Raw genomic sequence first — 69,555 nt, 5'->3', positions numbered from 1 at the left:
TGGGCAACATTTAACGCTGGTGGGTCTTAATCCGGAATCTAGAAGGGGTCAGCAATCTGGAGAAGGCTGTGCGTAGATTAAATGAGAGTCCAGAGACAAAAGATAATTTTGAAAGGCATTGGGGGTCAGAGGAGCTTTAGCTAAAGGAGCTAAGTTCTCCTTGTCTCAGGACCCCTTGCTTTTTATTAACACAAATTGTCCTAAGGCAAGGTGGAGATACACTTCAAAGGGTAGGGTTTCAAAGGGTAGGGTTTAGTACAGAAGCATTGTCAGATTGGGGAATAGCCTAGGCCAGTGGTCGGCAAACTTATTAATCAACAGAGCCAAATATCATCAGTACAATGATTGAAATTTCTTTTTTGAGAGCCAAATTTTTTAAACTTAAACTTCTTCTAACGCCATTTCTTCAAAATAGACTCGCCCAGGCCGTGGTATTTTGTGAAAGAGCCACAATCAAGGGGCCAAAGAGCCGCATGTGGCTCACAAGCTGCAGTTTGCCAACCACGGGCCTAGGATGTTCAGGTGTTTGGCCAGTAGGAGGCAATAACATGTAGATTAAGATGCCCTGAGCTGTCTGGCGGCAAACAATCAATTTAATGCATCCCTTTCAGGTTTGGGGAAATGCCTTTAGCCATTCCAACAGGTGATAACATATGTGACTTAGCCCTTGTTGAGTCCCCAAGTTCCATCAACATTTTGACATGCTGGAACTGGCTTCTGGCACTCTGGCCCTCATACACGAGGGCTTGGAGTCAGGGACACTGGCACACACTATGACATCCCCAAGACCAGCCCTCGGGGCTGCTTAGCTTTTAAGTTTCCATGAACAAGGGGAGGCACAGGACCCCCACGAGAAGCAGCTGCCAGCTAACAAGAAGTCCCGGCCTCTTTCAACTCCCCACGGCACTCTCTTGGTGGATGGCTGTATGAGCTCCCCATGGCCGCTGTGACAAATGGCCCCAAATGCCAGGGCTCTAAACAACACCCAGCCAGGGCCTCCTCGGGCGAAAGTCAAGGTGAGGGCAGGACTCCATTCCTCTGCGAGGCTGGAGGGGAGGGTCTGTTTCCAGATCCCAGACGCGGCTGCTGTTCCCTGGCTCAAGGCCCCACATGGTCTGTCCTCACACCTGCATCCCGGACCCCGACCCTTGCCCTGGAGTTACAGGATCCTGTGACTACATTGGGCCCAACCGGGGAAAGCAGGGGTGTCCGCCCACCCCAAGACCCGTAGCTTCATCACCCCTGCACACTGCCCCTCGCCAAGTAAGGTGACATTCTTGGGGTTCTGGGGTCAGGATGGGGACATCCTCGAGAGGGGCCATTATTCAATTGGCTTGAGCTCCCCCTGCAATGGTCACTGACGGATTCTTGGTCCTAAGGTCACCACGCTTCCCTCTGACCCCCAGCCACAGGCGTTCAGACTTGTCCTTCCTGTCTCTCTCTCTCTGTCTCATACACACACACACACCCGCCCAAGGCCTCTGTGAGGACAGGATACTTGGCTAAAGTTTGTGGAAGGCAGCAAAGGCCTTCACCCTCCCAGCCATGCGTGCAACTCCCAAATGAAGTGAGAGGCCTATTTTTAAGTTTGCAAGGCCGCCCCTCTGCCCCTCTCCCTGCCATTTCCCTCCACGTAGAATCCTAATCGCCTGTGAGACCCTTGGTTTTCTTCGTCCTCTCCTTCCTCCTCTCTTCCCTCCTTCTCTCTCTCCTCTCTCACAGTAGATTGTGCTCTTCCCCCCAAAGACCATTGTACCCATATCCCCCCCCTCACCTGCTCTTCTCCTGCGGGATCTCTCGCCCCCCTCCGGCCAGGAGGGGGCGCTGCCCTCCTCCCCTCCACTGGCAGGCCTGGGAGTTTAGGTTTCTGCCTCATGAGCTGGGATGCTTGTTTTGGGAAATCTGAGCTGACGTGTAAGACATCCAGCTTCCCCGAGACCACCATACTGTGAGGAAGCCCAGACCACACGGAGAGGCCATGAGGAACGCCCTGGTCACCAGCCCCCTCTCTCCTCGAGGAGGTGGCATCAGCCACCTGCTGTTGAGATGGCTCATCCCTCTGAGGCCGAGACCCTGACAGCCTGGAGCAGACACAAGACCTCCTGCCGAGTTCTGTCCCAATTCCAGACCCACCCGATTGGGCAGCAAATTAAAGCCGCGGCCTCACAGCGTTGGGTCTGGGGATGCTCTGCTGCCCAGGGACTCAGCCGCTGGACCGTCCCGTCCCTGCTCTCCCAGAGGCAAAAGAGACCCCCCTCACTTTTGTAAGCCTTGCAGGCCTGCCAGTGCTTGTGTGGTCCCGGTCTCTGCCCTCGGGTCTCAGATTGCTCCCCACCACGGCTCCTTAAGGTGTTTTTCTAAACAAAACTTCTCTCTGAGGGGTGTTTCCATGCCAGCAACGAAGATAGCAACATGCTTTATCGCTGCCAGAGTTTTGAATGCTTGGCACACTCGGATGCTCCGTGAATGTTTGTTTTGAATTCCATGTTTCTTCTTTGAACTCCCGAGGAGCCGGAAGGTGAGTAGAAGGCGGGTACAGGAGTCACTTTAGGATTCCAGAAATAGGCTCATGTCGGACCCAAGCATCTGTATCGGGCAGGATCCAGCAACAAAAGACCCCGCCAGGCCAGGAAGTTGAACAGAGGACATTGAATATGGAGAGTTGGGAGCAATGGTGTCAGAAGTGTCGAGAAGACTTACCTATAGGGTGGCCAGGTCAAATACGGGACAGCCCGTTATGTTTGTATTCAGATAAACAACAAACGTGTGTGTGTGTGTGTGTGTGTGTGTGTGTGTGTGCGCGCACGCGCCATGCAATGTTTGGGACTATTTGTACTAAAAAATGATTTGCCATCTATCTGAAATGCAAATTTAACTCAGCTCCCGGTATTTTTATTTACTAACTAGAGACCTGGTGCACGAAAATTTGTGCACTGGGTGTGTGTGTGGGGGGGTCCCTCGGCCTGGCCTACACCCTCTTGCAAACCGGGTCCCCTTAGGGGATGTCGGACTGCCAGTTTTGGCAAGATCCCCGCAGGCCAGGCCGAGGGACCCACCAGTGCACGAATCCGTGCACGGGGCCGCTAGTATGCATATAAGTTCTTTGATTAATCTCTTCCCGCCCCCCTCCCCCTTTCCCTCTGAGAGTCATCAGTCTGTTTCATGTTTCCATGCCTGTGCATTGAGCATCTGCCCCCTGGTGGCGAGTGTGTGTCATAGCTACCGGTCACTTAGGCTTTTATATGCATGGACTAGGGGCCCAGTGCATGAATTTGGGCACCTTGAAAGGAACTGTGGGCCGCGAGGCTGCAGTGGGCACAGGGGCGGGTCTTGGCCCATCCTCATGCCCCCTCCCGGCCCCTCCTGCCATGGCCCCCGGTCCCATCTGCTGGCAGCCCCGCTCCCACCGCTGCTGCTCCCACATGCTGATGGCGCCAGTCCTGCTCGCACCCACTGACGGCATGGAGCAATTGGAGCCAGCGCCAGCCGTGGGTGCAAGCGGCGGCTGCTGGCCCAGATTGCCCCTCAGGAGTAGGGGAAGGTGGAGAAGCCCTGAGGGGCAATTGGGGCCGGCAGCCGCCGCTCACACATGCTGATGATGCTGAGCCATCGGGGCCGGTGCCAGGCACCAGCAGTGGGTGTGAACGGCGGCTCTGGTGCTGACAGCAGGTGCGAGCGCCCAGTAGGACCACAGCACACAGGAGCAAAGGATTTTCAGTAACCACCAGAGGGTCGCCCTGATGACAGCGACCAGCGCCCCGCCTTGATCTGGCACCCCCGCTCACCTGCTCTACCATCTCGCCATGGCCAACGCCCACCACGTTCCGCACTCTGCCACCTGCTGCTGACGTCCACCATGTTCCACGCACACCCCCTGGTGGTCAGTGCATGTCATAGCAACCAGTTGTTTGGCCGTTTGGTCTCTTTGCATATTAGCCTTTCATTATATAGGATTCTGGTAATCCCCACTCAGCTAGAGGGTAGCAACAGCGGGAAGCGTGTCTTCCTGGGGTTGGAAGACGCTGGAGAAAGGCTGTTACCAGGGTCCAGGGGCTGGCACTGCCCCATGGAGCTGGCACCCTGGCAGGGACTGCCTGGCTCAGGCTGGGACCAGGGAGGGGGTGCAGGCCCTGCAGGGATGCTTCCTGAAGAAGGGGGAGGAACACCAGGGCTTCTTCCTTCCTCCTGCCCTCTTTCCTCCACCAGCGTCTCCCATTGGCTGAGCCCAGACAGAAGCCGTGGGCAAGGGAACCTGGGAAATGTAGTTTGCAGGAGTCAGGCCTCGGGAACAGGGCAGAGCAGGACATTAGCAATAGGACCATATTTATCAAAAACATACTAAACGTCTTTAACCAGTTCTGAGGCCCGCTGTTGAGCAATTCCTTTTCATCGCGTCCTTTAATCCGTAACTAAACTCCAAGGAAGAAGCTGTTCTTGTCCACATTTTACAGATGAGGACATTGAGACTCAGAGACATGAAGAAATTTGCCCAAAGCCACCCAGGACGTATGCGGCAGGGTCAGGCCTTTGCCACCTCAGGAGGAGGCGTGTTGGCGCCGTGGGAGGTGGGCAGAAGGACAGAAGTCAGAAGCACAGGTAACATCAGTTCATCAGTGTTGGGCTGGAAGGGGCCCAGCTTGATCTGGGTCCACACACTTGGGCAAACCAAGTCTGCCCCTACAATGCCTGTCACCCTCTCTCTCCTGAAGGCATTATGTCCGTCAGTTCTTTCCTCCCAACAGGCAACACTGCCTCTGCCAGGCACTGTGCTGGGCACAGAGAACACAGGGGAACGAGGCGGGCAGGGAAGCCAAGAGGGGCAGGTGGCCATGCCGGGGGCACTGGAAGTATGGTGAGACAGAGGGTGGGGGTGCGAGGAGGGAGGGGTGACGGATCCTTCAGCCAAGGCTGAGCAGGCGGCCCAGCTGACTGCTCCTGCCCTGGTCCTGCCACCTGGACCAGGAGGCAACCCTCCCGCCTTGGGCTCAGAAGAGCTGCAGGTCAGGGAGGGGGCTGGGCTTGGCCTCCCAGGGGCTGCCCCCCTGCCCCCCTCCTGGGAAGAATTGGACCTCAGCATCACCCAGGGCTCTGCTTTCTCCAAGGCTCTGCCTCTCCGCCTCTGTGCTCAGGCTACGGGCTCCCACTGCCCACCAGACAATGCCCGAGGTGCCGCCCGAATGTTCCACCTTTCCCGGAAAGGTCAGCCGCTGGAGGGAAGCGCGATCCTGGAACAGGAAGTCTGGTTTCCAGGACGGGCTGCAATCTGGGCTCTATTTCTGGAACAATTCTATGGGCTCCGATTTCTTTAGAAAACTCAAATGAAACCCCCGCAGGCCAGCGGACAAAGGAAGGGCTCTGCTTCGCTCTCTCATTGTTCCTGGCCCTGATCCTCCCTCCCAGCCTCTCTCTTTCCCTCCCTTTCTGCCCCAAGGCCTGGCTGCTGGCAGCCTTGTAACCCACCATCCAGACTGCAGGGGGTTCCCGGCCTGTCAGACCCAGAGGCCAGGCCCAGACGGCCTCTCATCCCTCCCCAGCCCAGCCATGGAGGGAGCTGGTCCCTCTTCCTCCTGCTCCCAGGACCCCGGGACGCTCTACCCAGGACTCTCAAAGCCTTGTTTCCACACCCACAGCGCACAGTCAGCCCACCTCACAGGCTCACTCCATCCAATGAGCACAAGTACGAGAAACATCTTGTATTTATGACTGTTTCATTTATTTTCAAACATGTGTAGCCCAGCCGCGTGGCTCAGGGGTTGAGCGTCGACCTGTGAACGGTTCGGTTCCCGGTCGAGGCACCTGCCCAGGGTGGGGTGTGCAGGAGGCAGTGGATGCATGATTCTCTCTCATCATTGATGCTTCTCTCTCTCTCTCTCCCTCTCCCTTCCTCTCTGAGATCAATAAAAATATATATTTTTTAAAAAAACCAACACCATTTTTAGATTTAGGTAAAATCCACGCAACACATCATGGACCATTTTCAAGGGTGCCGTTGCGTGGTACGTCAACTTTTCACAATGCGATGCAACCACCCCCGCCCCCTGGTTCTGAAACATTTGCCTACGACCTGTGCCCGTTGCTCCTGCAGCCCCCCTGCTTTCTGTGCCCGTGGGTTTTCCAGTTATGGGTGTTCTCATGGAATGTGCTCGGTGGACCCTGGGGTCTGGCTCCATGGCCACAGCAGGATGTTTTAGCGGTGGGAGTGGGAAGCCAGGGGCATTCCACGGTCGGGCCGGCCTTGCTGCGCGGCACACGGCCCGTGGAGACCTCAGCCAGTCCACTCGCTCGGGGTTCTCGCCTTTGCCCACTGGGGTCAGACTTTCTCCCTTGGCCCAGTTTTCTGGGCCCAGGGGCAGCCAGCGCCTTACCTGGAGGGTGTTGGACTCCGTAACACCGAATGCCAAGCCGAAGTAAGTTCTGGCCTTCTGCGTGGGGGTGTGTTTCTCACGTGGTTTTCCCAAAGCTTGCTGGGTCGCCATAAACCCCAGGTAGAAACTAACTGGGCGACGGTGGGTGCACTGCGCCCCCTGGTGGCCACCATCGGTAGGAGGCATGGACTGTGCTCTTGGCCAAGGTCAGCAGGAAGGTTTCAGCAGCTCTGGGCTCTACCATGAGGAACAGCCCAACAGCCCGAGGGAGCGCATCGCCAAAGGGCTTGGGTTGGGAGCAACGCTGCCTGCGGGGAACCCAGGGTCCCCGGCTCTTGAGGGGAACGGAGGTCGTTAACCCTGACCCAGCGCTCCTGGACTCAGCAGCTTGCTTTGGAGGTCCTGGCTGCACCCCTTGCTCCCGGTGAGTTAGTTCACCCCTGAGGCGCAATTTCTTCATCAAGTTCTCCTCTTGCCAGAATTGGTGCAGGATTCAGTGAGCGTAAAGGAGGCGAAACGCTTAGTCCAGTGGTTGGCAAACTGCGGCTCGCGAGCCGCGGTTTGCCTCTCTGTTGACTAATGAGTTTGCCGACCACTGTCGTATACTACCCTTTACCTCTTTGCACACAATATGCCACAATTGCCTAATCCTCACAGCTTCCAACTACACGGTAACATTTAGTCTAGCATTGGTCGGCAAACTCATTAGTCCACAGAGCGGCAAACTGCGACTCGCGAACCGCATGTGGTTCGCGAGCCGCAGTTTGCCGACCACTGGTTTAGTCCAATGGATGGTGTGCCAGGGAAGCCGTGGTCATTATAGATCATCTCCACCTTGCACGGAGTTGCCACTGGCACCTGCCCCTCAATTAGCCGGTGGCCACCTGACAGCAGAAGCCTTGGCTCTGCGCATCCTCGGCCCCAATGGCCCTGGGCACATATGTGTCCAATGAAATGTATGCGGACGTCAAGTATGTTCGTTTCCACACAGTCCCACGAGGCAGCAAAGCAGGGACCATCACTCCCTTCACGGGGAAGGCCCAGGTCTGGATCCCGGCTGGATCCCTGGGGGTGCCTGGGTTCCAGCCACGCCCTCTCCTGGGGGGACTCAGAAAGGGCAGGAATCTTCCGGCAATCCACAAATCCACGGTACCTCCCTGCCTTGACCCAGTGTCAGGAAGCCAGTCCCACCGCTGCAAAACACGAGGGGCAGGAGGTCTCAGAATCCGTGGGGCCCCGGGACGCGGAACCTGGACACCCATGGATCTGAAGGTGCCTTCGGGGCGTTCAACATCCGCAGCTAAGCATTCTACACGAGCCCTCCTTCCAGAAGGCTCCAGCAAGGATATTACCAATGGACTGATAGCAATCGCGACCCTTTGCTTAAGGTCGTCTGGGTGCCAGGACCTGTGCCAGGTGGTGGCATCACAGGGGCTGCTGGCCCTGCAAACAGGCAGACGCCCCGCCCTGGCTGCCGAGAGGCACCTGGGGCAGGTACACCCATGGCGCTCTTGTCCAGCCCCCAGCCGCGATGTCCGGGTGAGGGCCGTGTCTCTCTGGGCGCCCCCTGATGTTCCCGGACGTCACGCTCCTCCCCACCATCGTCTTGGCTGCCCGTGCCACCTGCCTGTAGTGCTCTGGCTGCTCTCCAGGTCCCCAGCACCTTGCAGCCTCCCTCCCTCGCCCCTGGCAGACTTTGTTTGTTGAGCCAGGGTGTTTGCAACCAACTTGTGCCCTTATCCTGGGACTTCAGGGACATGTGGCGCTCACATACAGCACCTGCCCTCCCTACTTCCTCCCTCCGCCTTCTCTCCATCACCTGGAACCACCCCATCCTGAAGGCCACTCATTCAGACACCTTGTGCCCACAGCTTCCCAGCTCTGAGCGGCTTCTGTGACTGTCCCTTGTCCTGACATCCACAGGACTCATCTCCAGCTCTGCTCTGTCCCCCAGAAACCAGCTCCTGCCTGTCCCCGCTCTGTCCCCACCAGCTTCCATCGCCTCGTGCTCCCCCACTTCAGCCTGTCCCCTTCTAGGCTCTTCATCTCCTCCCCGCCTGCTTCTTGCCTCCCGGCACCTGGGGTGGCTGAGCGAAGGCGCCCGCTCCACAGAAGGGGCCCCTCTCCATGTCACCTTCAACCCCCGCCAGGCCTCCGCGGCGAACACTCAGAGCGCTGGTGTGCATCTCCCGGGGCCTCCGGACATGCTTTTCTTCTTGCCCTCACCCCCTTTGGACAGCTGGCACTACGGCCCCATTTCCCAGATGAGACCACTGAGGCTCAGAGAGGTTGGGGGAATCCCCGGTCCTTCACCGTTTCAGGACTGAAATACCTCCCGAGTGGAAACTGTGAAGGGCGGCGTGAGGGCTCGGCCCTCCTAGAAAAACAACACACCCCCAAACGATAAAATAGCTCTTCTTTAATTCACTTTGATTCAGGTCACTGCAAATGTTCAACAATAAATTAGACACAGCCGAGGCTGCGGACCTCGACTCGCTCACTTCACTCAAAACGCATCAGGTCAACGCTCGGCTGTGAAACGCGAGAACACGACCGAGTGTTGGGGGGCGGGGGCGGGGGGGGAGGTAGGGGGAGAAAACGCAAATTTTAAAACACCAACAACCAACCAAACGAGATTGCCAAAAAAAGAGAGGAAAAAAGTGCGGGGAAACTTTGGCTTTGGCGTGACATAGTGGCGTGATGGGACATTAGGTCTGTCCGGCGGGCGGGGTTCCTGACCAGGCCCGGGTTAGAGCTGGTGCCGCCTGCCTGTCCCCCCAGCAGGTGGGAGCGCTGGGGCCCAGGGAGGTGCATCCGTAGGTGTCAGTCTGGCTGCAGGCAGCTCCTGTGCAGGGGCTTGGGGGACCTGAAGGCTGGGGTGCTGCTGAGCTCTCTCTGCCCCTCACCTGGGGGACCTGAAGGCTGGGGTGTTGCTGAGCTCTCTCTGCCCCTCACCTGGGGGACCTGAAGGCTGGGGTGTTGCTGAGCTCTCTCTCTGCCCCTCACCTGGGGGACCTAAAGGCTGGGGTGTTGCTGAGCTCTCTCTGCCCCTCACCTGGGGGACCTGAAGGCTGGGGTGTTGCTGAGCTCTCTCTCTGCCCCTCACCTGGGGGACCTGAAGGCTGGGGTGTTGCTGAGCTCTCTCTGCCCCTCACCTGGGGGACCTGAAGGCTGGGGTGCTGCTGAGCTCTCTCTGCCCCTCACCTGGGGGACCTGAAGGCTGGGGTGCTGCTCAGCTCTCTCTGCCCCTCACCTGGGGGACCTGAAGGCTGGGGTGCTGCTCAGCTCTCTCTGCCCCTCACCTGCCGCAGCCTCTTCGGCTTCAGGCTCAGCCGTTGGCTGTGGGCAGGGACCCTCCTCCCTGCTGGGGTCAGGGCTCCTCCTCTCCAAGCTGCTCTCTGCCTGCAGGTGGGTCAGCCCTGAGCTGGGTGGGTTCCAGGGCCCGAGGGAGCCCAACCCTGGGTGTGGTGGACACCCCAGAAGTGCCCCTGGTGGCTGCTTCTCGTTCTCCTGCCCACAGCACCCCCATAGGCCTTATGAGAAACCCTGGTCCGGTTCCCGGCCACTCACACACCGTGGGGGTCCCACTGGCTTAGGCCCATCGGTGCGTTCAATTCCGGCCACAGCCACTGGGGTTTATGGGGTTCAGTCCCCTTTCTAAGGCAAGAAGATGCGGAGATGTCTGCCGGGGCTGTGGGGGTGCCCAAGTCGCCCTCCACGGCAGGGATGGCAGTGAGGAGGCGGGGACCACAGCCTGCCAGGAGGGCAGCGCCAGGAGGCAGCCGCGGGGCCACAGCAGAGCGGCCAGCAGCCACGCCAGGGCACTGCTCAGAGATGCCGGTGGACCCGCTGGGGAGCCCAGCTCTGGGGGCTCTAAACAAGGAGTCGATCGTGTCCTCTTTTTGCGCAGAATGTCTGAACTGGTGTCACAATGAGTGGCTTTTGCAAGTCACGTCCCTTCTCCGGGCCTTACTTTTCTCACCTGTACAATGGGAGAGCTGGATTCCTAGGGCTGGAAGGAATCTCACAGCTTGCACAGCCTCATGGGAAGGAGGGAGACGGGATGGGGGCCAGGTAGCTGACCCAGGCAGGGGGTCCCTGGCCTGGCCCACCCCGCAGGCAGGGGGCTCCTTGGAGACCAGCCCTGGGGCCCCAGGCAGAGGACGAGGTGTCCCTGCAGCTCAGGTGGGGACATGGCCTCTTTTTCAGGATCTGCTCTGACTCAGCCAAGCCCAACGCAGCAGGTGGCTGTTCTGTGCCGCCCGGACATCCTCAGCTCGCAGGAGAGGCGAGAGCGCGGGGGCCGTCCACTGCTCCATCCAGCGACCATCTTCCTCGAGGCCTGTCCCTGGGACTGATCGGCCACCAGACGCTGGCTGAGGTCCTCCCGTCTCCCATCGCGTGTGGCCGGGACCTCCAGCCCGTGAGCATTCGGCCTCACAGATTTCTGAGCCTTTACCACTGGGAGAGTCTGACGTTTGGGCGGATGTTAAAGCTGGAACAGGCGTGTGGGGTCTTTAAAGGCTTCCTGGATCCTGCATCTTTGAGGCTGTAAGGACCGCGACGGAACCTCCCCGGGAAAGTGCTCGCATGTACAGACTCAGGAGAAACCGTGGCGTGAGGCTTCCGGGGACTCTTTCTTATGAGGTGCCTGACACCACCTGTGGCCCCTGAGCTCCCACAATTCCTCCCTCCCCAGGTGCAGAGGGAGAAACCGAGGCCAGGAGAGCAGGTCCCCCGGCTTGCGAGCCTGATGTTCCTCGCACGCCATTGGGAGCAGCGGGGCCTTCGGGGAAATTTTCTACGGGAAAAACGGTTTTCCTGATGACACGTCAGTAATGGAGCCAACGGTCGCGGTCCTCCTAGGCCTGGACCCCATGTCTCGCCCGGCCCCGAGGAGGTGCCCCTGGGTTTGGGAGAGGCCCAGCCAGAGGCTGAACCCAAATTCACAAGGAAGCTGGGCTGGGAGAGAAGGAGGAACAGGACATTCTGCTGCACATCCACCGACCTGACACCCCAGGATTTGCCCACCAGCGAGCCCCAAACCCTAGGCACCCCGAACACCCACAGAGCTTGCCGGAAGCCGCCCACTCCACAGCTGCCGGGTGGAGCAGGAGAAAGTGAGTTAGAACCCAGACCAGCGAGAGCCAGAAAGTGCACACGAGGTCGGCTGAGTGCAACGAGAGCGAATCAATAAATAATCAGGAAGGGTGGCGAGGAGGAAAGAGTGCGCGAATGAGGTATGACTGCCCCCGCTCCGATGGCCACGCTCCCAGGACCCCCCACCCCGCCCCACCCCGCCCCGGGACCCCATGCAGGCGGCCAGCAGGACCTGGGCCCGATGCGCGGCCCTGGGGCAAGACGCTGGCTGGTGGCGACCCGCTCGGGGGGACTTGGCCGGTTGCGGGCACGGAGTCTGACGGTCTGTGAACGTGAGAGGGACGGGCCAGGGCGGGTGCACCTCCGGGAGGCTCTGTGGGTGTTCGGGGTGCCACCTGCGCTCTGCTCCACCTCGGGGCCGGCTCAGGAACCTGGAAAGTCCCCAGCTGAGAGCGAGGGGCAGCTGAGGGTCTCCTGTTCCGAGCCGGTGCTGGCCTCATGTCAGCCGGTGCATGCATTTCTCCCCGGATACGTACAAAGGCACGTGGGAGTGGTCAGACCTGCCCTCGGCCATCACTGTCACCACCGAGATGGTCCTCGCAAGAACATCCTCTGGGGAGAAGGAAAAGATGTCTCTGCTGGACTCAGAAACGCCTGCCTGAGCGTGAAGACCTTCGGGGGGAGCCTCTCCGGCCACCAGAACGAGTTCGGGGAACAGAGGGGAGTGGGGGTTGCCACGTGCGAGGAAGGTGTCGCCTGGACCCCACTCGGAAACATCCAGCGAGAATCAGAGTGTGGGCGTCAGCCCTGGGCCCCCCCAGCAAAGGAGTCTCTGCCCGTCCTCCCTGGGAAATGTCCTTTCTTTTAAAACAGGGGGGGGGGTCTTCAGTATCTGCCCCCCAACCCCCACCCCCGTCTTCCGCAGCCGTATTCAGAGAATGGACTTCCCCGTGAGGGTCGCCCCACCCACGCCGGTCCTCAGACTTGCTCTGCAGCCCGGTGACATTGCGGAGTAGATGCTGTCAAATGTTGGGGTGCGAGAGGCTGGCCCTGGGAGCCCCCGGAACGGAAGGAACAGCCCCGGCGAGGAGCTGGGGCTGCCGTGAGAGGCTGCGCTGATGTGGCCGTCCGCGACCCTCCACAGCGTCATCTCCCCTTGAAAATCCGGATTTTGTGGATGGACGCCAAGGTGGAGGTCACGTTGGACTCAAAGTCTCCGTCATGCACCCCGGTCTTGCGGAAAGCCCCCGCCGAGGGGTTGTTCTCCCAGTAATGGTGCCAGTTTCCTCTGCTGTCCGCCCCGAAGCCGTACAGGTCCACCTGCGGGGGCCAAGCAAAGGTCAGGGCCGGGCGGCCGGCCGGCGGGCGGAGCCTGTGGGACAGGACGCCGGCAGGCATCCCGCATCTGCACGCGCCCTTTCCCAGGAGCGCAGAAATCCCTCTCTAGGTTCTCGGGACTCCCCGGGGGCGTGGTGTTGAGTAAAAGTCAAGTTCGTGTACAAAGGCTCCGGGGAGGCGACTGCACCTGGGTGGTCCCGAGGGAGCGGGGTCTCACCTCTGGGGCTGTACCACCTCTTCTCCAAGGACTGGGGAGCCAGGGAGAGGAGCCCCCCAGCCCTGCCACCCCCTGGAGGACCCTGCAAATGCTGCATCCCTTCTCTGAGCCTCACTCTCCTCATCTGGAAAATGGGGCCAAGAGTGACATCTGTGGGAAGGCCGGGGTCCTCTCTTCCCTCAGGCTGATCTCCATCTGCCAGGCGCCTCCCTGGCCAGCAGGCGGGCCTTCCTCACCTGTGGCTGATGTTTCCTGAGTCCTTCTCCTGTGGCCCCTCCTGCTCCTCTGCCCCGGAGGCAGGGAACAGCCTCAACCGACCAGAATAGGAACCTATTTCCTGCCAAGGGCTTTGGGATGTTTATAACGTCATTCGTGGGCCATACAAAACCATCAGCTTAAAAATTAGCCTGCTCTGTTTGGTCAAGCATTTCATTAACTCGCCGCTAATGCCTTGGCAGGGCCAGACCACATGGTTTCTTGGGCCTTACACAGCCTGTGGGCCAGACATTCCCCACCCCTGGCCTAGATCGCGGATGGAAACCCGGCGCCACCTGGTGGATGCAAGCTCTCTGGCAGTCAATCCTGGGGGACAGTGGAAGCCCGGGGTGCCTGGTTCCCACTCTCAGAGATTCTGGCGGCAGTGGGCGGGTGTGGCCTGAGAGCTGGGCCCTAGCTCTGAGGTGGGGGCAGCAGCCTTCCCCGGGTCTCCTATGCCAATGGCTCCTGTTTCGGTGCTTCCACCCATTGGTCCTGGGAGCCTAGGGAGCTCACACAGAATGAGCCAGAACGTGCTCCTGGGAAGGTTCTGGAAACCACCGCTCCTCCTTAAAGCACCCCTGAGAGAGGCCTGCCAGGCCCCCGGGGGCAGGGGGGCAGGATCAAGGTCAGCCAGACCACAGATGCTCTCACAGGGGCTGGGGTCAGGATCAAGGTCAGCCAGACCATAGATGCTCTCACAGGGGCAGGGGGGCAGGATCAAGGTCAGCCAGACCACAGATGCTCTCACAGGGGCAGGGGGTCAGGATCAAGGTCAGCCAGACCACAGATGCTCTCACAGGGGCTGGGGTCAGGATCAAGGTCAGCCCCACCACAGATGCTCTCACAGGGGCTGGGGTCAGGATCAAGGTCAGCCATACCACAGATGCTCTCACAGGGCTGGGGTCAGGATCAAGGTCAGCCCCACCACAGATGCTCTCACAGGGGCTGGGGTCAGGATCAAGGTCAGCCAGACCACAGATGCTCTCACAGGGGCTGGGGTCAGGATCAAGGTCAGCCCCACCACAGATGCTCTCACAGGGGCTGGGGTCAGGATCAAGGTCAGCCCCACCACAGATGCTCTCACAGGGGCTGGGGTCGGGATCAAGGTCAGCCTGATCACAGACGCTCGCATGGCCTCTCGGGAACAGTGAATGAGGGACCCTGGTGCCTGGCTTGGCCAGCAGGGGGCCCGGGGTAGGGGCGTACCTCGTCACAGACGTGCAGGGAGAAGATGACCGAGAGGATGCCGGTGGACGGGTAGCGCCCGTGGCCCTGCAGCCAGCTGTCGAAGACGTACTTGATGAAGGCCGGGTGGTAGATCAGGATCTGTGGGGGGAGCACACGGCCCTCAGAGAGACGGCTGGGGAAGGACACACCACCTCTCGGTGCCACACGCTTGTGGCCACAGGGACAGACATGATGGGAACAAGGCCCCAGCACTCACGGGGGCTGCGTTCTAGCGGGGAAGGACAGACAGCAGCCTCACTTGTGAAATGCTAGAAAATGCTGGGAAAGAACCCGGGGACCAGGGAGAGACACACAGCGTGGCAGGCAGGGAAGCCCGGGGGCGGGGGGAGAAGGCTCGCTGAGCAGGTGACGTCTCACAATCACACGAGGCCGGGGCTGAGCGAGGTGGTGCGGCTGCAGGAAAAGTCATGCACGGAGCCACCATCCACCTGGTCTGGGCCCAACTGGTCCCCAGTCCCTGAGAGGACCCGATGTGCTAGCTTTCCCCCTTCTCCTGCTACCGATGAGGAAACCGAGGCTCAGAGAGCCTCAGCAACGTGCTCAAGGCCACACAGCCAGCGGTGGCCGAGCGGGGGCGTCCTGGTGTCAGGCAAGGCCTTGGTGCCGCTACTCACGGCAGCTTTGAGGGGACTGGCCAGGCAGCAGAGGGTAGGCGTGTGCAGGAAGCCTAATGCAACACCCCCCCCTCCCCAGAGGCCTGGAGGGGGGCCTGTGCTCGCCGCGGGTGACCTCTTCAGCTCGCAGCCTAGTGGTTTGCCACTGCCTCCTGGGAGGCCCTCCCTGCCATGGATTCACAAGTGGCTTCTCCCCCGCAGCAGTACCGCCCCACACAGGCGGATGCTGCAGGCAGGGGAGGACCCCAGTTCTGCGTGACCCCAAACCAGCTGGGTCCCCAGGCACGTTGCCTGACCTCTCGGACCCCAATCTCCCCATTTAAATAAGAGCATGCAGGCCTGGCTGGCGTGGCTCAGTGGTTGAGCATCAACCTATGAACCAGGAGGTCAGGGTTCAATTCCCAGTCAGGGCACATGCCTGGGCTCTGGGCTCGATCCCCAGTGTGGGGTGTGCAGGAGGCAGCCGACCAGTGATTCTCTCTCATCACTGATATTTCTATCTCTCTCTCTCCCTCTCCTTCTCCCTAACTCTCTGAAATCCATAAAAATATCTATATATATAAAAGGCTAAGAGACCATCTGACCAGCAGCTATGATGCGCAATGACCACCAGGGGGCAGACGCTCAACGCAGGAGCTGCCGAGCTGCAGTGATTTGGCAGCAGCGGTTCTCGGGTGACGCACCTTGGAACCAGAGAAGAGGGAGCCCGATTCTGGGGCGTGTCACCCAAGAACCGCCCTCTCGCAATCCAGGACCCCTTGGGGAATATCGGAGAGCCGGTTTCGGCCCGATTCCCGCAGGCCAGGCCGAGGGACCCCACCTGCCGGAGGGACCCCACTCACTCCAGAGACACCCTTCAAGCCGCAGTGCCGCCCCAGGTGCGGCCGGCTGGGGAGGGACCGCAGAAGGTTGGCTCCAGGGCCTCACATCCAGCCCATCTTGCCCAGTCCTGCCCCGCTGGCCACCTTCTATTTCCTTCAATGTGCACGAATCTGTGCACTGTGGCCCTAGTATTTAAATAAGAGCACATGGGCAAAGGGTCAGCGTGGTGGCCACTGCCCTGCCTTCATCCTTCTGCCCTCTGCCCAGGTTTTGGCCGACCCCCACACCAGGAAACGATGGAGACACAGGTGAGGTCTAGAGACACCAGTGAGTCTGGCTTTGAGAAGCTCACACAGTAGTTCTCAAACTGCAGCCCCTTTGGCACCCCTGGAGGCCTTCTACAATCCCAGGTAGGTCTGATGGGGTTGGGGGGTTGCATCTGTGAGTCTCCCAGGCGATGCTGCTGGTCCAGGGTCCCCGGGTCGGTCCCTCCAGCAGGGACTCCACCGGCCCAGCGCCCAGGGCTCTCCGAGGCCAGATGCTGGCAGAGGGGAGGGCGCCCTCTCCACCACTTACCACCGGGCAGAGCATCACAGGTGAGCCTGAGCCGTCACTCACCTGATCCTTCCTCACTTTGATCTTCGAAGGGACAGGAATGTAGGTGCTGGGGAGGAAGACAGAGGGTCAATGTGGGAGCAGCCGGGCTGCTGCGGGCAGCTGGGGAGGGGGTGTCTGGAGAGGGAAGCAGGGCCAGGCTGAGTAGGCATACACTTTCACAGGGGCACCCCGCCCTAACCACAGCCCCCCGCCACAGCCCCCCCGCCACAGCACAGCCCTGCTCCCCCCAAGCCACAGCCCCCCGCCACAGCACAGCCCCGCTCCCCCCAGCCACAGCTCCCCCACGGCCCCCCGCCACAGCCCCCCACCACAGCCCCCCGCCACAGCACAGCCCCGCTCCCCCCAGCCACAGCCCCCCCACAGCCCCCCGCCACAGCCCCCCTGCCACAACACAGCCCCGCTTCCCCGCCCCCCCCTCCCGCCCCACCAGCCACAGGCCCCTGCCACAGCCCTGCAGTGGCCCATTACAGACACCAGAGGGCGATCTTGGCTCATTCGAGGACTTTCCACTGTGTTATGGGCCTTCTCCCAGAAAGGTTAAGGGGACTTGCTCCAAGCCCCCTCCCCGCCCCACCCACACACACAGCCTTTGGAGCCATGGAGGCCAGAGCACCTACCCCTAGAGTAGGGGTGCCGGCTGATGAGGCCCACACTGCCTGCTTTTAATCGGAGGGTCAGGAGCCTCCCAGATGAAGGCCCCTGGCTTCACTTTGGATCTGACTCCGGCGCAGCTTATGCACTGAACCCAGGGACCAGGCGGAATTCCCCTGCCCTCCCTCCCGCCCTCCTCCTGAGAGCACAGCAACCCCCACCCCCCATCCTGCACCGTCCACACTGGGCCTCACACGGGCTTGGCCACTGGACATGGAAGCCACTTCTCTTCGGGCACAGTAGGGACTTAGGAAGGGGACCAGCCTGGCTCCGGGCAGAGTCCCGCCTGCAGGCAGAGTCCTGCCTGGCCAAGCCTGGCGCCCTCCCTGGCGGAAGGGAGGCGTGGACACAACTGTGACCATTCGGTCGGACGCCCCGTGCCCCGTGCGTGTGGTGTCGGGAAGATGTGCGCACACGAAGGGTGACTCACGCCCCAGCGGACATGCTCGGCACCCCATCCTCCCACCTGCGCCCCGCCCCACCCAGCGCCACTTTTCGTTTGGAGGCAGGTGGCTGTCAGGAGGAGCACTCAGAGGCGAGGGGTCGGAGCTAAGATGCGCTGAGCCCCTTCCGGCAGCCCCTTCCCCAGGAGTCGCCAGGTTTCAGGGAAGCACAGCGTGTGGTCCACTTGGGGGTCAAGAGGAGGAAAAGGTGCAAGTCCGGGGTGTGTTAGAGCGATGGGAGGGGAGGGGCCGGGAGAGCGCAGAGTCAGAGGCGGCCTGTGGGCTGTGCGGCGGGTGCATCCCAGGAGGAAGTGCGTGGAGGGACGCATTGCAGGGAACAGCATGAGCCAGGCTGTGGTGCAGGGAACAGCATGGTGGGCGGCCAGGAGGCACCCACATGGTGAAGAGGAGCAGCGAGGGGCCAGGCAACGGGCCCTCCACCCGACGCCCCGGGGGACCTACTGGGAGATGGTGCCCGTGGTGGTGGCGCTGACCACCCACTCCAGGTCCAGGGTCTTGAAGGGGACCAGCACCATGCTGACGTTCTCCGCCAGCTCCCGGAAGCTCTCGGGGTACACGAAATGGTGGGTGGTCTTGCTCCCCACGTCGGCCTCGAACCCCGCGGTGGGGGCCTTGTTCATCCTGGAGGAGAAGGGAGAGACGCACACGCATGGCTCACACGGTCCCAGATCCCGGGGGCCCGCTGGGACCTGGGGCCAGCGCTCAACTCCGCGGCCTCCTCATCTGTGGAGTGGAGACAGCGAACACACCACACGGCTCGGGGATCTGCGGGCTTTTCCTTCCAGGACAGCCGTGGGCAAACTACGGCCCGCGGGCCGGATCCGGCTGTTCTATCCGGTTCTCTTGCTCTCCCCTCCGCTCCTTTACTTTGAATTTATATTAGTTCACACAAACACTCCATCCATGCTTTTGTTCCGGCCCTCCGGTCCAGTTTAAGAACCCATGGTGGCCCTCGAGTCAAAAAGTTTGCCCACCCCTGTTCTAGGAGCTCCAGTGCACCGAGTCTGAGCGCGAGGCCCTGCCGTGGCCAAGGGGCACAGCTGGTGACACCGCAGTGACAGCCTGTCCAGCGGGTATTTTATGGCCAAAGAAATCTGAGCACAGAGGATGGACACAGAGGCACCCGGGCAGCCCCGGACCGGGTCTGCCTGACCCTCAACCTGACCGTCCCCTCACCATGACGGCCCCACTGAACCAGGTGTATGCTGAGGCCCCGAGAGGTCAGCTAAACGGTCTAAGGCCGTGGTCGGCAAACCGCGGCTCGAGCCACATGCGGCTCTTTGGCCCCTGGAGTGTGGCTCTTCCACACAATACCACGGCCTGGGCGAGTCTATGTTGAAGAAGTGGCGTTAGAAGAAGTTTAAAAAATTTGGCTCTCCAAAGAAATTTCAATCGTTGTGCTGTTGATATTTGGCTCTGCTGACTAATGAGTTTGCCGACCACTGGTCTAAGGACATACAGCCAGAGATCACAGGGACGGAAGATTCTAGAAGGCACCTGGGGCTCACCGGCCCCTCCCCCCCACCCCCTCGCTGCTGCTGTTTCTCGCTCCGGGCTGAGGGCACGGAGGGTACAAGAAACCCAGAGAGGCGTGGGCATCTTCCTGGAACATGTGTCCGCTCGGTGGCAGGAAAGTAGATTTTACGTGAACAGCGTGAGGTTGCAACACGGGACGGATTTTACAGACCAAACGAGGGTCTGTAGGTGAACCTTGCCGTCTCGCCCACTGCGCCCAGAGAGGCACCTACGTCTGTCTCCATCCTGCAGGGCAGATGGGGACACCGAGGCCCCGAGGGGGCCACGAGGAGCCTGAGGTGCCCGGGTAGGTCTGGGCACACCAGGGCCGGGACCTTGACCTCCCGGTCCGGAGCCCAGGTGCCTCCTTCCGCTCCGGGGGTCTGGGGGTGCACAGGTGCGCCCGGGGCGAGGGTCCGGCCACTCACCTCAGCACGAAGTCGTGACTGTCGATGTGAGGCCCATACCAGGACTCCCTCAGGTTGCCCGAGTTGCCCACGACGGCACAGCGCCGGCAGCCCGCCGACTTCTTCTCCAGCAGCGGGTCCACGTTGCGGGGCACCACGCGGAACAGCTCCTTGAAGGTGTCATTCAGGTCATGGGGCTGCTTCTCCCGCTGCAGCGTCTGTGGCCGAAGGACAGGAGACAGGTGGGCCTGGCTGCACTGCCTCTGGCGGGGACGTGGGGGGGGAAGCGGGGGGGGGAAGGGGGCAGAGCGGGGGGCCGGGGCTCTGCCCCATGCCCAGTGACAGATGAATAGATTTGAAAAGGTGGAGCACGCAGCCCGGCCACTGTGGCTCCGTGGCTGAGTGTCAACCTATTAACCAGGAGGTCATGGCTCAACTCCTTGCCCGGGTTGCAGGCTGGATCCCCAGTGCGGGGCGTGCAGAAAGCAGCCCATCCATGATTTTCTCTCATCATTGATGTTTTTTTCTCTCTCTCTCTCCTTCTCCCTTCCTCTCTGAAATCAATAAAATTACACTCTAAAAAATAAATTAAAATAACACATGGAGTACGCATACAATGGACTACTCAGCCACAGAAAAGGGAAATTTGGATACATGCTACAGCATCCGTGGGCCCTGAAAAGATGCCGAGACAGAGGATAAACACTGCGGGTCCCTCCCACTACGTGAGGCTCCAAGGCGTCAAATTCAGAGGCAGTGAGGGGATCGGGGGTTGCCAGGGTCTAGGGGGCTGGGGCCGGGGAAGGGAGTTAGGTACGGAGTGTCGGGGGGATGCTGGGAAAGTGCTGGGTGCAGAAGGGGTGATGGTCACGTGACACTGTGATGTATGTAATGCCACTGAGATGTGCAGGGATAAATGGTCCAGAGGAGGCGTATCAGTTCATAACCATCATCCAGGGGGAAACCATCATCCAGGACTAAGCACCTGCTTCTGCTCAGACCGCTTGGGGCACCTCATCGGGCAACCACCCGAGACCTGGTGACCGTGCTCATCCTGGCTCGGCCGGGCAGGGCCGGGCCCACATCCTGCCCGTCTGACAGGCTCCCGGGCCACGGGGCTGCCGCGGCCGGCGTGGGGCTCACTCCTTGAAAACCCCTGGGGGCGTGGCCGCAGCCAAGCTCCCCTGTAGGAACTCGCTCGGAGATCCCCATCGGGAGGGGCCCCTCTGCGCCCCAACACTTCGAAGTGTTCAGGACCACAGTGTCCACACAGAACCCCCTGTTCTCATTTATACATAGCACATCCTCGATAAGGAGGTTGTGTGTGTGTGTGTGTGTAATCCTCACCTGAGGATTTTTCCATTGCTTTTCAGAGAGAGCGGAAAGGAGGGGGAGAGCCAGAGAGAAACACCGATGTGAGAGAGACACATTGATTGGTGACCTCTCTACCAGGACCGGGCATCAAGCCTGCCACCCAGCTACGTGCCCTTGACCGGAATCGAACCCGGGACCCTTTCAGTCCACATGCCGACGCTCTATCCACCGAGCCAAACCGGCTAGGGCAGTAGTGTTTGAATGAATGAATGAATGAATGAATGGCCAACGTTGCAATTCCTGCAAAGCACCCGGCAGGGCCCCCGGTGTGTCCTCAGGGGCCGGGGCCCCCTCCCTCATCCCCCACCTCGGCCGGCGCCCTCACCAGCCACCACGTGTAGGTGTCTTCGTCCAAGAAGGCGTTCTTCGCGGTCAGCAGCGGCTGCATGGACCAGTTGAACCTCTCGTCGAACCAGGACGAGACCCTCCGCTGGCCGACGCAGCGGGCGCAGGTGCAGGGCCGGCGCGAGAAGGCCACCAGCCTCCGGAAGCTCTGGGAGAGCTCCAGGACCAGCTGCTTGGGGAGCCAGGCGGTGGTCGCCACGGTGTGCGAGTAGCTCAGGAGGAAGGAGGTGAGGAAGACGAAGAGGACGAGGAGGGTGAGCACTTTGAGGGTCCTTCTCCTCAGGGTCACCATGGCTGCTTTCCCCACGAGGATCCCCGGCGAGGAGCTGCAGGAAATCACGCCCCACTCAGGAGGGACTTGGAAGGGAAACCCCGGAGTGGGAGGTTCCCGCACAAGGCGAGGCGTGGATGTCCAAGGGGGGGCGGGGGGCTCTCAAGGCTCGCTACGGTCAACTTCACTTCCGCCTGGCGACGGTCACCCTCGGGCACCGGACATCACCCTGTGACACTCGAAGGCTAAGGGGGGTCATTCAGGGGGGCGGGATGACTCTTCTTGCAGCAACTCTGTCTCTTGCAGAAAATAAAGGAGCCTGCCTCATCAGCAATCCTCGAACAGCCGAAACTGTCTCTCCACGAAGCGTTAATCCAACGTAAGACCAGTGATTGCCTTTCCCATCCAAAGGGGTGGACGGGCAATGACTCTGTGACAGCCTCGGGTCCCGCCGGGGGAGGACCAGGGAGGCAGGGTCACGGTGTGGGACCAGGAGGCCTCTTTGTCGCCGTCCTCCGTCCGGGAAGGCTGTGTGCGCTGATGCCCAGTCAGAGCTCAGTCTGACCACGCGGCCACCGGAGACGTGGCCGTAGGCAGTGGCCTTGACGAAGGCACCAAGCGTTGTCTGTCATCTGTACAGAGAAGGAGGAAGAGAAACAGGATGAAATTCTGTCACCTCGTTATGACACCCTGGCTGGTTTGACTCAGTGGTTGAGCATCAACCTATGAACCAGGAGATGACGGTTCGATTCCCTGTCAGGGCACATGCCGGGGGTGCGGGCTCGGTCTGCATTGTGGGGCGTGCAGGAGGCAGCCGATCAATGATTCTGTCTCATCACTGATGCTTCTATCCCTCTCTCCCTCTCCCTTCCTCTCTGAAATCAATAAAGACACATTAAAAAAAAAAAAAAGCAGCAGCTTGCCAAAACCGGTTTGGCTCAGTGGATAGAGCGTCGGCCTGTGGACTGAAAGGTCCCAGGTTCGATTCCGGTCAAGGGCACGTAACTTGGTTGCGGGCACATCCCCAGTAGGGGGTGTGCAAGAGGCAGCTGATCGATGTTTCTCTCTCATCGATGTTTCTAACTCTCTATCCCTCTTCCTTCCTCTCTGTAAAAAATCAATAAAATATATTAAAAAAAAAAAAAAAAAAAGCAGCAGCTTGTCCACTTGAGCCAGATTAACCTCCCAAGACCGGCTCGCTCTGCTTTCTCCTGGCCAGCAGGGGGCGCCCACCCCCCTTACCATAGGAGTTGGTCCAGGGATGAGAAAGCGCCCTAATTCCATCTAATCAGAGGGAAACCCCTGACTTGCAGGAAGGGAAGGCACTTGCTCTTGCTCTGGTCTGTCTGAGGCTGGGACGAGGAAGTCAGGGTCATGCTGGTCATTGTGTGGGATCCTCGCAGGGCGGACGGCTGGCTGGGCAGGACCAGCAGGAGGCATTAAGTCCCTGATGTAGCCGCACCTGCAGCCCCCCCTACGCGCTGACCTTTCAGGCACATGAGACAATAAATCCCCTTTATTGTGTAAAGCAGATTACTTGCAACTTGAAGCAACACAACTGCGCCTCAGATCACACTTGCTCCTGCCTCTGAGCTCCTGCCCGGGCTGTCCCCGCTGTCCAGAACAGCCACCCCACCCCGCTCAGGTCTCACTCATTCCTCAGGCCTGAGCGGGCGCTGACTCCCAGGGGGAGGCCTGCCCACTCCTGGCGTCTGCAGTCCTGGCTCCCTTCGGCCTGCTCTGTGTCCGCATCTGCCTCCTTCCTCCCCGGCGGGGCGCTCCAAGGGGACAGACACTCAGCCTCACTCTCTGCGGCCCTGTCCCCCCCGGCACAGCCGTGGCATCGGGGAAGGCAGGCGTGAATGAGGGAAAGGCGGGGGCTGGCAATGCACAGATCTGAGCGAGAGAGCACGGACTACATGTGAGGATGCCTCTTCCCACCAGGCTGCACCCGTGTGCTGTGTGGCCGTGAAGAAGCGACCCAACCTCTCTGGGCCATTCCTTGAACCGGAAAAGGGGCTGAGAAGAGAGATTCTGCTCACTCCTCGGGGCTGTCAATCAAGCAGCCACTCACAGCGCATGTGCTGGGCCCCATGCCGGGCCGGGCCCTGGGCTAGGAGGCTGAGATCCAGCACAAATGATTCTAAGGTGGGAGGCCCAGCGCCTCTGGGAGGAAGGAGGCTGGTGGGCCTGGTCAGTGGGGGAGGGGGAGCAGGTGTGTATTTGGGGGGAGGGAAGCCATTCCCGAGACCAGGCTTTCTCTGAGCCCACTGCAGGGTCTGAGCTGAGCAGTGAGTGACAGGGTCTCCCCGTGTTGGCCGTGGTGATGAGCAGGGCCCTGTGTCCCAACACCAAGGGCCGAGACGCATTCACGTAAACAGATGCCTGTGAGTCACACTGAGGATGAGACGGGAAGACGGGCCGGTTCCCCGCCACCTCCTGGCTGCCTGTGAGATACAGATGCCCGCAGCGGACACTGGGGTGGAAGGAGACGGAGGGTGAGGCTGAGCTGCAGAATGGGGGGAAGGGGGGCTTGGAGGGGCACGGCGACACCCTCCTCCCTCCATCCGGCACGACCCAGTGGCACCACCTCCAAGGCCGGGGTGCCATGGGCTCCCACCCACCAGCAGAGGCGCCTGGGCTGGTAACAATGAGCGCTTTCAAACGCCCAGGGAAGAACTACAGTGGGAAAGCAAGAACGCCTCTGCACCCCACCCCCCGCCCCCCGCCCCAGGGAAGCAAGGAGGCGTGCGTGACTTCCCTGTTCTCTATTAAGTGGGGCAGCCCGCCACACACGGGGAGCGCCAGCCCTGGCTCCCTGGCATGGAACCTGGGCCAAGACTCCACGGGCCAAGATCTCTGCTGCCAAGTGAGCCACACCTCAGCAAACAAAGAGCAGGGGATGGGGGGGGGGGGGGGGCGGCGGGCGGGGGGCGGGGGGAGGGGGCGCTCCCTGTCCTGTCTGCAGCAGCGGATCAATGGTGATAGGGAGAGGGCCGCAATGACCTGCCACTAAGAGAACTGTTTCCGTGCAGCTGGCGTGGCTCAGTGGCTGAACGTCCACCCCTGAACCAGGAAGTCACGGTTCGATTCCCGGTCAGGGCACATGCCCAGGCTGCGGGCTCCATCCCCAGGGGGAGGCGTGCAGGAGGCAGTGGATCAATGATTCTCTCTCATCATGGGTGTTTCTATCTCTCTCTCCCTCCCCCTTCCTCTTTCTGAAATCAATAAATATATATACACTGTGTGGCCAGATGATGATGATCTCTGAATGCATAATCATCTGGCCACTCTGTGTCTATCCTATAGAATAAAAGGCTAATATGCAAATTGTCCCCTCGACCAGGAGTTCGACCAGCAGGCAGGCAGGCCAACCGCCCATGTCCCCTCCCGCTGGCCAGGCTGGCTGGACCCCACCCATGCATGAATTCATGCACCGGGCCTCTTATATATATATATATAAATAAAATGAGTGGCCAGATTATTATGCGTTCAGAGATCGTAATAATCTAGCCACTCAGTGTGTGTGTGTGTGTGTGTGTGTGTGTGTGTATATATATATATATATATATATATATTTTTTTTTTTTTTTAAAGAGAATTGTTTCAAATACTTGGAAAACCTAGGGAATGAACAGTGTGGGTTTTTGAATGTTGAGCAGATGCCTGCTGGACTGGGAAGCAGCTATCACGAGGCCGGGTCGCCCTCCCAGCTCCACGTGACGCCCCCTGCGCTACGGGGGCCGGTGAAATGACTGAGCAAACACCGCCGACGGGCGGTGACGTCAGCACTTCTAACACCGGGCAGTCACCGCTGCCCGCCCTGTGATCCTCACATCACCTGGGCCAAAGGGGTGCTCATGTCCATTTCCCTGAAATGGCAAACGGAGACCCAGAGACGGCAAGTGGCTTGTGCACGATCACACGGGGAAGTGGAGGCCGAGCCGGCACTCGGACCCACACCTCTGCCTCCTCCCGGGTCTCTACGTAGCCATGGCGAGTCCTTCTACTCCACCAATACCTGCTCTCGCTGTTATCTGTTTTCTTGGCATTTCTTTCTGGGTTTGAAATCTGCTGTCTGTCCAGCCTCTGGAAGTGGATACTGCCGTGCACATCCTCTCTCCTGCTGTGTGCGGTGTGCTTGAATCCTCTATTACATCCATGTCAGTTCTTGTACTTCTCAGTTCTCGCATTTTCCATCTGAGTACTTTTTGTCTAAGTGGTAGTTTCCCGGTGAAATTCCCCATCTCGTCATCTATCTTCCTGCAATCGATTACCACAGGCGTTTTAAAGTCTGCGTCTACGCCTGTGACATTGGGATAACGTGGGGGTCTGTTTCTACCATCTGTTTTCTCTCTTTGGCCACGTGGTTCGGGCCTTGGCGTGGTACACGCGGACACCGTGTAGGGCGAACCTGCAGAGGCTCTGGCTGCGGCGGTCCTTATTCCGGGAGGAAGCTGTTTCCGCCTGGCGGGCAGGGAGAGCAGGGGCCCATGACCTGGGTCCCCTTGATGGTCAGGATGATGGGGCCTGCACCTTAGTCCCTTGGGATGACCCGGTATTTTGAGGTTTGTGCTCCCTGATCAGGCACAGCCTTTCTCGGAGCATAGCGGGGACGCCTACCGAGGTGCCTCTTCCTTGCCCGCTGTAACCTCTGATTTCTTATCTCCCCCGCCGCCCTGGGAGGTGGCCAACAGCTCCGTCTAGTCTCTGAGCCCCGAGGCTGCTGTTTTTGGCTTGGTTCTCAGGCTCCGGATCCAAGCACCTTACATCCTGGCAGATGCCTTCAAAGAACATTGAGGTGCAGCATGCTGAGTCTCCCCCCGTCTTTCCGCGGGGCTGGGTTCTCCGATCCTGGGTGTCGGCTCACCTGGACGCCCTGACCTCGGCTTTTTATCTGCTGTGTTTGACTCCCCCGCCTCGTGAGACCGCCCGAGACTTGGCCTCCGCTTCTTCATCCGAAAGCGTGGCAGCCTCCTCGCAGCCCTGCGCCAAGGAGGACCCATCCGACCCGGTCCGTGCAGGGGAAGCACTGAGGTGCCTGGCCCGTCGAGCGCCCTGAATGTGGGGTTTCCTTACTGAACTCCTTACAGTGGCTTCCGTCTTCCCGTGGTAGTGCCAACGAACACCCCCGCCCCACCCTTTCTGTCCCCCTTGATTGACAGAGGTGGAGGCCGAGCTCAGAAAGGGGGAGAGACTTTTCCGAGGATGCACAGCGAGAGGGCTGCCAGAGCTGAGGGGAGAGCCAGCCCCAAACTCCAAGAGAGGAGACGCTGCGGTGGCGGGGCGCTCCCCGGGGAGGAGCAGGAAGGCACGTGGGCTGAGCGGGAACTGGGAAGGCGTAGGCCCCGGAAAGCAGGGGGGGGGGGGGCGGGGGCAGCCAGGGATGGGGCCTGCAGGGAAACCGAAAGGCACCTCAGGGATGTCCCGCCCCTCATCTGGACAATGGAGGTTAAAAACCATCCCTGCCTCTGAGGCGGCCGTGCAGAGCGGGGTTAATCTAAGCGTCTGTTACCAGGAAGGACAGACCAGCTCACGGAGGCTTTCTCTCTGCCAGCCATTGCTCTGGGTCACCCCGCCTGGGCCCAGGACAACCATTGCCGTCTGGTGCTGGGTTTTATCTCCCCCAGAGGCCCCCAGCAGCCAGAGACCTGCCAAGGAGCCGGAACTCCAGCCCAAGCGGGGCCCAGTGAGGGGTGTCCCCTGGAGCTTGTCCCCGCCCTGAGCCTGGCCTCTGAGGGGTCGGAGAGGGACGGGGACCATTCCCACGGGCAGCCGGGGGCGTGAGCCCTGCACGGGGTTTGCGTGCGGCCCAGCTGAGCCCCACCCGCTGAGTCACCCCAAGCCCCGCTGAGTCACCCCCGAGCGGGTCCCTGTGCTCCTGCAGCTCAGACCCAGATGGACGGGGCTCTGCCTCCCTCCTCCCGGCTTGGGAAGGACCAGCCACAGCTGCAGCCACATAGGACCCTCCGGAACACAGCATCGGAGGGAAGCCCACCCCGGGTGAGGGAGCCCGAGAGGGGGCGGGGCAGTTCACAGGGGTCACTCCCTGCTCACCAGGGACCAGCTCCAGAGGGAACACCAAGGGCCCTGGAGATACAACGGTGGCAAGCAGGTGGCAATGGAAGGGAGAGAAGGCTCAGTGGAGACAGCCGTGGAGACGGGGGCTTTGGCAGTGATGGGAGAGAGCAGAGAGAATGGGGTGAACCGGCAGCTCCCCAGAGTACAGGTGGTGGCGCTGGTGATGGCGCACCTGGCACAGTTAAGAAACGGAAGGTGCCCTTCAGAGTGGCCGCAGTCGGGGGGGCAGGTCATGGAAGTCTGTAGCAATGGGCACGTTGGGGTGAAGGCAATGGGGAGCCACAGATAGTCCGTGAGCAGCAGATGGTGATGGCACGGAGGCTGGACCGGAGGCGGTGCACAGACACCCCTGGAGTCGGAGCCCGTCTCCTTTGGGGCCACAGTGTCCCCACTCCTTCCTGCGCACACTTGGCTGTCTGCCACGCCCCACACCTGCTGGCAGCTTGGGGAGAGCCTGTCTTGGGCTTGCAAATCCTCCTCTCACCCGGCGCCTCCCGCTGGCTTCCGTGCGAGGAGCTGGAGGGGAATGAAGGTCCCTGCAGCACACCTCAGGCCCGGGTCAGGCGGCTTGGAGGCGCGCCCCGAGGAAACACGATTAGCGGGGATCAGGGTCCTATGACAAGGAGCTGGATACGTTCTCATGTTCTGAGTCGCACGAAAGGAATGTAAATCCACAAATCGTCTCCTGTGCGGCCTGAGGGCGCTGCACGCAGACATCCAGGCAGCACTTGAAGCGTGAAATGTGGTCAGGAATTTAGGGAGGCCCCGTGCTGGCGCGCCCAGGCCGACAGCTGCCCCAGGGGGAAAGAAAGGGGGGATGGCCCCGAGGTGGGGGTGCAGAAACCATGACAAAAATAGACCATTCAGAACGAGGAACCCCACCTCGCTGCCTCCCACCTTGTGTCATTAGCAGGCACAGGAGGCTCGTGGCCCAGTGCTCACAGGACAGAGGGTCGGGCAGGCTCCGGGACCTGCTCAGGGTCACCATGGGGTCAGCAGTGGATGGAGGCAGCCGGCGCAGGTCCAGGTGTAAAGTGGGAAGTGGGTGGGGGAGGGAGGCTGCCGTTCCAAGCGCCGATGAGCTGTGTGACCTTGGACAAGCGACCTGACCACGCCACACCACGCAGGGCCCACACGTGCCGAGGAGCGCCAGCGAACGCAGGCCGCAGGGAGAGCTCTGGCCTGGGTGAGGGCCGGTGGCCTGCCTGCCCCCGCTCTGTACTAACCCACCAGAGCGGCCATCCCCCTGTGCTGAGCCCCGGGTGAAGCTCTCGGAGCATGTCTACGGGCGTTAGTCCTGTGAACTCACTAAATCGACGAATACGCCCATTTTACAGATGGGAGCATGGAGGCCCAGGGTCGTACATTTTGCAAGGAGTGAAGCTCGAGGAGCCCCCGCTCTGCAGGGGCCTGCAAGAGCTGCTCCTTGCCTACCGTCTGACTCCATTTTCTTTCTTTTTTTAAATATATTTTTTATTGATGTTTTACAGAGAGGAAGGGAGAGGGATAGAGAGTTAGAAACATCGATGAGAGAGAAACATCGATCAGCTGCCTCTTGCACACCCCCTACTGGGGATGTGCCCGCAACCAAGGTACATGCCCTTGACCGGAATCGAACCTGGGACCCTTGAGTCCGCAGGCCGACGCTCTATCCACTGAGCCAAACCGGTTTTGGCCCGTCTGACTCCATTTTCTACGCCTTTCCTTTGCTTTCTCTGCTCACGCGACACCGGCCTCACGCATGACAGCCGTAGGACCTTGGCACAGGCTCTCCGCTTTGCCCAGAATGCTTTGCACGCCGATACTGTGCTATCCTTTTCTTCACTCAGGATGCCAGGTCGCAGGTCCACGCCTCAGAGAGACTTCCCCTGAACCTTCTGTACCCGATTCACAATGCGCAGCCCCTCCCAGCATTTCCCCCGTTTGTTTTCCCACCTACGCCCATGCGCAGCCGAAAAGATTCTCCGTGAACTGCGGCTCCCTGAGCTCAGAGACTGTCCCTTGCTCTCCGCCGGGCCCCTGGCAGAGTGAACTTGCATATTCTCTAATAATCACCTGAAAGGCAGGGATCGTCCCCATTTTACAGATGAGAAAACGGAGGCTACAAGGAGTCCAGATGTCGTCATCTGCCTCATCTCACCGTTAGTAGGTGTCAGACCGGGGATTCAAATCCAGGATTCTTCAATGCTGCTCCTCCGAGGGTCTCCCATCCATTCGCGCTCTCGGCTGAGCTGAGACTCCAAGTCCCTGACTGCTCTTCATCGGGGTCACTGTTCAGGGTTATGTTTGCAGCAAGGAGTCATGAAACATGAGGGAATGGCTTGCTTTCGATTCGCTACACACGGTGGACTCCCCCAGCTCAGGGTCCCTGGTCTATGTGGCAACCCATCACAGGTGCCGGCACCTGCCTGGGCCCTGTGGCTGGTCCCCGAGGACGCTGGGGCAAAGCGGGAGCCGACACAAACCTGAAGATCACACTGCTGGCTGTGCCGTGCGCGATCAAGTCCCTGGTCTCTGACCCAGGAGTCTCGTGTCTTCTGCCAACGCCGTGAGCCACGAACAGGCGGACTTCTTAAGTGAGAAAAAAGTGAACCCCAGATGGAACACCTTTTCTGTCCTGTGTCCCACATGTGGAAGGAAGTTACTATGAATACGAGGTCCTCGCTGATGGAGTGACCTTTCTGTCCCACCTGGGGAACCTCACTTCCCCGGGAGCTTCCCTGGCCCCCCTCCCGCTTCCCAGAATTCATAGGAGACGCCGATGTGTTCCATGAGCTGGGCCAGAAGGAAATTTGATTTGATTTTAACAGAGGCATTAGCTTTGGTTAGTAAACATAGAACATATGAACCCGGTGATTTGGGGGCGGGCATTGGGGAAAACAGAAAACAGAGAGAGGTGAAAGTGTCTTGACATTTGCATTTTTACGGCTGGAGAGTGAACGCAGCAAGAACTCCCTGGAATCCGGCCAAATGGAGAACGCGGCCGGGGTGAGCCCAACCGTGGAGGGTACAGACTGTGTCTTATTCAGTTCGGCATCCCTGGCACGGTGCCCTCGGCCCGGCCCCTCCCGGGGGCTGCTTCCTGGGCACACGGACAGGTGGGCAACCCAGTGGTGCTGACGGAAGATGGGCTCGCTGGTCGACCCCCAGGAGGCCGCCTGTTCCTTGGGAAGGAGGCAGGCAGGCAGGCCGCTCTGGTCCACAGGGAAGGAGCCCCATGAGCGTTCCTCATGGGAAACTTCCAGGCGCTCGCCGGCCAGGAACCAGGCAGACCTGCTCTCTGGTTATTACTTTTCCAGCGGAATGAGGTTCAGTGAATGGAAGACTTACTGACGCCTTCTGGGCCCCGAGGAAAGAGAGGTTCCTGGCCCAGCAGCCACAGGTCCTAGATCAGGGAGAGGAGAGAACGGCAGGGCCGCTGGGAGGCAAAGGGTCGGGGCATTTCAGTATCACAGAGGAACTCAGGGAGGGAGGGCCACACTCTCCTGCTGCCTTTGCCCCTTGGGGAAACTGAGGCTCAGGGAGGAGATGTGACCTGCCCAAGGTGGCAAACGAGTCTCCGGTGGCACCAAGACTAGAACCTGGGGATCTTAACTCCCAAAGCACCCTCCACCCCCCCCCGCAGCACGCCCAGCCTGGGGCCAGACAGGCACGGATACCAACACAGACGGCGGGGAGCAATAGTTTTATAGCTGTGAGCATGCAAAACAGAGTTATTCTTGCATTATTATTATTATTATTATTATTATTATTCTACTGTTTCCCACACAAACAACTGTGAGCCTACGTTGCCCACTCCGTCTATGTGGACTGACAAGTGCTCTCAACGCTGGGCTGTGCATAGTGGAAGGTGGGGGCCTCGGTCCGAGCCAGGCCTTAAGGGTCCTCGTGTGGGAAATGGGACGATTCCACTAGCAATCTCAAACCAGCCCTGCCCAGGGGCCGCCCGGCCTCCTCTGCCCTCGGGAGCCTGTGTTCGGAGGGTGCCCCCCCGCCCCCCACCCCCCGCCTGAACCCTACTTGCCCCCAGCGGAGGCTGAGCAGCTCGGCCGTCCTCAGGGAGCTCAGCCTGTTACACACTTCCCTTGGCTTTTGCAAAAACAACAAACTAAAAATACTACAAACCACACCGTGCATGTGCGCAGCCACCCAGAAGGTAGCGAGCATGTGTGCGCCCTGCCGCTGGCTCCCCCGTGGCTGGGCAGGATGTGGGGCCCCCAGTGCAGGAGGGGGCGCCGGGCCCGCTGTGGGCCCTCCCAGTCTGGTTCCCAGACAGCCTGGGAGAGCCGTCCCTGGGACGGGGAAACGGCCTGTCAGCTTGTTCTTGAACCCGGGTGTGCGGGAGGTTCTGGGTTGGTCCTGACCAGGACACCAGGACGGACGGGGTTGTTTTTCTCAAATGTCACCCACCCGCCTCCCGCCTCTCTGTTGCAACGGCTCTGCCTCGTCAGCTACATGATCTGCATGAGCATCATCAAAGGCTCACGGCCTCCCGCTGGACGGGGCTGCCAGCCGCAGCTGTACCTGCTCCGCAGCCCACTGTACAGATGGGCAAACCGAGGCCTGGGGAAGGGCAGGGGTGGCGCGGAGGGTCCACACAGCGTGGCCTGGCAGAGCCAGACCTAGCCCCTGCTCGCCACGTTGCTGGGGGACAGCTGCCATTAGAGAGCGGGTTTCACCTGCTCTGGAACGTGGATCTCACACTCCGGGAGAAGCCAGCCACCGAGGCCGAGCTTTTCCGGGTGAGGCGGGGGTGGGGACCCCAAACCCCGCTGTGGGGCTCCCTCCTCACCCCCAAGGTGGTTTGGAAACCAGAGCCCTTCACACAGCCCCTGCTGGCGGCCCCAGAACACCACGCCCACTCCGAGCCACCATCCCCTGAAGACTTCTGAGACCAGCAGGCCATTCATTCATTTACAACCGTTAACCAAGGGGGCCGGTTCCCCCTCAAAGATTTCTCAGAAACGGCTTCTAAGAAACTTCCTGAGGAGAAGAGTGGGTTTCAAGATGGGGACTCGGCACTCCTGGTGATGGGCGAGGGGCCGTGAGCGGCAGGGACAGAGACACGTGGGCGTCTAACCGGATGAGGGGCCCCACGCTGGACCCCGCCTCCACCGCCAGCCCTGCTCTCCTTCCTACCACGAAGTCTGGGGCCCCACTTTCTCAATCACAAAGAATCACCCTCCTCGAACCTGCCTGTAGCTGCCGTCTGCACCCCGTCATGGGGGCGGAACGCCTTTTTCCCCGCAGTCCGGCCCGAGGTGACTTTGAACGCAGCCAAAGGGGGCCCCTGGGTCAGCCAGGACTTTCTAATGATCTGATGAACACCCCATCCCCCGAACACCGCCCAACCACGTGGCTTACACAGGACTTCCTACAGTCTGAGAGCCACGGCAACCGGTGCGGGAGAGGCACAGGGAGACACCCCACAAACACCACGTCACGGGGCCCCACACATTGGGGGAAAGGGATGGTCATTTCAACACGGTTTCAGGCAGACAAAATAAGGCAATTGGTTCTGGAGCCAAAGAGAGCTGGGTTCAACTCCCAGCTCCGCCACTTACCAGCTGTGTGACCTCGGGGGAGTTCCTTAACCTCTCTGAGCCTCAGTTTCTTCATCTGAAAAACAGAAGGAAAAAAAAAGCTCAGAGGCACTGCAGGGAGAGGGCGTGCAGGTCTCACGGGAGAGGGCGTGCAGCGTGCGCAGCTCAGACTCACAGGGCGGCGCCAGGACTCCTGTGAAGGGCCGGCCCCACCCTCCGCCGGGGAGGAGACAGCAGGCACCTGCACCGTGGGAGTCGGGGACCCGAGCGTCGGGTTCGAGTGGCACACCGTTCACGAAAGCTCTGTAGCGCTAGGTCTCTCGGCCCACTTCCTGCTCTAGGTAGGTGGAGGGGTGTGCTCTCATGCCGAGGTCCCTCCCGCTCCAGGCACAGGCTCACCCCCCGCGGTAGCTCAGCTTCCTGCCGGACAGAAGAGGAAGCCGAGGGTCAGGTCCCAGGGGACCGTGTGTCGGGGCAGAGGCCTGTGCAGGGGGCTGGGAGGTGCTCAGAGAACGTGTTTGAGGACAGAGAGGCTCTTCCACCAGCCGCTCGGGGCTTTAGAATGAGCAACCAGAAGCCATCGGCCCTTGAGCAAAGGCTCACGGGGGCCCAGGACCTGCCGGGCCCGGATGGGGATGCTGGTGCCACACCGGTGATCAAGGCCAAGACCCTCTCTTCTCGACGCTCACATGTTCGATCAAACAGAGCAGTGGCATTCCGCACGGCAGCGGGCGGCAGGGAGGCGGCCCCGGGGGCTCATGAGTGAGCCAGCCAGACAAGGACAGCGCGGGACCAGGGCGCGGGCGAGGGAATGGGGGCGCAAAATAACAGGCCGGGCGGCAGGAGCCGTGCTCAGCTCGCCGGCGGGCCGTGAAAGCTGAAAGCCGCCGAGTCACGGGGATCGCGTTACGGGATGAGGTCAGCGAGCGGAGTAAGGCCTGATCCTGTCCCCCCAGGACAGTGGCGTGTCACCCAACAGAGGAGCACAGGGCGAGGCTGCTCTCCAGGTCCCTGTCTAGTCACGTCCCCCGGGCTGGCTCCGTCCCTGGGGAAGCCGCTGTACCCCTGTGCGCACGGGAGCTCCCCGGCCGACACCCCCTATCGGTGCCAGAGGTTAAGCCTCGCGGAGAAACCCGCCGGTGGCCTCCTGAACACAGCGCCACCTCCCCACAGGCTTCCCTGGACTTCAGGGGGAGGTGCCCGTCAGCCGTGGACAAGCAGTGACGTCACGGCCCTGCACTGCGTCTCCCGTCAACGCAACCTGGGCTGCGGGAGGCATGGTGGGCTTTTGGAGGGGCGCCCTGCTGTCTTAGGTGCTGACACGTCCTTGCTGGGCAACGTGAGACGGATGCTGAAAGTGTTTGGGGCCTCCGTCTCTTCCTCCAGAAAGCAGGGTCACGAGAGCGTGGGCAAGAAGGTGGCTCCCACCCCGGCCGGTGTGGCTCGGCGGATAGAGCGTCGGCCTGCGGACGGAAGGGTCCCCGGTTTGATTCCGGTCCAGGGCGGAAGGCTCGATCCCCAGAGTGGGGCGTGCAAGAGGCAGCCGATCAATGACTCTCTCATCACTGATGTTCCTGTCTGCCTCTCCCTTTCCCTTCCGCTCTGAAATCAATAAAAATGTATTTTTAAAAAAGGTGGCTCGGAAACACGGCACCTGCACCGTGGTCCCGGGCACCGTGTCTGGTCTTCTCAGTACCGCTGGCGTCCTGTGACGGGCCCCGCGGCCCTCAGCCCGGAGGTGGCCACCGGAGCTGGGAGCAGCATGGGGGCGCAGGACAAAATCCCCATCCTCGGGAAAGACAGGGGACGGAGTAGGACTCGGAGGGGACCGCCCTCCCGTTTTCTTCCTGGGTCCTCACACGGCGTGACCCGCGCAAACCATCGGCGACCTTTTTAAACGGGATGTGAAGAGATCAACAGGGGAGTGGCCGCTGCAGCCGCCACAGAGGGCAAAGGAAGAAAGCCCTGGCCCGCTGCCTCTTCAGACTCCAGCACCGTTAGCCAGCACCCGGAGGGAGTCCCTGTGATGTATCTGCACAGGTTGGCAGTGAAGACTCACCTCAGAGCCTTTAAAAGATGGACAAACACGTTGGGGTAATTCTCATCGAGCCAAAGCTGGCCAAGCACAGAAAAGCCAGGTTGCCCGAGTGTGGGGCATTCTTTCCGGAGCGTGGGGAGGTGGATAGGCATGAAGCATGTGGTCCTTGTGAAAGCGGCAAGAAGAACGTAACAGACTTGTTCCGGTACCTCATCACAGGGTGACTATCCTTACCAAACACCTACTGTGTGCCTGGCCCTTCACATACAAAAGCTAACGCTTACTCTTACAGGAGCATTGCTTCAAGCACTTTATGTGGCTCAAGCCAGTCCAGCCTCCCCAACAGTCTTGTATTAGGGGCCCTCAGGGGCACCCCCTGGGCAGGGGAGCCCAGAGAGGTGAAGTCATTTGTCCAAGGTCACACAGCAAGTCGATGGCACAGTCGGTCCCTGCATCCAGGTTGCCAGGCAACCATCAGGGCTGAAAGCGTTAGCTCAGCAAATGCACACACGGGGCCTCCCTGGGCAGCGGTGGTTTCCTGCCCGCCGTGTGCGAGCCGTCTGCCCGCCGTGTGCGAGCCGTCTGCCCGCCGTGTGCGAGCCGTCTGCCCGCCGTGTGCGAGCCGTCTGCCCGCCGTGTGCGAGCCGTCTGCCTGCCGTGTGCGAGCCGTCTGCCCGCCGTGTGCGAGCCGTCTGCCGCAGATTGGCAGCGAGTCATAGTCTGGCCTGTGCCGAGCTCCCGGTCGGGCTGTCAGTGGAGCCACCCCAGGGTCATGTCTGGCAGCACAGTGGCTGGACAGCCCCATAGAGGAGGGTCCCAAAGGCCCAGCCTGACCCTGGACGCTGCCATGACAAGCTGTGTGACTTCTCTGTCCCTAGGGGTCAAGTCCCCAAGTTCCAAGCCTCAGTTTCCTAACCTAAATCAGGATAAACTGTTGCCTCGTGGGATGTTTCGTCTGCGGCACACAGCAGTGGACGGAACTTTCAATTAGCTGTAACTTCTAAAAATCAGAAACACCTCACAAAAAAAAAAAAAAAATCTGGACTCTGGCTTCGCTTCTTAAAGGAAGGGAAGGTCCAGGAACCCTGGGCTCGCATTCCCCATCGCGACAGCTCCCGGAGGCTGCGCAGCAGTCCTTTCCTTTGGTCAGAACCTAGTCAGTGCTCCAGTGTGCCCCAGGCCCCACCGCTCCCTACTGCCTTACCCAGACCTCTCTAGCCATTGGTATTACCCTGTGTGACCCCTGGACTGGGTGCTCTGAAGGTCTCCTCTTGCCATGACTTTCCTCATGTTCCTCACATGCTACGAGGTGCCGCCCCGCCACCCCCCGGGGTAGATAGTGGAGGGTCACCAGCTTGAGGCTGAGCCTTCGGGGCTGCCTCGCGCCGCCCAGCGGAGGGGAGAGAGGCCTGCCTCTGCCAGGGTCCCGATGCCCTGGTCAACGAAAGCTGATAGCCTCCGCAGTGCACCCAGCAGGCCGCGCGCACCCTCCGCGCTGAGGCCTCCTATAATTACCTGCCGCGTGTAATAAAGCCCCATTTAGAAACCTTAGAAAGGCCCCGGCAAGGAGAACGCTTTCCTGGGTAATTTCCTGATCCTAGAATTTCAGGTTTGGCCAACGCATCATCTGACAGTTGACTCTCCTCCAGCGAGGCTGACACGATCCGTTCAAGGTCCCACTGTTTGCCCAGCGCTGCAGGGAGCCGAAAATAGAAAGAAGTGCGGCTGCAGCTCCACCCTGGAGTCTCCCTGGCGTCCTCCCGGGCCGTGGCAGCCGGTCAGGCAAAGAGACAGTGACAGAGCAGGACTGCAAGGGCCCTGCCTCCGGACAGCCACCATGGCTCAGCCCTACTGCGCGCCCAACTCTTCCCAGAAATGACCTCACCTAACTCCCACGTTTCACCGCTGATGTGCAGGGAGGCTCCGAGGCTCGGAGAGGTGAAGGCCCCTCGTGGAAGGGGCAACAGCCCAGAGGTGCTGGAGCAGGCCTTGATCTCAGGGGTGTGCGACTCCACAGCTGGGTTTGCAAAGGAGACCTGAGCCTGCTGGGCAGCCGGCGGGGGGGAGGGGGGGGAGGGGAGCAGAGGAAGGCAAGCAAGAGTGAACCCTGGGTGGGCGAGGGGCCCGGCTGAGGCTGGGGGACGCACAGAGGTCTGAGGCCTCACTAGCAATCAGAGAAATGCAAAAAAAGGGAAGGAAAAAATACACACACAGGATGAGACATCGCTTGACACCCTTCAGCCCGGCAAAACGTCACCGGCCCTGTGATGCTAGGTGTCTGCGGGTTTTGCAGACAGGCGGGCTCACACGCTGCTACTGGGCGGGAAAGCGGACTGGAGAGCCACACCCGCCAGGCCCACGTTTTGCCCACGCGCCACGATGCACTCTGGCCGGGTGGCCCCCCTATGCCCCGATACCTCTGTCTCCCCGTCCTGCTCATGGCCCCAGCTTCCAGTGAAATGGACGTTAGACATCAGGAGCTTCCTCAAAGGCCGCGAGAAAAGGTGTTGAAAATAAAACAGAAACAGATTCATAGACGCAGAGAACAGGCTGACAGCCGTCCGAGGGAGAGTGTTCTGGGCGGAGTGAAAGAGAAATGAAGGCGTTAAGAACAAAGAAGAAGAAGAAGAAAGCAGAGAGGACCACGGTGCGGTGACTGCCCGAGGGATGGGGGGTGGAGGGAGGTGAGAGAAGGTAAAAGGTGACTTGACTTGGGGTCGTGAACCCATATGCAATATACAGGTGACGTGCTATGAAACTGTACCCTTGAAATCCATATAATTTGCTCGGCCGGTGTGGCTCAGTGGTTGAGCATCGACGTATGAACCAGGAGGTCACGATTCGATTCCCAGTCGGGGCACATGCCCGGGCTGTGGGCTCGGTCCCCAGTGGGGAGCATGCAGGAGGCAGCCGATCCACGATTCTCTCGCATCCTTGATGTTTCTCTCTCTCTCTCTCCCTTCCTCTCTGAAATCAATAAAAATATATTTTTTTAAAAAAATAAAGAAATCCATATAATTTTATTAACCAACGCCACCCCAATACATTCAATAAAAAGATTTAAATAGAAAAGAAAGCCTGTTGAGGCTGGCCCATCTCGTGCCCTTCTCCTGAGTCCCAGCAAATGGTTCGGACCCCCTCTGGGCAGCGGCATGAGCCCCCGGCAGAGGGGCTGAGCTCCGGCCGGCCCTGCCCCGCGGCCCGGGGCTATCACAGAAGGCCATCCCAATGGGCACCAACCCTAACCCCCTTCTAGGAACCTCTCCCAGGGAGGGCTCGCATGCAGACGGGGTGAGCTGCCCAAAGAGGCTCATCCTTTTTTTTATTTTTTATTTTTTTAATATATTTTATTGATTTTTTACAGAGAGGAAGGGAGAGGGATAGAGAGCTAGAAACATCGATGAGAGAGAGACATCGATCAGCTGCCTCCTGCACGCCCCCCACTGGGGATGTGCCCGCAACCCAGGTACATGCCCTTGACTGGAATCGAACCCGGGACCCTTGAGTCCTTAGGCCGACGCTCTATCCACTGAGCCAAACCGGTTAGGGCTTTTTTTTTTTTTTTTTTTTTTATATATTTTATTGATTTTTTACAGAGAGGAAGGAAGAGGGATAGAGTTAGAAACATCGATGAGAGAGAGACATCGATCAGCTGCCTCCTGCACACCTCCTACTGGGGATGTGCCCGCAACCAAGTTACGTGCCCTTGACCGGAATCGAACCTGGGACCTTTCAGTCCGCAGGCTGACACTCTATCCACTGAGCGAGGCTCATCCTTTTTAACAGCAAACGCCAGCAAGCTCGCAGGCCTCCACCTCGGGGAGATGGCTAAGTGCTTGCCGGTATCGGCGACGTGACAGAAAAGCCTGCCTCGCCAATAACGCTCCCGAAGAGGAACACGGGGAGACACCTGCTCTGCTGTGACCTGGGGGGAAACCAAGGGGACAACACCAGACCAGAGGTACCTGTTAGCAATCCGGGAACCGAAAGGCAGCGGCAGGAAACCCCGCCAGTGCTGGGAGAGGTGCTTTCCGGGAGGGGGCGTGGATGTGGGACACCCCCTTCCCCCGGGCCTTTACACTTTTCTTTTTTTTTTTTTTTTTTGTTTGGTTAATCCTCACCCGAGGATACTTTCCCATTGATTTTTAGAGAGAGTGGAAGGAAGGGGAGAGACAGGCATGGATGTGAGAGAGACACATCGATTGGCTGCCCCCATCTGCACCCTGACCAGGGCTGGGATGGAGCCTGCAACCGAGATACATGCCCTTGACCTGAAGCAAACCCCGGGCCCTTCAGCCTGAGGGCTGACCCTCGCTCCACTGAGCCAAACCGGCCAGGGCTACACTTTCTTTTCAGGATTCTCTTCAGTCGTCAGGGCTACTTTTATGATCAGAAAATAAAACTACCATTAAAAAACAAAAATCTGAAAAATGGTGGCCTGTTAAAATGTTCTCCAGCACCCAGTGCTGAGCGGGACCCCCGGACCGACCGGGACCCAGCGCTGTGCGGAATGAGACAGCCATTCAGGACTTGGGCCTCCACTTCCCGAGGCTCAGGCCCAAAGCAGGAACAATGGGAACAAAACAAAACAAAACAAAACAAAACAGCCGCTTCCCAGGAACAAGGGCTCAGAAAATGCCCAGCCCCCAGGCTCCGGCCCGCCCCGCCCTGCCCTGATTTCCCTCTCCTTCCCACCCCCAGCGGCAGGCCCAGAGGATGACAGCCTCTCACCCAGGAGCCAGCAGAGGCCTTACTTGACTTCCACATGGTCCCATACGGCTGGGTCCCCCAGCACTGCCCCGCTGGGGACATGTCCCAACGTCATACTCATGAGACGCCACCGCTGAGAGAGGTTCACCAACCTCCTGCCTGTGAGGCTCAGAGCGGTCGCCCACCTTGCCTGAGGCCACACAGCTGCTCAGGGACAGAGCAGGAAAGGGGGCGCAGGCCTTCTGGGTGACCACCCCCTTCCCCGGGAGGCCTGGGCCCCTCACCACAGCTGGCCCATGAGCCCACCCCTGGCTCCAAGAAGCCCGGTTCCCATCCCAGCCGAGTCCGTGACTGCGGGGTCTGGCTAGCTCACCCCTAGGAGCCCAGGTTTTGTCAGTAAACTGGAGACGAACCTCGTCCTGGCCCGGGGGGGGGGGGGGGCGGGGGGGGAGCACAGCAAGCCCTGGCTCCCACTCCCACAGGAGCAATACTGTTACGGCTGTTGGCGGCCCCCTCTGCCCTCCTGGAGGGACGTCCTTCTCTGGTCTCAGGATGTGATCGCAATGCACTGTCTCCCTCCTCCCCACTCCCAGGGACAGGCCTCCTGCTCTGTCCCCGGCCCAGCTGGAAGGTTCTGGGAAGGAGAGCTGGACGGACAGGCCTCCTGCTCTGTCCCCGGCCCAGCTGGGAGGTGCTGGGAAGGAGAGCTGGACAGACAGGCCTTCTGCTCTGTCCCCGGCCCAGCTGGGAGGTGCTGGGAAGGAGAGCTGGACGGACAGGCCTCCTGCTCTGTCCCCGGCCCAGCTGGGAGGTTCTGGGAAGGAGAGCTGGACGGACAGGCCTCCTGCTCTGTCCCCGGCCCAGCTGGGAGGTGCTGGGGAGGAGAGCTGGACGGACAGGCCTCCTGCTCTGTCCCCGGCCCAGCTGGGAGGTGCTGGGGAGGAGAGCTGGACGGACAGGCCTCCTGCTCTGTCCCCGGCCCAGCTGGGAGGTGCTGGGGAGGAGAGCTGGACGGACAGGCCTCCTGCTCTGTCCCCGGCCCAGCTGGGAGGTGCTGGGAAGGAGAGCTGGACGGACAGACCTCCTGTTCTGTCCCCGGCCCAGCTGGGAGGTGCTGGGAAGGAGAGCTGGACGGACAGGCCTCCTGCTCTGTCCCCGGCCCAGCTGGGAGGTGCTGGGAAGGAGAGCTGGACAGGACAGGCCAGGGTGGACTCTCAGAGGACAGTCGGCTGTGCTTAGACTCTGGGCCCGTCTCCAAACTGCATTCTGGCTTAACAGAGCTGGTTTCTGGCCAACTGGGCTCAGTTCAAGTCTAATTCCAAACAGATGGCTCTGAGCCCTGCCCCCACCCAGCCCCGCTGCTCCCCGCCTGCTCCAGGGGCCCCAACAGGCAGCAGGGGCCTCCTGGGGGGCGGGGGGGAGGCGGGCCAGAGGGGAGCTGCAAGGCCTCCTGGGGGACGGTGGGGTGCAGCCCTTCCTGGGAGGTGGCTCAGTCCCTCAAACACCACAGAGGCCCAGACTGGGAGGTCCATGTGGCATTCGCCAGATATCAGGCAGGCCAGTCCCGCCCTGGTGCACGCCTCTGCCACAGCCCCTGTCACATCGAAACAGCTACACACACGCCGCTGGGCCCTCCAGGCCAAGAGACGGTCGGCCCTGTGGTTCAGCACGTGGCCTCGGAGCCACGTTGACCAAGTCTGAATCCCGCGCTGCCAAATCTTTGCTGGGCCTCCCGAGCAAGTCTCCTCACCTCTCCGTGCCTCCCCGCTCCCCTGTAAGGGCGATGGCCCCCACAAGCAAGTCTCCTCGCCTCTCCGTGCCTCCCCGCTCCCCTGTAAGGGCGATGGCCCCCACAAGCAAGTCTCCTCACCTCTCCGTGCCTCCCCGCTCCCCTGTAAGGGCGATGGCCCCCACAAGCAAGTCTCCTCACCTCTCCGTGCCTCCCCGCTCCCCTGTAAGGGCGATGGCCCCCACAAGCAAGTCTCCTCGCCTCTCCGTGCCTCCCCGCTCCCCTGTAAGGGCGATGGCCCCCACAAGCAGGTCTCCTCGCCTCTCCGTGCCTCCCCGCTCCCCTGTAAGGGCGATGGCCCCCACAAGCAAGTCTCCTCGCCTCTCCGTGCCTCCCCCTCCTCTGTAAGGGCGATGGCCCCCACAAGCAAGTCTCCTCGCCTCTCCGTGCCTCCCCGCTCCCCTGTAAGGGCGATGGCCCCCACAAGCAAGTCTCCTCGCCTCTCCGTGCCTCCCCCTCCTCTGTAAGGGCGATGGCCCCCACAAGCAAGTCTCCTCGCCTCTCCGTGCCTCCCCGCTCCCCTGTAAGGGCGATGGCCCCCACAAGCAAGTCTCCTCGCCTCTCCGTGCCTCCCCGCTCCCCTGTAAGGGCGATGGCCCCCACAAGCAAGTCTCCTCGCCTCTCCGTGCCTCCCCGCTCCCCTGTAAGGGCGATGCCAAAACCAGCACCCACCTCAAAGCGACACCGTGCGGAGGGCTCGGAAGCGTACGTTAAACGCCTGGAAGAGCCGTGTCAGATGCACAGCAGCACGGCCACCGCCCGTCCTGCTGCGGCAACTCGCAGGGGACTCCCCGCGGCGGGGCCCCCCTCTCCCCAGCGTCGTAGATGACCCCTCAAAACATACTTGTTTTTTGGGGTATTTTTGTTGGTTGGTTTGTTTTTAATCCTTACCAAGGATTTTCCATTGATTTTTAGTGAGCGTGGGAAGGTGGAGAGAGAGAGAGAAACATCGAAGTGAGAGAGAGACAGGGATTGGTTGCCCGCCACACACATCCCGACAGGGGGTGGGGATCGAACCTGCAACCCAGGTACGTGCCCTTGACCGGGAATAGAACCCACAGGCCTCCAGCCAGCAGGCCGGCGCTCTAACCACTGGGCACGCCAGCCAGGGCTATTTGTTCCTGCTGAGGACGGAGTGAGTTATTACCAACCCGTTCCACAGATGACAACCTGAAGCACAGAGAGGTGGAGAGCTCGCCCACGGCAATGACAGTGGCTGAGCCGGGACACAGACCCAGGCAGCGTCCTCCGGGCCAAAGCCGGTCACCCACAGGCACTGCCCAGCCCCGCTGCCCGCGGGTCGGAGCCTGCACTGAGCTGATGACACGGCCCCCACGTGACAGACATGGCAACTCTCCCAGCTCTGGGGTCTTCTGACACCACAACCCCCATCCAAGATCTGGGCTCCAGCAGATTGTTCTGGACCCAGGGGCGCAGGGATGATACAAAGAGTTGATGAAGGCGGGCACGGCTCCCCAAATCCCCGTGGAGGCCTCCTGCAAGGGCCTGACTAACGTGCCGTTCGCTTCAGCCAGCTCACACCTTCCTTTTCATCCGGACAAAGCGGCACCCGCAACGGGGCCAGGGACCTAATTGCCGTGGGCTCCCGGGAGACCAAGCACGTAGCAGAGAAACAGAGAGCGCGCTGGGACCTCCAGGCAACAGGGGAACCGCGGCCGAAGCCTGCGATTACAGGGCAGGGGTACAGCAGCCGGCGCCCGGCCCGGCCCGGGGGCCCACAGCCCAGCGTCATTTCCGGGGCTTGCAACACTGCGCAGGATGTCAGCGAGGCTGCCCTGCCGAGGAGGAACCACAGATGCAGCCTGCAGCGGGGAGGAGGGGGTGGGGTGGGGTGCACCGAGGCTCCCAGGGCAGAGTGGGCAGGGCAAGGGTGAGTGAATGAGGAAGCGGGGACAGAACCCACGCTGGCCGGTGGCGCAGGGCACGGTGAGGGCTGGGCCCTCAGACGCATCGCTCGGCTTAGTTCTCGGAACAAGTCAGCGAAGTCGTCAGCCGAATCAGGCCTTGCAGCCCAGGTGCCGGGGAGAAAGCCGAGGATGGGAGAGGTGAGACTCGCCCAAGCGCACCTGAGTTCTGGCTCCTGAACCCAGATCAGACCAATTCCAGGCCCAGGACAACCGTCCATACACTGTCCCCTCCTGGCGAAGGGGCTGCTGTAAGCGAGGGGGAGGCTGTTTTAAGCCGGGTGGGGCTGGGACCCTGCCTGTTCTCCAGGGCCCGCCGAAGGAGGGGTGCGGGCTTTTGGAGAAAGCCCTGGAATGGAAGCACCCAGCTTCCACTCGCCTCTCCTCTGAATGCTGTGTGATCCTGCACAAATGACTTAGTCTCTCTGGGCAACGTTGTCAGCTGGGGAAAGGGGGGGAGTGGATGACTCTGACCCACCCCGATTCCCTCCAGCTCTGAGTCCTATGTGACGCATGTCAGCTTGGCACCGGGTCATGAACCAAGGTCCCGGTGTCGGGTTGCTGGGTTCCAATCCCGACTGTGCCCGGAAATGGTGCCCCTGGACGAGGGGGTTGGGTTTATTGCCCAGCGACCCCAGAGAGCCCACCCAGCCCCAGCCCAGCATGGAGTGCTGGCGGGGAAGAAGCAGGGCCTTGCCCGGGTCACGAGGCTCGGAGGCTCACTGAGTCATCCCCACACCCTGGCTGCCCACCCCGCTCCAGGTGTGGAGCCGGGCCCTGAAGCTCTAGGGGAACATGATCACCCCGGAAAAATACTAACAATGGCTGCTGCCCGGCTCTAGACTGGCGGCTCCGAGGGCAGAGCCTCCTGGGCCACGGTGGTGCCGTGAGAACACGCTGCCACCAGGGGGCAGGCCAGCGCTGAGGGCGATGGGCCTCGGGTCGGCCTCCCAGGGAGGTGGCCCGGGAGCTGAGTTCCTAAGGGCAGCACAGGACTTGCTGGGGGAAGAAGCAGGAAGGGGCGCTCCGGGCCTAGGACAGCCGTCACGGGCAGGAGCCCGCAAGCTCCGTGCTGGGGGCACAGTGCAGGCAGAGGGCACATGGGGGTGCCCGGGAGCTCCCAGGGAGCACTGGGCGGGCCAGGCAGCTAAGGCTTCTGGGACAAAGCTCATGTGTGTGTGTGTGGGGGGGTCCTCATCCTGACAGGACAGGGCAGCCAGTACACCCTGGCCAGGACAGATGGCGTACAGGCTGCCATGGCCAAGGGGACCCCGCCTCTGCCCCGGCGACTGAGCGTGTCCCGTGGGATTGAGCGTGTCCCGTTGGATGGAGCGTGTCCCGTGGAATGTAACGTGTCTCGTGGAATGTAGCGTGTCCCGTGGAATTGAGCGTGTCCCGTGGAATGTAACGTGTCTCGTGGAATGTAGCGTGTCCCGTGGGATTGAGCGTGTCCCGTGGAATGTAACGTGTCCCGTGGAATGTAGCGTGTCCTGTGGAATTGAGCGTGTCCTGTGGGATTGAGCATGTTCTGTGGGATTGAGCGTGTCCCGTGGAATGTAGCATGTCCTGTGGGATTGAGCATGTCCCGTGGGATTGAGCATGTCCCGTGGAATGTAGCGTGTCCCGTGGAATATAGCATGTCCTATGGAATTGAGCATGTCCTGTGGGATTGAGCATGTCCCGTGGAATGTAGCGTGTCCCGTGGAATGTAGCGTGTCCTATGGAATTGAGCATGTCCCGTGGGATTGAGCGTGTCCCGTGGAATGTAGCATGTCCTATGGAATGTAGCGTGTCCTGTGGGATTGAGCATGTCCCGTGGAATGTAGCGTGTCCCGTGGAATGTAGCATGTCCTATGGAATGTAGCGTGTCCTGTGGGATTGAGCATGTTCCGTGGGATTGTGCGTGTCCCATGATTTAGCAGGTCCTGCAGGAATCTGACGGGTGAATGCCAGGCACTGTGCTGAGCACCAGGGATGGGCAGGAAGGGTGCCCGCTTCTGAGTGCCAGGCAGCCGCCCAAGGACACCCTCCTGGAGTGCACACGGCGGCTGCACAGCTGGATACCAGCCGGGCCGCCCACCCAGGAAGGTCCCCCTTAGGGAGCCTTGGCTAAGTGACCATCAGAGTGACCCCGCTTTGCCCCCCCGTGCCCTAGTTCCCCTCATATGTTTCAAATTCACCAGGGAAGGGAAACTAGGCACCCACCTCCACCCCTCTAAAGGCAGAACCCCAGCCCAGTGTGTCAGTCTCTCTCTCCCTCCCTCTCTCTCCCTCCCTCTCTCTCCCTCCCTCTCTCTCCCTCTCTCTCTCTCCCTCTCTCTTCACTGTGTGACCTAGGTGTGCTCTGCACCCCTCCAGGATCTGTGTGAGGAATAAACCTTAGTTTGGGTGGGGGGGCGGTATTCCCCAAAGTTCCCTGGTGGTTATTTCTGAGGTGCAGCTACAATCACAGTAAGAACCACAAGGGCTGGTCCGGCCTCAACACGGACTCTGGCCGGGGAATGTCGGAGGGGGGGAGGCTGCCGCAGTCACCGGGCCCGGGGCCAGGTGAGTGCGCGGGCACCCCAGCAGGATGCTGTACGTAAAACACTCGCCGTCGGGGCTTGCTCGTGTCTAGCAGGGCCCTAAGCGTTCCTACGTATATTAACAGGTTAATCCTATGAGGCTGGTGCTATCGTCATGGAGTGGGATTTGAACTTGGGCATCTGTCTTCCGAGTCTGTGCTTGTAAAATTACTCTGGGATTCACAGGAGGGGGGCTGGGGGGTGCGGGGGGCGGGGGGATCTTGGCAAGGCCCAGGTCATGGTCAGCCTTGTCCCTCCTGCTATGGAATCTGGACTCTGGCCCAGCGCCATAGGTGACATAACCCTGAAAGGCGGACACAGCTGGACGCCCTTGGGGAACAAAGGTCACCGCTAAAAGCCAGCTGTCCATCAGCCAGGCACGACCGGATAAAAACCAGTGCCTTGCGGGCGACTCAATCTCTAAGTTTGGATTCTAGGCACCTGGGAAATTTCCAGCCCCTGTGCCCGGGACACTGGCACTGCCAAGGCCTCTGGGTCCGGCCGCCAGAGAACCGTGACGTCCCCCGTCCTTGGAGGCCAGCGACTTCCCACGCGATCCCCACTTAGTCGGGGGCTCTGAGCGTTTCCCTGAGGTTGTCCAGGAAAGAAATGACCGCAGCCAACACAACACCAGCCATCGGTGCGAATAAATCAAAACAATACCTTTTTTTTTTTTTTTGGTCGGATTGGCAAAAATAGAATATGTCTTTCTGTGTGGCAGAATTTTTTTAATCCCCTTTTATAAATTTTTAAATTAATTAATTAACTAGTTGTGTGTGCGCGTGTGTGTGCGTGGCAGAATTTTGGCCATTAGTCTATGTGTGCCATGAGATGTAAAAGGCACACACAGAGTGAAATCCGCTGCTGTAGGAAGACACGTTCCCCAATCTAGCAGTTGGGGGCGCCCCATTCCCACCCTCACAGCCCACCCCAGTCCCACCAGACTGTGGCTTAGCTATAAATACCACTAGGGTGCCATGTCTATATTTAGTGAGCATTTACTATGTGCCAGGCACGGTGCCCAGCTCTTCGAGTCATCGCCTCATTCAATCCTGACGAACCCTGGCAGGTGGGTGCTAGGATCGCCTCCTTTCTCACAGACGGGGAACGGAACCAGTCAGGCAGCCACGAATACCTGCCCAGCTCCGGGAGCTACAGAGGCAGGGGGAGGTCCACCAGGCTTGTTCACTCCGGGGCCCGCTCTCTTGAACCCTCTACCACTGGGGGGTCCACCTCCCCTGGTGGGTGGGACTGGCCCCATTTTACCAAGAGAACAAAGTCGGCATTAGTGACAGCCCTCACTGAACCCAGCATTGCGTCTGTGCGTACAACTGCCTCGTTCATGTGTCTGCCTCCCCCACTGAATGACTAACATCTTGAGGACATAGCTCTGTCTTATCCTGTTTCACCTCTAGTGCGTGGCCTGGTGCCAGGGACCTGGGAGTGTTCACTGAGTGAGTGGGTGAGTGAGTGAATGAGTGAGTGAGTGAGTGAATGAGTGAGTGAGTAAATGAGTGAGTGAATGAGTGAGTGAGTGAATGAGTGAGTGAGTGAATGAGTGAATGAATGAGTGAGTGAGTGAATGAATGAGTGAATGAATGAGTGTGAGTGAGTGAGTGAATGAGTGAGTGAGTGAATGAGTGAGTGAGTGAATGAATGAGTGAATGAATGAGTGAGTGAGTGAATGAGTGAGTGAATGAGTGAGTGAGTGAGTGAGTGAGTGAATGAGTGAGTGAGTGAATGAGTGAGTGAGTGAGTGAATGAGTGAGTGAGTGAGTGAGTGAATGTGTGAGTGAATGAGTGACTGAATGAGTGAGTGAGTGAGTGAGTGAGTGAGTGAATGAGTGAGTGAGTGAGTGAATGAGTGAGTGAATGAGTGAGTGAATGAATGAGTGAGTGAATGAGTGAGTGAGTGAATGAGTGAGTGAGTGAGTGAATGAGTGAGTGAATGAGTGAGTGAATGAGTGAATGAATGAGTGAGTGAATGAGTGAGTGAGTGAGTGAATGAGTGAGTGAGTGAATGAGTGAGTGAGTGAGTGAATGAGTGAGTGAATGAGTGAATGAATGAGTGAGTGAGTGAATGAATGAGTGAATGAATGAGTGTGAGTGAGTGAGTGAATGAGTGAGTGAATGAGTGAGTGAGTGAATGAATGAGTGAATGAATGAGTGAGTGAATGAGTGAGTGAATGAGTGAGTGAGTGAGTGAGTGAATGAGTGAGTGAGTGAGTGAGTGAATGTGTGAGTGAATGAGTGACTGAATGAGTGAGTGAGTGAATGAGTGAGTGAGTGAGTGAATGAGTGAGTGAGTGAATGAGTGAGTGAGTGAATGAGTGAGTGAATGAGTGAGTGAGTGAGTGAATGAGTGAGTGAGTGAGTGAGTGAGTGAATGAGTGAGTGAATGAGTGAGTGAGTGAATGAGTGAGTGAATGAGTGAGTGAGTGAATGAGTGAGTGAGTGAGTGAATGAGTGAGTGAATGAGTGAGTGAGTGAGTGAGTGAGTGAATGAGTGAGTGAGTGAATGAGTGAGTGAGTGAGTGAATGAGTGAGTGAGTGAGTGAATGAATGAGTGAGTGAATAAGTGAGTGAGTGAGTGAGTGAATGAGTGAGTGAGTGAATGAGTGAGTGAGTGAGTGAATGAGTGAGTGAGTGAGTGAGTGAATGAGTGAGTGAGTGAGTGAATGAGTGAGTGAATGAGTGAGTGAGTGAGTGAATGAGTGAATGAGTGAGTGAATGAGTGAGTGAGTGAGTGAGTGAGTGAATGAGTGAATGAGTGAGTGAATGAGTGAGTGAGTGAGTGAGTGAATGAGTGAGTGAGTGAATGAGTGAGTGAGTGAGTGAATGAGTGAGTGAATGAGTAAGTGAATGAGTGAGTGAGTGAGTGAATGAGTGAGTGAGTGAGTGAATGAGTGAGTGAGTGAGTGAGTGAATGAGTGAGTGAGTGAGTGAATGAGTGAGTAAGTGAGTGAGTGAGTGAATGAGTGAGTGAATGAGTGAGTGAGTGAATGAGTGAAAGAGTGAGTGAGTGAATGAATGAGTGAGTGAATGAGTGAGTGAGTGAGTGAGTGAATGAGTGAGTGAGTGAGTGAATGAGTGAGTGAGTGAGTGAATGAGTGAGTGAGTGAGTGAGTGAGTGAAAGAGTGTGAGTGAATGGGAAAGAAGGAAGAACAGCCTGAAGTGCAGTCTCCAGTCTCCCCGTCTCCCCTCTTCCAGGGAAAGGACCCTGCTCTGCCCTTTTCTGCCAGGTTATCAGCTGCGGAAATTCCACCAGCTCCCTCTGGGGCCCACCCTCTATCTAAACTGTCAGGACTCCTCTTATCTCCCCGGAATGCCCGGTCTGCTTCAGGGCTGGCTGATAGCAGGCTCTGGGGGAGGAAACGCCCAAGTGTTAGGGAGAGTGTTCAAGCCCAAAACGATGTTCGGAGACAAAACAGGCCTGGGCAGGCCTGCTCTCCAGGCAGAGGGGACCAGGCACCCAGAGGAGGCCAGATATCCCGCCTGTCCCTTGAGCAGCAACTGCCCCCCCGCCCCCCCCCCCCACTCCGCACCTCCCCTCTCACAACCCCTCTTCCCCTCACTGTTTATCTCTTTTCAGCAATGGACTGAGTTCCAGGACCACCTCCAGGACCATCACCTAAGCTGCCCCCCCCACCCCCGCCTGCCCAGCCCTGACATTCATATCTACTTTGTCCCTCAGCCTCTCCCCTCCCCCACTCCTTGCTAGGATGTGAACGCTCTGGGTCTTCGTCTGCCTGGAACAGTGCCTGGCACAGAAGGAGCTCAGAAGTCTTTGTTGATGCATGAAGCTAGCACTCATCAATACAGATTCTGCATCTCCCCTGCTGGGGGCTGGGGGCCGGGGGCACAAACGTGTTCCAGGTAAGGCCTGTGCTGGACAGAGCGCCTGTGCTCAGCCAGTTCTGAGGTGCCACTGTTACTGTGTTCGGGGCTCACTAAAAGTAACCCCCATCCCATCCCTACACCTTTCATCCCCACCATCCCACACTCTTCCGGGACTTCCAGATGGCTATCTTTAGCTCATCCTCTCCCTCTCCTCCTTTCTTATCCCCTTGCCTCTCTCTTCAGTCCCCGGGACCCTGCGGCCATTAGGGGAGGCCCACATGCCTAGCTGCCTGGGACTCGGAAGGGCTTAAGCACACATCGCACCTACCTAGTTGCATATATAAAACTAGTAAATCCCAAGGCCCAAGTGGCGTGGTTTCTACATGGACTCACATACAGAGACCACAGGTCGGCTGGCCAAAGAGATTTTAAAAGTAATTCCATTTTTATAGATAGATAGGGAGGAGGGAGAGAGAGAGATGTCCTCACCAATAATCATATAGAATAAATCACACACACACACACACACACACACACACACTCACACCTTCCGTCGGGACCGGACTGAACATTCCAGGCTTTGCATCCACACCGTCTCAGTGGCAACTGCCGTGTGACAGGGCCACGGACATGCCTGAACCGATGAGCCTAGCTGGGCGCCAACAAAACTTCATTTACAAAAAACGTCCACGTCACAGCTGTTTGCTGACGCCCCCTCCAGGACACACCCGAGGGGCGTTCAGGCCTCCTGGGTGGCGGGTGCTTGTCACAGAAGGATGTCCCCAGGCAGGACATAGCTCGCCAGTCTTCACGAGCGCGCACTTTCCCTTTAGGAAAAAGAGAGGCCGGCGTTCCTCCCCGAGGGAGAGGGAATTCCCTCCTTAGGGACGATCCCACGAGAACAGGCCAAGTTACAAAGAGAGCACCACGCAAAGGGGACACATCCCTGCCCCCCAGCAAGATCCAAGGAAGAAACCAGAAAGATAACACCTCTCACCCCTGCGGGGAAGGTTCGTGAGTCATTTACGGGCACGAAAAGCGGCCACATACCCGACCTGACAAGCTCCGGGGAGGCCTGCGTGGCAGCCTTGCAAACTCAGAGGCTGCAAGTAACCGCGGAGGATGGTCTGAAATTGGAACTTTCCAACTAAAAGCGGTTTATGGCGGGCAGGCATGTCCTCCAGCAGTATTTACCTACCAAAGGCCCATCTTCACATTAACTGGGCCTCTAGGATAGCACACCTGACAACATGCCTTTGCCGAGACAAAGAAATTCCCTTTTTCAGACCCCTCACAGCACAGGCTCTGCTCTCCGGAGACCACACATCCGCTCCCTGTTACTGCTACCATGCTCATTGCTGACTGTTAGCTTCCTGACCCCCCTGAGTAAAAGATGCATGTGTCCATCACTTCACTTTTGACCCAATCCCAGAAGGTCCCCCCTTTGCTTTCTCCCGCCTCCCTACCCTATCACCAATGGAGTCCGTGTAACCCACTCACATCTCCTCTTTTGACTGTAACGTATAGAATAGGTGCAGAACTGCCGTTCTCCCGAGCATTTGCGCAATCCGGTGAAGTTTTGCTTCTGGGCAAGAGTCCTCAGTTTGGCTCAAATCAACTCACAAGAATTCTCTGCAGGTCTGACCGTCTCTCATGTTGACACGTACCTCAGTCGGCGGCGGGCCTATCCATATCTCGGGTCCCCCAATGGAACGGTCCTGGCCACGAGGCTCAGAGCGTCCGGCCACCAACGCCCCTGGCGATGCCGACGAGTCCTGTTGGCATTTCCGGGTCAGAAATGCTGCGTCTGAAGATGGGACCCGCTGGACGGAGAGAAGAGAAAGTGCAAGTGAGCTTGGACGTCCCGCGCGACCGCTGCCTTTTGAAGGTGAGTCCAGGAAAACAGGCATTCACCCACTTCCCCGCTGCCCAGCACTTCAGACATCAGACATTTCTTAAGTAAACACCTACTTTGTCCCAGGCACAGACCCAGCGCCAGAGGCAGAACGGGGAGTGAATCATAAGCAAAGCCCTCAAAGGGCTCAGCCAGGTGAAGAAAACAGACAAGGAGCGGCTGGTGTGGCTCAGTGGTTGAGTATCAACTCATGAACCTGGAGGTCACGGTTCGGTGCCCGGTCAGGGCACATGCCCAGGGTGTGGGCTTGTTCCCCAGTGTGGGGCGTGCAGGAGGCAGCAGATCAATGGTCCTCCCTTCCTCTCTCGGAAACTAATAAAAAAAAAAGAAAACAGGCCAGTAGACTGGGGGCGGGGGGTGGGGGGCGGGGACTGGGTCACAGGGCTGGGAGTGCCATGCGGGAGAACTGAAGAAAAAAACACCGACTTGGCCAAAGAAGAATCTGAACAGGCGTTAATACTCTGCCCTGCTTCTCCATCAAAGCAGCGGTGAGAGGCTGTCTGGGGAAAAGGAAAGGCTGGGAAGGTGTCTCCAAGGAGCGAGGATAAAGGAAGGTGTGAAAGCCCAGCCGGCGTGGCTCAGTGGTTGAGCGTCGACCTATGAACCGGGAGGTCACGGTTCGATTCCTGGTCAGGGCACATGCCCAGGTTGTGGGCTGGATCCGCAGTGTGGGGCGTGCAGGAGGCAGCCGATCCACGATCCTCTCTCATCATGGATGTTTCTATCTCTCTCTCCCTCTCCCATCCTCTCTGGAATCAATAAAAAATATATTTAAAATGTCGGAAAAAGGATGTGAAAAAGTGTGAGATCCGGGTTAGCACCCATCCTGCTGAAGCCAGACGGGAAGCGGCTTTGGAAGCCGGTCTCCGGGGTAAGAACGGACTCCCAGCTGAGCTCTGACTGCGGCCCAAACACTGAGACGTGTGCGGCCCCCAGGCCCTCCCATCCGATCCCTCAGGAAACCAGCCAGGGCCACGCTGATCCTTCCTGGTGATGAACCGGCAGCTGCGGCCTGGAGAGCTCAGGCGAGCCAACCTGCCCAGCATGACCAAGGCAGTCAGCGGTCCAGGACCCACCACCCTGGGACAGCCCGTTGCTCATCCGGGCCCAGGTTCTCATCTTAGCCACTGGGATGGGAGATGGAGGCGGTAAGGCCCCGCCTTGCTCACCACACCTCCTACGCACACCCCTTTGCAGCGGAGTTGATTTCTCTATCCGTTGACTCTGGGCCAATAACAAATATGACCCGATTAAAGGCTTAAAAAGTGCTCATGCTCAGAACTTCCTCTGTCTCGCTGCTGGGCATGAACCACGCTTCTGCCACATGAACACACCTGAGCGAGCCCCGCTCCCCGCACCCCCCCGCCCCGGGAGGGTGAGAAATTACAGACAGAGGCCCCAGGCATCCCAGCTGAGCCCCCACGGTGGTCCAAAGGAAATTAAGAAATGCCCAGTCAACCCACAGACTCAAATGTTTGTTGTTTAAGGCACTAAGGGTTGGGGCTGTTTGTTACGCAGAGGAAGCTAACTGATACAACCCCCAAGTTATCTGTACGGTGCTGGCATGTTAGACAGGTCAGCCTGTGTGGGCGATGGTCAAGAGCTGATGAGGATCGGAACGCAGGCAGGGCTGCGGGCAAACGGGGGAGTGAGAGACTCAGAGCTAATTTTAGAAGTAAACTCAACAGGACTCAGCTACAGACTGAGCCCAGATTTGTCTCAAGGCAACTGGTGTTCACTATAAACAGATTCTATTTAGGGCTCACTGGTGGGGGCGGGTGTTTACATAGAAGATACACACAGCAGCAGGGGCAGAGCTGTTAGGGCTGCGTGTCCGGGGGGACGGAGAGCTGGGGGAATGAGTCTCTTTTCTGCTCCTGCTGTTTGAAAGAAGAATTAAGGTGCGGGCCTCACTAACCTGGCTTGCCACTGCTGCCTCCTCCCACGCCAGCCCCGGCTCTGAGCAGCAGCCAGAGGCTCCTCATCAGCGGTCACCCAGACCTCCTCTTCCCTTCACAGGCTCACCCCGTCCCCTTGCCCCTGTGCCTTCTGCTCAGTCTTTGGTTCCAGCATCCACGGCGCTCCCCAGGGACAGCTCTGCTGACCGCTCAGCCAAGGCGAGGCATGGCCCCTGCACGCTCCCGGAATCCCCCGCGTTCCTGTAGACAGTGCAGAGCATCCATCCCATGGGGGCAGGAGTGTGACCCCTCACCACAACCCACCACCCAGCACACCTCCTGCCACAGGGGGCAGTCCATGACCGTTTCCCAAATGACAGGTCGCAGGCTCCGCTCTTTGGCGGCAGCTTGGCTTCTGGGGGCCACCCCGGCTCTTCCGGGCGAGGTTCAGCTCTTGAGAGTGGAGCCTACCTCTCTACTAACTGTAACCAAATGAAGTCAAACTTTCCTTAAGGGAGCCCAAGGCTGGGACCTGGGTCCCGCCCCTCGGCAGGCCACCTGGCCGGCCCTGAGGCTCACCTCTGAGGGGCTCGGCTCCGCCCTGCGGGTCTGGGCTCAGCTCAACAAACGAATCCAGGTGTCACCCCTCCAGGAGGATTTCTCTGAGACCCGCCTTCCACGGTCCAAGCCGGGTTAGGGACCTGGCCACCTGGGGTATGTGTAACTTCCTTTATTCATCTCCTTATCTCATTTGTCTATTCCTTCATTCTTTCATTTACCAAGAATTTACTCGGTGTCAGACATCACCTCAGTCCTTTTATCTGTTACTCCTACTAGACTGATTGCCTTCAGTGTGGGCGGAGGGGAGCAGTATTCTATTTATCACTAGATTTCCCCACCCCAAACCCCATATGGGTAGGGGAGACAATGACAAATGAGTGACTGAATGAGTGAAGGAAGCAGATAACTCTCCGAGTATCACTAGGATGTGGCTTGTTTCCCACTAGCAGGAGCCTGTAGCGGAGAGCTCCGGACGCCACACCTTACTAATTATGATAACCGATCATTGCTGATAACCATGATAACAGGAAGGCCCCAATACACACCATAAGGCCTCAGGGGGCACCAGCTGGCGGGCTCCAGGGCGTGGCCCCTGGCTCAGTGCTCCAAACCGGACTCCAACCCGGAGACTCAGAGGCAAGCAAACCGTCCAGCTGGTGCACAGAAGATTAGGACAAATTCCAGTAAAAAAAAACACCCACAAAAACACCAGTCCTCTCTCCCGTCTCCTGTTCCGCATCCGTAATTATTCCTTCTCTGCCCCCGTCCGAGCCCCCGCCACGCACAGCCCCTCGAGCAACGTGCGCCCGCTTCTGCCGTGCAATATAACGCAGCCCCTCTCACGAGAGAGTTCCTTCTCCGACCTCGTTTATTCCCGGGATGGAGCAGGGTCTAGCAATAAAACTCTCCCTCCCTCCAGCCAGGCTGCTTAATAAATCACCGCCTTTCCCCTCCAAGCGAAAACGGATCATCTGAATAATCGTTCACACGGGCCGGCTGAATCACACTGGTGCACGTTAAATCACAGGCATCTTTCCTCCGAGGCCTGCGGGCATGTCACGTTCCCAAACCGCGTGGCCGCCGTGTGGCCGCTGCTGCGGGCCTTGCCGACCAGGGGGCCGGTCGGGTCTGGCTGTGTGAGTGCGGGGACAGCCTGAGTGTCCGTCGACACGCTGGTAAAATAGAAGCTGTAGCTGCTTCAATACTCGGCGAGGTGGTACTGAGAACGAAGCGAATAGAAAAAACAACGTGGGATCACTTCAATAAGAACCATCGGGAAAACTACTAGTAGTGGCGCGAAGTAGTAGCAGACACCGTTTCTAACTGTTTGTACTCAAAACCCCAGCTAATCCGCACAGCCGGCCGGTGGGTGTGTATTTAATCATGTGCATCGTTTGGCAGGTGCATGAATGGAGGCCTGGAGGGATTAAGGAACTCGCTCAAGGTCACTGCACGAAGTGGAGCCTGAAGGGTGGGTTCCACTGTCGGGCGGGGGTGACATCAGCATGTCCCCAGCCTTCCCCGCGCTGGGCCAGCCTGTGCCCTGCCCCAGGTGGGGACAGCAGTTCACTCCTAGGCTTGCCCCCCGAGCAGCCCCCTGTGTGAGGAGGGAACAGATGGAACCAGGCTTCCCCGGACTCCGAGGGAGATGGGAAACGAGCAGGCGGGTGGTCTCGGAGTCCCAGTTCCTGTCCAGAACACAGCGATGGTGGAGAATGAGATCAAGACCGAGACGGCCTGGCCCCATCCGTCTGCCACGGGGACGGGGACCAGAAGGGGAAAGGGCAGGTCGGAAGCTGATGGAAAAGTCTGGGATGCCAGGCTCATGACCGCCGCAGGGAATCGGGAGGGCTGGCGCCGAGGGCGAAAGGAAGCAGAGTGGAGCCGCTGGGATGGTCCCCTCCCAGGGGAGCCGTGCCTCCGGCCTTGGGGCCCAGGCTGAGGAAGCCACCCCGCCGGGGCTGAAAATGAACCGGAGCAGAGCCTGGGCAGGAAGTGGGTGTCTGTCAGGCGGCACACGCTGTTCTCTGGTGTGTGCCCTCCCTCTGGGAAAGCGGTCACCACGCCGGGGCCCTCAGAATGGGTGCTGACTGCTGAGGTCTGGCTGCTTGGCTAGGGGCAGTATTATTATTAACAACTAGAGGCCTGGTGCACAAAATCCGTGCACAGGTAGGATCCCTAGGCCTGGCTGGCGATCAGGGTCGATCTGGGCCTTCCAGCTGCCGGCCCGGGGCCTTCCTTTGTTCCGCACTGCCTCCTGGTGGTCGGTGCACGTCAAAGCGAATGATGGAACTCCCGGTCTCCTGGTCAAACAGCCAAGGGGACACTTTGCATATTAGCCTTTTATATATATAGATAGTGACCACGAAACAGCTCAGACAATGAGGCCAGCACCCTGCTCAGCATTTCGGGGGCACGATTTCACTCCCCCTTCACAGCATGCCCTGGAGGGTGGCAGTCCCACTGCCATTTCCCAGACGCAGGGACTGAGGCTCTAAAGATAATGCCATTTGCCCAAGGCCACACAGTCAGAAATCACCAAAGCCAGGGCCATGTCGAACCCAGGTTTTCTCGGCACCACCCCGACGGGCTGGGCTCTAGAAGGTGGTCCTGCCCACCTCAACCCCACAGGTTCCTGACGGGAGGGGCGCGTGGACCTCCGTGACTGGGCTCCCCGTGGTCATCCATGGCTCCCAGTGCCCTCAGGGGACAGGACGGACATCTCCAACTGGTTTCCAATTTCTAGCTTCTCAGTCCCCAAATATAATCCGTCCCTACGACCCCGGAGAGACGAAGCCACCAGTTCTCCCATTGGAGCAAAGACTCCCAACGGGACGCCCCACCGTTCCCACCTGGGCTGGCTGCCTACGGAACGGCAGCCGGAGGGTCTTCCTAAAACGTGGGTCTCACTCGATCTCTTCCCGCTCCCAGGAAAAACCCGTGATCACGCTTCATTGCTGAAAGAATGCGGGTCCCGTAGGACCCACTGAGGGGGCCCCCCGACCTTTCCTCTCACTCCTTCCTCTGTCACATACGGGGCTGGGTCTGCGGGCTCCTCCAGGGGACCCATCCCCGGGCACCGGCTCTCCCCACCCTCAGCCGCTGTGAGCAGGTCCTGTCTAGCTCCCAGCTGGGCCCGGGGCTGTCCCCCACCCTCTCCCGCGTCATTTAGCTCAATCTCCCACCTGGGAGGATGGGCAGGCTTGTGCACAGAACCCGGTAGGGGCTTGCCCCAGACCCCACAGCTCATCAGATCCCCTGCTCTCCCTCTGGCTCCAGCACTGGCCCATGCCCCAAGGCCCCCTGACAGGAGGTGCCCCCGGGGCCGGCCTCCCTGCTGGCTGGCGAGGCTGGGAGGCTGGGTTTGCTCCGAGGAGGGAGGAGGGAGTGCTGGCGCTGAGCAGGCTCCCTCGGGCTGTTGGGCACTCTTCTCCGTGTCCACCCAGAACTGGGCTCCCTTCTGGGACCTGGGAGGCATTGTGAAATGTGTTTGTCTTCCCAGTTCGGGAGGCGTAACTACGCTTTTGAAGAAAGATCAGAGGAAAGAAAGGAGGGAGGGAGGGAGGGAGGGTGGGAGGGAGGGAGGGAGGAAATGTCTACTAACCACGGAAAGCTTGGCCCAGAGGGGCGGCTGGTGTCCCACAAAGTCTGTCCTGGTGAACGTGACCCCGGGGCCCTGGACAGGTCCTATTTATAGCCTTTGACACATGGCTCAGTGGGGGGGGGGAGGGGGCCTTTGTTCTTTTGGCCTCTCACCTGGCTCTCAGAACAAAGTGAAGGAAGTGGGAGGGAGGTGGGCAGGGGTCCCTTAACGCAGGCGGGGAGACCAGAAACCTCCGCCTTGTGGGTGTGTCAGAGGGGCACATGGGGACGTGGAGGGAGGGGTTGCGCCACAGCCCCCCAGCTCGGCCTCTCCCAACCTGGGGGACCTTAAGTCAAGGGGCCAAGTTCAATGAGCCTCGGTGCGCTTACCTGTCCAAACACCTCTAACCCTGATGTCCTAGAGCCTTTAGGAGGTTAATGAATGGGTCCAGAATGACCCAGACGTGGTATTTCCCAGGCAGAAACTCAGCAGAGGTTTATTTATTTATTTATTTATTTATTTATTTAACATATTTTTGTTGGTTTCAGAGAGGAAGGGAGAGGGAGAGAGAGAGAGAGAAACGCCAAAGACAAGAGAGAACCACGGATCGGCTGCCTTGCGCACGCCCTCCACTGGGGATGGAGCCCAAAACCTGGGCATGGGCCCTTGACCGGAATGGAACCCAGGACCCTTCAGTCCGCAGGCCAACGCTCTATCCACTGAGCCAAACCAGCCAGGGCTCAGGAGAGATTAAAAAAAAAAAAAAAAGGACACAGAGATGCCAGAATCCACAAAAACCAACCGGAACCCGCTCCGAGGAAATGGAGGCACAGAGAGGTTGAGTCACTGCCTCCAGGTCACACAGCCCGGAAGCAGCAGAGCCGGTGTTTTTATGGCGTGACTCCATGAACGACGCGGAGATGGACCACGGAAGCCTTGGGGCAGCGGAGGCTGGACAAGGGCGCTCACCGCTGAGCCTCCTTGCACACACGAGGGCTGCCCGATTCCTTCCCGTCTCACGCTCTCTGGCGTGTGCAGCCTCGGTGGTTTGTTATTCCATCGACTCTCACACCCCTCCCTCCCGCCCCCTCCAGGAACGGGGACAGCTTAGGGATGACACGGTGGCTCAGGGTCGGAGAACGACCTTTCGCCTGGTCCCACGGGCAGGTCCCCGGCCCTGCAGAAGTTTTCCGATATTCAAAGCTGCCCCCGGGGCCAGCGCCTCCCTCCTGCCCGTTTGGACGCGTGTCATCACACGCACAGCGGTTTCCCGGCTCCTGTCCTGCGGCACACGGAGCATGCTGGCTTTGCTCCCTCCGCTCCCCGCCACCAGCGGAGACAGCCAAGTAACAGGAGGCCTTATCTGAGAGCCAATCCTTCAAACCACTAAGAAAGGCGTGGCTTTCATCTGACATTTCTATGAGGCGGGAGCGTGCCACCTCGCTGCCTTCTAAGCGCTCCTTCCGCTTTAATTTCCTTTTTTTCTGCCCCACGCCTGAAGTGTAATATTAAGACGGTGCTTTCGACACCACCCGGAATACTCCCCGCAAAGACGCTCTTGCTGGTGGCAGCTAATACGTTTCCCGAGCAATGGTCTTGAGTCATCAGACTCCCCGCCAGGTGGTAGGATTAACAGCGTTTTCAAGGAGCGAGAAGAACAACAAATCGCCCTCTGGGTGGTGAAGATGTTCACGTTACAAGGGACCTGCCAATGTTGCGACGGCAACTTCCTGGTCCTTCTTCTTGGCACCGTCTAGGGAGCTGGGTGGGATGGTCACGTCCCATGACCACCGTGCCGTGCAGGGTGCTGCCTCCGACCCCCTGGCGGACTCCCGGTCCTGCCTGAACCCCCGGGCACCTTGGGGCTGTCCCCACTCCATGGACGCCAAGCAATAAGCATTTGCCACCAGCCATGCAAGGCAGGACGTGGGCTTGTAAAAACCCAGCCAGGTCATGGCGGGCTGAATAAACCCATCCACCTGGGCCCAAACGGTGAGGCGGGGGAAAGGCTCGGATGCGCAGCCTCTGGGAGGATGTGGAGCCCTGGGGATGCGGCTGCTGGTAGAATACTTGGGAAAAACAGTGCGTGTAGAGGAATCAGGCCCTCCTTCCGAAAGGGCTGCTCCAGAACTTGGGTCCACTTTCTAGGCCCATTGGATGGGCTGGCGCACATCCCGGGCTGGGCTGGGCTGGGCTGGGCTGGGGGCAGACGCCCACTGTGCTCTGTTTCACATCTGCAACTCTGAGGGGGGCTGCCCCGCCCTTGAGGCTCCCCCTCCCCCCCACTCCCCAGGTCTAGACACAGGGTGATCCAGGGAGCTACACAGCGGGGGCCTGAGGTCTCAGGCCAGGGGCACAGAAGGAGCCGTTGAGGAACTGTGTGGCATTGTGCTCTGCCACTTTGCAGTTCGGTGACCTTGGGCAAGTGGCTGCTTACCTCGGCGTCTCCGTTTTCACATCTGCAAAATGGGATTCGGAAAAAGGAGCCGTGGAGGAACTGTGGCACACGGAAGGTCCGGGTGGAGAAAGAGGTGGTGTGACCTTGGGTGAGTCCCTTCACCTGCACCACCAGGAGAAGCCTCCTCCCAGGTGGCACCGAAAGAACTGACCTGAGGGCCCAAGAGGGTCAGGCTGCAGCCGCCAAGGGCTGCGCACGCAGAGGTCCCCGCTCCAGAGGTGTCTTAGCTCCCAGACCCCTGGGAATTCTCTGCAGTTGTTACCGCCAGGGTCCACGGCAGGGAGGGAGAGACAGCAGGTCTGCACAGCCTGGCCAAGCCATGTCAGGGCATTTATTCTGGGCTCCGGTGGAGTGTTCCAGAAAAGAGGGGTGTGTGTGTGTGTGTGTGTTTCCTTTTCTTTCCTTGCCACTGAGCCTTTCATTTCTGAAAAGGTAAATGCCCTAAATTAGATGGATTTCCGTCTTCCATGTGGCGTTGTTTTCGGCCTTCTGAGCGTGAAACGCTGTTTTGGAGCCAGTCCACGCTGTCGGCGAGGGAGGCAGCCAGGTTCGCGTTGGTTCCGTTTTTTCTGGTCGGGTTTTTCTCAAGAGCCCTTGGCTAAGTAAATATGCATGAAGGGGATTTTTAGTCAGTTCCGGCTGTTCGTTCAATGTGGATCCAAATGGATTTCTTTCTTTTTTTCATGTAGCAAAATCTAGTACAATGATATCTAGTTGGGCAGGATTTTCTTACAGGCATCTGGGGAAATTCAGAGAAAGTATTTTCTTATCCACCAAACATGAACCTTCCCAAAGTCCTCTCTTCATTCTGCCAAACAATTTGGAACTAATGTTCTTTTTTTTTTTTCTTTTTTTCTCAACTTCCCAGAATTGCCGTAGGTGAGCTTTAACTTGTATTTTACATGCTCTCCACGGCTCCAGAATCAGACCTGGCTAGAAAGCTCTTATGTATTTGAGAGGAGAGAAAGATACACACACACACACACACACACACAGAGTCAGAAGGAGTGGTTCAAACATTCTCAGATGGTTTTGGAAAGGAAAAAACTTTTAACACAAAAATATCCAAATCGTCCTATTTGAACAGCGAAGAGGCGATTCCAAGCCGGCCCTCCAGCCACGCTCTCGGGAATGAACACGAACACGTGCACTGTAGCTCCGGCTTGTTTTTCACATCAACCGCATCCTCTCCATGACAGATGAGGAACCAAGATGTACAAAAGGCAAGCAAGTCCATCCCTGGGCCCCAAGCGATACCCTTTGAACCTAGGCGATTCCGCGTTTCACGGAATAATATCTTACCCTCACGAAGGGCGGCAGCGCACACAGGGGTGAGTGTGAGTCTCCAGCTGCGTGGTCCTGAGCAGGGAGCACCTCTCCGGCCTCTGTGGCCACCCCTCCCGCCCCCCCTCCCCCGGGTGGGCTCAGCTCTTGGTGGCACAGGGATCTTGGGGCAGGCAGGACAGAGCAAGGTGGCAGTTTATCCTCCTGGCTCCTCCCTGCCAGGTTGAGGAGGGCCTGTGTATCTCTTCCAGGGGCTTCGACCAGCTCTCCTGGCTCCCCTCGCCCATCCCTCCCTCGGCCTCCTCTGGGGTGGGAGTGAGGGGGCCCAGGTTCCTCTGGGCCTTTGGTATCCTTCGGGAGTCCCCACAAACGTCACCTCCACTGGCAGGTTTCGGGCCCCAGTGTCCACAACGTCTGGGCTATCTCTCAATATCCATGCTGAGGACTGCGGGAGGATGACTCAGCCAGGTGCTCGGGGAGTGGGAGGGGAGGTGGGTGGGCACAGGGGCCGTGGCTGCCCTCGATGCCAGGGATCCCCGAGGGTCCTGAGGATGGAGCTGGCGGCAAAAGCAAATGGGGCAGAGGCTGTCTTCACAAAGGAAGGCTTTACTGCCCCCGGGGCCACTTCGGCAGAACTCCAAGCCTCTCGCTGTGCAGCGTGAACCTGAGACCCAGGGCCTGGAACAGTTGGGGTGCCAAGTTCGAAGTCCTGGCCCCGGGAATAGAACCTCGGGGCCCGCTGGGGCCCAAGGCTGGGTCCTGTGCTCAGGTCAGAGCAGGAGAGCACGCTCGGATCCTCGGATTCTGTGCACCCAGTGCCCAGGCCAGCTCTTCGCTGGCCCGTCCCACGCGTGTACATACATGCAGCTGGAAAGCAGCGTAAGGTCAAGATGACCAGTGGATTTCATTTCCCGCTTTCCTGGGCGCCTTTACAGCATGGGAGGGCCTGGGGAGAGGTTCAGGGTTCGATCTCACAAGGCAAAAGCCGGTCCGTCCAGATAGAACGCCTTTGAGTCGGCAGCTGCCACCAGCGAAGGGCTCAAGCGAGGTTTACTGACCAGGCGACTCAGAGAGGCCCCTGGGAGAGTGGGGGGGGGGCTGCCTGGTGGAGAGCCGAGATAGAGACCTACCTGGCACAAAGCCCCCCACACCCCTAGGCTCCAGGACCCCTCACTGCCACCCCAACCTCCCTAGGGGACCAAAGGTTCTCACCAGCCAACTCTATAGAGCCCCAACTTCAGGAGGAGTGCTGAGGAGTAGCGAGGAGAGTCCCCACCCTGTGCCTCGAAGGGGGGACACAGCCCTGAGGTCAGTCAGCAAGGAGGCTGCTGAGAAGTTAGCGTCCCCCACTGGTGCAGAGCTGCTCGGAGCAGGACCCGCAGCCCCTAGGAACCCGCAGCCCGTCTCTGGCGCCTTCCTGTCCTCTCAGCCAGTGCTCCGGGGGTGCCGAGGCTGCCAGCAGTGAGGGGGCAGATGCTGCTCGCCCAGGCCCTGGCCTTGGACCCTTCCCCCCCACCCCCACATGGTAAAACCTGGACAGCAATTGCGGGTCTAGCAGGAGGCCAGCACAGCGGTTTCAGGCTTGTGAGATGGTTCAAAGGCCAGGGAAGAAGACCCCTACTCATCCTGTCATTTATTCATTCAACCAAAAGCTGCATGATGGCATTCCTTTCCTCCATATGCATAGACTAGAGGCCCGGTGCACGAAATTCGTGCAAGAGTAGGCCTTCCTTCCCCGGCTGCCGGCACCGGCTTCCCTCCAGCACCCGGGACCTGGGCTTCCCTCACAGCCCTGGCTTCATCTGGAAGGTCGTCCAGAAGGACATCCGGTCTAATTAGCATATTACACTTTTATTATTATAGAGATATACACACACACTCACACTGTTACATATAACATGCACCTGTGAGGAAGTAGTAAGGATCCCATCTTACAGATATGGGAACTGAGACTCTGAGACATTGAGTCTCACGCCCAAAGTCAGAGAGAGAGAGAGAGAGAGAGAGAGAGAGAGAGAGAGAGAGAGAGAGAGAGAATGGAAGACTAGGTGAACCTCGAACTTTACACCAGATCTGGGCAGAGGCAGGGGGCATGGAATGGTGAACTAGGGTCCGTTTTTTTTTTTTAGCCAACCACGGGTTTCAGAAAATAGCGGGGCCATGCATGGTGTTTGGGGCAGGGAGAGAAGGTGAAGGGAGGCATCTGAATGACCCCAGGCACCCTGCTGCCGGCACCCCTTCTCCACCTCCGAGCCAAGCGCCAGTTCCCACAGCAGCCAGCAGGGGGCAGTGCCCCTTGTCTTTGGAACCTCTGGGCTCTCTCCTGCAGCTCTGGGGAAAGACAGCCAACCAGGAGGTTCTGCCAGCAGCTTCTAGGAACCGCCCGGCTGAGAGCCCAACACGTAGTAGGTGCTCACGGCACGTCAGAAGCCGGAAGGGCTTGCCCAGGCTGATTCACGTGTGCCCAACAGTTCAAACAGGGCAGAGCAAGGGATGCCCAGGCCCCTGCCCGCGCCTCCCAAAATAGAGGCCTTGGGAACAGCCTTTGTACCTACTACGCGCCACGCGGATTGGTGATGACCCTGGTTTATCTCATCTCCCCAGCACGGCACACGGCAGCAGAGTGAGGGCAGGGCCGAGGGGCCAGGGACCATCAGGCCACCAGGGCAGAAAGCACCCCCGCCCCCCAAGTGCCTAGCGAAGGACGATGGTAGGGTGAAACCTGGCCCCCGGGGTGACCTTTGCCCCCTAGCATATTGCCGGTCATGCCCTGTAGATAATATCTAGGCCTCGGGAGTATTTCAGCTCCAGGCCCAGACAAGCAGCCAAGCCAGACCAGTGACCCCAGGGCTGATGTCAGGACCAGCTGCGGGGGATGAGGAGCCTGCCCTGGAGCGCACTGACCGGTCAGTGGGGACCCAGACCCTGGAAGGACACACCTGGAAAACTGCACCTCTCCCCCTGGGACCGCTCCTAAAATCTCCATCCTTACAGCCCTTAGGACAGAGGACTCCCCTCCTGGAGCTCTCCCTCCCTTGGGCCCCTTTCCCCTTCCCGATCCCCGTCCCCCCACACCCCCAGGCACATTGCCATCACGTCCCTCACTCCCAAACTCCTAGGCCCTTCTTTTGCCGCGGTAGCTTGTATCCTCGGCCCGTTTCTTCCCAAATTCCTTCCACCCTGTGATTTTCTAAATACATGCTCTTAGAGTTGGCGTCCTGGCTCCGAAGTCTTTCCCAGCCAGAACTCCAGCACCCAGGTTGCTGAACCCCGGTCCGGTCAGACACCTGGTGCCCTTGGGCGCCTACCGACAAGGAGAATGAGACAGAAAGGGCGAGGGGTCCCCGAGGTGGAAGCCAGAGGGATGTCTGATGCAGACACCTCGGGAAGAGGTCACTGCCCTCAGGGTCAACGCTGTCTCCCTCTGCTGGACAGACAGAGCCAGGGCGAAGCAGTGACTCCCCCTAGCCCCAGCCGCCACTCTTGCACTCCTGGGCGCACATGTCCTGGGCAGAGCGCCCCCACCAAGCCTGCCGCGTGGTGGCTCCTGGCAGGGACTCTCTGGCAGGAAGGAGGAGAGACCCAAGGTCTCCAGACAAGAAACAGAACCGAGGCGACCCACACACCCTTCCCGGAGACCAGGCCCCGGCGTTAGACTAAGGCACGCTGGCTGGGGGATATCGGTGCCAAGCCCGGCGCAGTCTCAACCCCCACCTCCAGTTTGGCGGCGTTTCCCCTCTCAAGGTCAAGCTCAAATGCACTCACAATGAGTAAAAGGAGCCGAAAGTTGCGCCACCGTCCCAGTTCGGAATCTAACTGTAACCCCATCCGGTCGATCTGCCCCGGTGTCAGGGTTCCCCGCCCCCTTGGGCTCTGCCAAGGAGCTGCCCCGGCCCCGCGCGGGTCACCCAGGAGACTCAAACAAGTTGTTAACTTTTGTCCGATTATTTCGCGGCCGCTGCGGCGCCTAACGGGGCGAGGGCGGGCTCAGAGTTTCGAGTTGCACCAGCGCCACCCCTGCCAAGCTCGGCTTCGCCCACCCCAGTCCCTCACTGCCCCCCACGCCACGTCCAGCTGCCGGGTCCCTGACGCCAACTTCTCCACCGTATCCCCCAGAAACGCGGGCCGCCCGCGTCCCCCTCCACGAGGGCCAGGGCCACCTCCCGGTTCTGCGCCTGCTCACAGCGGATTGGGAGGCTGAATCCGGAGACCGTCCCGCGACCACCGGCCTCCGCGACCCCAGCTCCACGGGAAAGCGCCTGGGCCCCTCCGCTGGCGGGGAGTCCTCCCACCCGCGCCCCGCTGGCCGCTGGGTCCTCCCGCAGCCGCAAAGGGGAGATTCCAGCCCGGCTCCCCGTGCAGTGTCACGGGGGCCACCCCAGGGACCGCTGCCCGGGACCTGGCATAAGCTCCCCGCTGGCTCTCCCAGGAAAAGCTGGAGATCCCTCGCCCCAGCCTCCTCCCCGACCCCCCTACCCGATCCCCAAGATCCCGGCGGCGCCGGGGCGAGGGCAGGGTCGCCCTACGTGTGTCTTCTTCCCGGTGCCTGGGGTCTTCGATCCCACTTCCACTGTCACACCCTCCTAGGCCCCTCCCCACCACTTCGGTCCCCGGGTCGGGGCGATCACCCCGGAGAACACACGCGAAACTGCCCGAGCCCCAACTCCGCGGCCGCAGCCCCGCGCCCCGGCGGCGGTCGGCCCGGCGCGCGCACTCACCGCGGCTGGGGACGCGCTGGAATTCCCGCGGCTTCGGGGCACAGGGGCTTCGGAGAGTGTCCCAAACACGCGCCCCTTTCCCGGCTCACATCGCCCCTTCCTTTGCTCTCTCCTCCTCTTCCTCTTCTTCCTCCTCTTCCTCCTCTTCCTCCTGCCTCTGGTCTTTGTCTTTGCAAAGTGTCGAAACTGTCTGGCATAGTGGAGCTCCGCCGGCGGAGGCTGGGGCCTGGAGGCGGGGAGAGGCTGGGAGCGGTCTCGGGAACACCTTCCCCCGGGTGAAACGGGAGGGGCAGGCCGGGCAGCCGCGACCGGGAGCCTGGGCGGCAGCGCGGGGCGGGCGCCGAGGCTGCGGGGCCCTCCCCTTCCTCCGCCCAGCGCCCGCCCCCGGGCCGCGCGGCCCCTCCCCGCGCCCCCCTCCTCCCGGCGCTCGGCTAGGCTTTCCCCTCTCTCGGGGCTCCCTGCAGCCGAATATAGGGCTCCGCAGCCACGTGGACCGCAGCCGGCTTAGCCTAGGCCGGCCCGGGAGGCGCTAGAGGCGGTGCGGGGACGGAGGCGGTGCGGGGACGGAGGCGGTGCGGGGACGGAGGCGGTGCGGGGACGGAGGCGCCGCTCCCAGAGGGTACAGCTCCGCGACCCCTCGCGCTTAGGCCGCCGCCGGTAGATGGCAAGGCGAGGGCAGGGCGTCCAGGTGGCCGGGGGCCTCGCGGGGTCGGCCCGGGGTGGAGGCTGCGGGCGCCCACCGCGAGGACGTGCGGTGCCCTGAGGAGCCCCAGGGGGGTGCACGGTAGCTACAAGGGGCCGGTCCCCCTGCTGGCGACTGTGCAGAGTCGCCAACTTGCTCTAGGAAGTGGGAGACTCGAGGTGGGACTGAAAGAGGGGAAGGGGAGGAGCGAGGCTGGGCTGGGGCGCTGGTGAGGCCCAGCTGGGCCCAGTTCAGGGCCACCCCAGCTGGTCCACGGCCCCAATCCCCTGCCTGCCCTCTCACGTCCTCCCAGATTCTGCCTTCAGCGTGGTCCAGAGCAGGGGGACCTCAAGCAGTGGCTGGCCCAAGGTGCCTCTTCCAGGGCCAGACCCTTTGGGGCAGGTGTGAGGATTGTGTGCCCTCCCTCCTGCCTAGGGAGGTGGGGAAGCCGGAGAAGGCTGGCTCGATGGCCGGATGCCAGTGTGAGAGGCTAATTGCTGGACACGGTTTTAAGAGGCATTAAAAGCATTCTGGTTGTGCAGGTCCTGTCCCCTCACTGGACTCCACCTCTTTCGCAACTTTTCTGAGAAATGCTAGAGGACAGAGGTGCAGCTTGGCCTCGAGGTCAGTGAATTCTTCCGGCTTCCAGCGGAGAGGTCAGGCAGAGAGGTCAGGCTTTGGCAACAGACGGCGGAGACCATCATTCACCCCGGGGTGCCAGTGGAGGCCTTCAGGCCAGGGTGCTGGGTCAGACTTCTTGTCTTTCCTTTTCCATGATCAAGTAGACTTTATTTCCATGACGCAACGTTGGTTCAACAGTCAAAAATTAATTAATGTTATACTCCACATAAGCACAATGAAGGATCAAAATCATGTGACCATATCAATAGATAAAGAAAAAGCATTTGATAGAGTCCAATATCCAGTTACGATAAGAACTTTCAGAAGAGTAGGGTTAGAGGAAACATACCTAACTAGTCATAATAAAGGCCGTCCACAAACGCTCGCAGCTAACATCATACTAAATGGTGAAAAGCTGAGAGCTTTTTCCTTTCTGTTTTCCTTGAAATTGAAAATTTTTTATATTTATATCTTTTCAGTTACAGTTGGCATTCAATTATCATATTAGTTTCAGGTGTACAGCATAGAAGATAGACATTTATATAAGTTATAAAGTGATCCCCTGGTAAGTCTAGTAACCACGACACCATAATTACAATATTATTGATGACTAGAGGCCTGGTGCACAAAATTCATGCACGGGGGGGAGGGGGGGGCGGGTTGTCCCTCAGCCCAGCCTGCACCCTCTCCAATCTTGTGACGACGTGGATCGCGGCCATCTTGTGATGACATGAGGGCGGCTACCTTGTGACGCGAGGGCGTGAGGGTAAATTTGCGTATTACCTCTTTATTATATAGGATAGTCCCTATGCTGTACTTTACAGCCCCGTGACTTTTGTAACTACCCATCTGTACTTCTTAAACCCTCCACCTTTTTCACCTAACCCCCTAACCCCCTTCCCCTCTGGCTATATAGACTTCTTTGTTCAAATACTGCGGGTCACTCACCAGACGTGGGCTAGGCTGGGTGCAGAATCCCTCAGCTCTGCTGGACTTTCCTCATCTGCGGACATTGGCCTACTAACTGTCCATCGCGGAAGGTGGTTGTGATGATTAACTGAATTCATACATGTCAGACCCTTCACATGACCTAGAGCAGGGGTGGGCAAACTTTTTGACTCGAGGGCCACAATGGGTTCTTAAACTGGACCGGAGGGCCGGAACAAAAGCATGGATGGAGTGTTTGTGTGAACTAATATAAATTCAAAGTAAAGGAGCGGAGGGGAGAGCAAGAGAACCCTCCGCTCTTTCGGCTCCGCGGGCCGGATAGAACAGCCGAACGGGCCGGATCCGGCCCACGGGCCGTAGTTTGCCCACGGCTGACCTAGCGTGTAGTAAGTGTAAAAGTGAGCTATGTCCACGATGGACTTCTCCAGGGCTAGAGACCCCCAATCCTGGAGATGAGGTGCTGGGGAACACGTCTGGGCCTTGGGGGAGAAAAGGAGAGATGCTCAGGGGAGAGAGAGGTGGAAGAGAGATGCATTTTAAAGGGGGCGGGGAGAACAAGAGTCGGGGGCGAGGGAGACAAAACAATAAAACAAAAAGCATGGGAGCCTCAGCGTCATGCAGGGAGTCCTGCCAAGTTCCTTGGGGGCTTGGGTCCCGGCCCAGCTTGCTGCCCTCTTCGAGTTTGGGAGGAAAGTGTGGGGTGTTTAATGATCCTTATGGTTTCTATTTTGATTCTTGAGGGCGGGGTGGGCCTTTGACCTCCCTCGAAGCATTTTGCGGGCTTTGCCCT

At 59.3% G+C, this 69,555-nt stretch overlaps 1 protein-coding gene across 1 annotated transcript; it reads right to left on the bottom strand.

Moving 5' to 3' along the window:
- Positions 1–11,543: 11,543 nt before the first annotated feature.
- ST3GAL1 (ST3 beta-galactoside alpha-2,3-sialyltransferase 1) lies at positions 11,544–66,707 on the bottom strand. Its single transcript, XM_080646859.1, has 9 exons — positions 66,515–66,707; positions 51,765–51,920; positions 33,252–33,306; positions 21,317–22,239; positions 19,639–19,835; positions 18,137–18,316; positions 16,581–16,626; positions 14,485–14,604; positions 11,544–12,785 (listed from the first exon to the last, which is right to left on the bottom strand). The coding sequence occupies exons 4-9, from the start codon at positions 21,626–21,628 to the stop codon at positions 12,612–12,614; spliced, it is 1,029 nt and encodes a 342-aa protein (XP_080502985.1). The 5' UTR covers positions 21,629–22,239; positions 33,252–33,306; positions 51,765–51,920; positions 66,515–66,707; the 3' UTR covers positions 11,544–12,611.
- Positions 66,708–69,555: the final 2,848 nt, after the last annotated feature.

The sequence above is a fragment of the Plecotus auritus genome, assembly GCF_963455305.1.
Source record: "Plecotus auritus genome assembly, chromosome: 11".
NCBI lineage: Eukaryota > Metazoa > Chordata > Mammalia > Chiroptera > Vespertilionidae > Plecotus > Plecotus auritus.
Note: the sequence above shows the minus strand (reverse complement) of the source record. Positions and strands in the feature narration are given on the sequence as shown.

Coding starts and splice junctions, on each gene's coding strand:
- ST3GAL1 (XM_080646859.1), bottom strand. CDS start 21,628: ATGGTGACCCTGAGGAGAAGGACCCTCAAAGTGCTCACCCTCCTCGTC. Junction 19,836..21,316: donor ACACCTACACGTGGTGGCTG/GTGAGGGCGCCG, acceptor CTTCGGCCACAG/ACGCTGCAGCGGGAGAAGCA. Junction 16,627..18,136: donor ACCACGGGCACCATCTCCCA/GTAGGTCCCCCG, acceptor CTTCCTCCCCAG/CACCTACATTCCTGTCCCTT.